The sequence below is a fragment of the Hibiscus syriacus genome, unplaced genomic scaffold, assembly GCF_006381635.1.
Source record: "Hibiscus syriacus cultivar Baekdansim isolate YM2019G1 unplaced genomic scaffold, ASM638163v2 tig00111317_pilon, whole genome shotgun sequence".
NCBI classification, from domain to species: Eukaryota; Viridiplantae; Streptophyta; class Magnoliopsida; order Malvales; family Malvaceae; genus Hibiscus; species Hibiscus syriacus.
This window is the reverse complement of record NW_024063057.1, coordinates 170,044-242,132: the sequence shown is the minus strand read 5'-3', so window position 1 is coordinate 242,132 and position 72,089 is coordinate 170,044. Positions and strand designations below refer to the sequence as shown.

The 72,089-nt window shown below is 34.1% G+C and overlaps 5 protein-coding genes across 5 annotated transcripts; 2 read left to right on the top strand and 3 right to left on the bottom strand.

Annotated features, from left to right (window-relative positions):
- Positions 1 to 9,945: 9,945 nt before the first annotated feature.
- LOC120158482 (LOB domain-containing protein 1-like) lies at positions 9,946 to 10,779 on the bottom strand. The gene has a single exon (XM_039169304.1). The coding sequence runs from the start codon at positions 10,275 to 10,277 to the stop codon at positions 9,957 to 9,959; it is 321 nt and encodes a 106-aa protein (XP_039025235.1). The 5' UTR covers positions 10,278 to 10,779; the 3' UTR covers positions 9,946 to 9,956.
- A 1,082-nt stretch (positions 10,780 to 11,861) lies between these two features.
- LOC120158479 (protein KINESIN LIGHT CHAIN-RELATED 1-like) lies at positions 11,862 to 13,489 on the bottom strand. Its single transcript, XM_039169302.1, has 2 exons — positions 13,078 to 13,489; positions 11,862 to 12,533 (listed from the first exon to the last, which is right to left on the bottom strand). Exons 1-2 carry the CDS (start codon positions 13,341 to 13,343, stop codon positions 12,146 to 12,148), a joined length of 654 nt encoding a protein of 217 aa, XP_039025233.1. The 5' UTR covers positions 13,344 to 13,489; the 3' UTR covers positions 11,862 to 12,145.
- Positions 13,490 to 24,413: 10,924 nt separating this feature from the next.
- LOC120158488 (alkaline/neutral invertase CINV1-like) lies at positions 24,414 to 26,330 on the top strand. Its single transcript, XM_039169309.1, has 3 exons — positions 24,414 to 24,527; positions 25,320 to 25,766; positions 26,154 to 26,330. Exons 1-3 carry the CDS (start codon positions 24,414 to 24,416, stop codon positions 26,328 to 26,330), a joined length of 738 nt encoding a protein of 245 aa, XP_039025240.1.
- Positions 26,331 to 34,109: 7,779 nt separating this feature from the next.
- On the top strand, positions 34,110 to 36,295 carry LOC120158484 (laccase-6-like). Its single transcript, XM_039169306.1, has 6 exons — positions 34,110 to 34,237; positions 34,327 to 34,478; positions 34,557 to 34,801; positions 34,902 to 35,030; positions 35,108 to 36,049; positions 36,150 to 36,295. Exons 1-6 carry the CDS (start codon positions 34,115 to 34,117, stop codon positions 36,278 to 36,280), a joined length of 1,722 nt encoding a protein of 573 aa, XP_039025237.1. The 5' UTR covers positions 34,110 to 34,114; the 3' UTR covers positions 36,281 to 36,295.
- Positions 36,296 to 54,223: 17,928 nt separating this feature from the next.
- Positions 54,224 to 58,692, bottom strand: LOC120158491 (WD repeat-containing protein 44-like). The gene is made up of 8 exons (XM_039169312.1): positions 58,451 to 58,692; positions 56,820 to 58,089; positions 56,643 to 56,733; positions 56,345 to 56,502; positions 56,208 to 56,259; positions 55,444 to 55,523; positions 55,250 to 55,343; positions 54,224 to 54,888 (listed from the first exon to the last, which is right to left on the bottom strand). The coding sequence occupies exons 2-8, from the start codon at positions 57,999 to 58,001 to the stop codon at positions 54,290 to 54,292; spliced, it is 2,256 nt and encodes a 751-aa protein (XP_039025243.1). The 5' UTR covers positions 58,002 to 58,089; positions 58,451 to 58,692; the 3' UTR covers positions 54,224 to 54,289.
- Positions 58,693 to 72,089: the final 13,397 nt, after the last annotated feature.

Here is a 72,089-nt window from a genome sequence, read left to right as displayed (position 1 = left end):
TCTTTTGTTGATTTGAGAGCAATTCCCACGTTCTTTTTCTCCGTCTTCTTCTTTGGCTCGTCTCTTTTCTCAAGGTCTTTCTCTTCTTTAAGCATCATTTCATGCGTAAGGACAGAGCTAATAAGTTCATCGAGGGTCAAGGATTTTAAGTTCTTAGCCTCGATGATCGCCATCTTATTTGATTGCCAAGCTTTTGGAAGATAATAAACTAACTTCCTTACAAGCTTGTCATTTGGAATGATTTCTCCATATGATTTGAGACTATTGACAATCGTGGAGAATCTATCCGTCATAGCTTTGACATCTTCATCCGGTTTCATCCTGAAATTTTCATAGCTATAAGTTAGAAGACTAATTTTAGATTCTTTTAGGTCGTTTGTGCCTTCATAAGTGACTTGTAGTTTGTCCCATATCTACTTGGCGGTTGTTCAAGATGAAACTCTCCCATATTCATCCGGTCCAAGAGCACAAAAGATAATATGGATAGCTTTAGAGTTGAGCTAAAACATTCTTGTCTCTCTTTCACTCCACAATCTTGGGTGAGTGGAGGGTTTGATGTATCCGTCTTCTATAATATTCCATGCTCCCATGTCACTTTCTTGAATGAAATACATCATCCTATTCTTCCAATAAGCATAATTAGCTCCATTGAAGAAAGGAGGCTTGTTGACGGCAATGAATCAAGACTGAAGTCAAAGTTTGAGGTAGATGTCATTGATGACTTGATTATCGATGTAACTCTTCTCGAATCGACTTAAGAGGCGATTAAACCTTCAAATGAGTGAGGCTCTGGTACCAATTGTTGAGTTAATCGATCGACTGAATCGTCTAAGAGGGGGTGAATTGGCAATTAAAACGTTGGTGGAAGCTTTTGCAGAAAATTGAAAGTAATTGCACAATGATTTAGAGTGGTTTGACTTTCTCAACTAAAGTCTACGTCCACTACCTTAGCTATCCACACTAAGGATTTTCCAACAAATTTACTAATTTGTTCTTTCTTTTGAGGACAAAGAGTAACCTTACAACTCCCTCAAGAATTATACCCCAATTCTTGAGCACATTTTTTTTTCAAAGAGAAATACACAAATTTGCAAACTTACAAGGAAAACCTCACAAGACAATATGTTTGCACAATTCTAGAACAAGATAAGAACACTCAAAGATGATTACAAATGAGCACAAATTGTGTTCTTGAAAGCAAAATGAATATTGAAAGGAAAATTAGCTTGAATTGCACAAACTTGGTGTTTGATGCTTTCTCTCTTGTTTCTCAATGATTTTCTTGTTGATCAATGGCTTCAGAACTTGTTTAAATACACCTTGGGATGATTCTAACCGTTGGGAACCATTTGGATGAAGTTAGAGCCGTTGTAGTGTGAAAACCCACTTAAATTTGTCTGCTGAGAGCGGGGGTTATCGGTACCCCTACATAGGGTATCGGTACCTGCAGTGTAAAATTCAAATATTTGACCGTTATATGCCTTAGGGTATCGGTACCACCTGAGGGGCTATCGGTACCATTGCATGGGGGTATCGATACTCTGGGGGGTATCGGTATCATCCGAGCATTCTGTTATTTCTCGGAACCAAAATGTTCATAGGGGTATAGATACCCTATAGAGGGTATCGATACCATACTAAATAAATTTTATTTTTGGTTTGAATATGGCTCGAAATACTTTGTAAAAATTGTTTCAAAAATATTTTAAGATTGAAACTTAATTTTACACTTGAGTTAAGGATTGAAATAAACATTTGAAAACTTGGAGTATTAATTTTCAAATTCAAATAATTTAATCGAATATATATAATTCAATATAAAATATTAAAATTTATTAACACTTAATTTGTTATATCGAAATTTCAAAATGTTTTCGACAGTTCTCAACTTTACATTTTAACCATAATTTATGAATTCTTTTGAAATTCCTCTCAATTTTTCCATTTTATTCCAAATGGTCTTTTACCATTTAACTTTCATCAAAGCCTTCAATTAACATAATTAAAATTCCAGCATTTAATTCACACATAGAACATCAACAATTACTCCATTTTCACTTTAGTTCCAAACTTTTCCATATTTATGACTTAGGTCCTCAAACTTTACTAACTTTCCAAAATATTCTATCTCACATTCTAACATCAATTTCAACATTCTAACATTAATTTCCAGAAAAGTACAATAATTATTGAATAATTACACATCAACCCCATAACTTTTTAAAATTTTCAAATAAGTCCTCCAACTTTCATAAAATTAGAAAATGGTCACTGTAACTTTCTAAAGCTTTTAGGATCCTTCCTACATCATTTCCAACCCTTAAATAAATTTCCATTATTTTTCTCACCTTCTAATGCTTAGGTTGAATACTTCAAGGTTAGGGTTCCATGATTTTCAACTGAATCGAGCATTAAATCGACCTCTAATAATCATTTTCAAGTCTCTACAATTAAACTCCTAACCAAATTTCATCAAAATACAAACTTCCCCTGATTTAGGGTTTAGGCCAAAAATCATATATACTTTTCTAGGAGGTTTTGATCATCAAACAAGCTTGGAAATTATTCTATAACCTCAATAACCTTAAAATCCATCATCAATTTATAAAACCCTAACATGAGCATAAACCCTAAATTTTGGTAACTTGACATTCAAGCAAGATTAACATTCAATAATGGTACCAAATGATAGTGTTTTTCAAATAGAACAATTTTCTATTTCACGGTTCGATTCAAAATCCAAAGGAAAATGCTTAAAAATATAAAAAATAAATTTTCTCTTACCTAGGGTATGAAGGAGCACGAAATGGAGGTTGAAGAAGGCCTTATTTTCATGAAATTTCTAATTAATTTCATGTTAATTTGTCATTTATTAAGCTTAAAATAATTTAAAATTCATTTAATAAGGAAATGACAATTTTACCATTAATGAAACTTGATAATTACCTTCCTACCAAGTCACATAATTCTTATCATCTTCCCAAAGTCAAAGATGAACAAAATATTATACCATTGACAACTTTATCCATGCACTTTTCCAAAAATTTTAATCTTGCCATTTTCATCCAACAATCCAAATTGAACATGTAAATAAATTCTCAAATACAATGATCCATATTATTTTCCATCATTTTAAAATGTGGAAATAATATTTTTAAGCTTAATTTATCATCCTTCAAAATTTCTATTCGATTCGATTTACCGAATTTTTACCAGACTTTAACACTTTCTAGCTTTTAACACAAATTCCGAATCAAAAATCTTATTCCCACCAAAACTACATTCTTGGAGATGAAATATTCATTTATGGAATAAAAATTCTTTTTGGGAAAATTACCACTTTGGTCCCTGGTCTTTCCAAATTTTATACTTTATCCGCTAAACTTTCAAATTTACATTTTGGTCACTCACAAAAAATTTGGGATATTATAATCCTAGTACTTTATCGGCATTTTTTAATAAACACTGTAGTTTGTCAGTACATTAGTGGCGTTTTGAGTTATAAATATTGCAACTTTAGAGTCTTCTATAGTCTCGACCCTTTTGATTAGTGAGGTTTATGGAACCTTGAGTTCTAGCTAGTTTTATGAGATTTGAGTTGTAAGGAAACATTTTTTAGCTTTATCATAGGACTTAAAATGAATTAACAACTCATTTTCATGGTTTTGATTAGTGTAAGAGAAGGGTGAGAGCTCTAAGGCAATGGGCAATGAGAAACTAACTCTTGGGTGATTCAAGAACGTTTTTCAATCACTTAGAATCAAGGTAACATGATTATAACTTAACCATACCACATGTATGTCATTGTATGTGCATATATGGTTTGTTTAACTCATGATGCATGCTAGAGTAATTTCATGGTAAAATCCACATTTAATGTTTGTAAGTATGAAAGATAGTACCTTTAGACCTCTAAGACCTTAAATAAGACTTTAATAGGCATTGTTAGTCTTAGGAGAGTGAATGAGTAAGATTTAGATACAAATTTGTGCCTAAAACAGGGGCACTTTAGGTCGTCAGCATCGATACTGGAAGAATAGTGCCGATACTATTCTTCGTGAAAGACAGAAATAAGGCAAATTTGTGAGGGTAGTATTGATAGGGAGTAACGATACCCAGGGTCTAGTCTCGATACTCTAGGGGTAGTATTGATACCGATGACAATTTTAGGATTCCAAAATACCATTTTGGTACCGATACTCTAAGGGTAGAGTATCGATACTACCTATAGTAGTATCGATGCTGAGGCATTTTTCAAAACATCGAAGCTATTTTTGGTATTGATACTCAGGGTGAGTATCGATACCCAAGGGTCTGTATCGATACTATCGCTGATTTTTGGGCAATTTGATTAATTTGGTTTGGGGGTTCAAACTTGGGTGTTTTGAGATCGTATGAGCTTTAGGTATTCGATACAAGTGAAAATAATCAAGATAACTAATTTTTCACCAAGAAATTAAACAAGTTAGGGTGATATAAGATTGGTCATTGTATAATGCTCGGGAAAAAGATTAAGAGTTATTCTAGCATTATGAAGATCGTCGTATGATTATGAAATATCCAGATATTGTTTGATCAGGTACACATCCGATGCACATAAAATTCTGGATCGTACCCCTATGTTCGAGTAGGTTCGGGATGTAAGCTTTCGATGCACATAAAATTCTGGTCCTCATTCTGACCTATCGGGTATCTGAGATAGGATAAGGCTATAAGTTCCGATGCACGTAAAATTCTAGTTCTTACCTCGAAGCTATCACTTTCTAGATAGGCTGATATGTCATCCGAGATGCACATAAAATTCCTCCGACCATATCACTAGGCATATCTCATATTTGTCTGTTTACTTTGCATATTTATGACTTTATGCACCGACATCTTCATGCAACGAATGCATGTAGTATTTTATAGTTATTTTCATGGAACTAAGTTTGTGAGCTCAGAGTATGAAATGTGTTTCAGTGTGTAGGTCAGTAGAGGACCGACGAGGAGCCTATCGTACTAGTACATTTTAGATCAGTCATATCAGAGCATGTCTTGAGTTTGTTAGAGGGCATGTATTTTATATGGTCCTTGTGTATGATTGAGTCATAACTTTATTTGGTTTATAAACTCATTGGATGTATTTGTACTATTTGGGAGAGTCCCATATTTTGTAAACTTTGATTTCAATTTCGCTTATATTATGATGAATAATTTGATGTTCATAAATGTTTTGAAAAGAAATTTTTTGGTTAACCATTTTGATGGTCTTGTAGGGTATTGTAATCCATGGATCTTTGGGTCGGACTGGATTAGGGTAATATAGTACAAGTTGTCCCTCTAATTCAAGAGGAATTGAGGAAAGGTGTGATAAAAACGATTAGAGTGAAGCTACCCAAGTAATAAACTCGAATAAGGTATCATGATAACAAGTAATACAATAAGTGAACAACAAAATCAGTAATCGTTATAGAATCATGAAACACATAAATACCTCCTTAGAGATAGAAATGACTAAGATACCCTTCAATGTTAAATGACCATAATAGCTAGGCTATTTTGGTTACCCTAGTAGGGAATTGTCAGTGGTGTGTAGCTAGGCTACATCAGTTGCCTTCGTGGGGTATTGTTAGTGCTTTGTGGCCTTTAGCCCTCATTCATGCATGTATAGTTGCATCAGTCCAGTCCAACAGATATCCTTAGAGCTTGGCTTGACAGCCATGTGAGACCGAGCAAATGCTTTAGTTGAGCATGAATTATACCGATGTTATGTGATCAACGAGTTCCCCTCCATTATCTACTTGATTGTTATGTGAGACCAGAATATCATCCAATAACATAGTAAGAATTTTACCGATGGTATGTGATTACCAAGTTTCCTCATCTAACTAGTATCTGATGGCTTTGTGAGACCATATACTAGTAGTATGTCGCATTCAGATAATGCATGACAATGTTAGTGTCGTATTTAGATAATGCACAATAGTGTGTCACATATCGCATTTAGAGAATGAACAACAACTATAATCATTATGGTTAGATACCCTTTAGAGGTGTACTCATGGCGAGGCCCTTAGAAGAGAATTAAGGGAAGCATGAGACTCCTACTTTAACGATAGAACAATTTAACCTTAAGTAGGTAGTACATGATTTTGATCATGTATGAGCCCACTGCTTAGTACAATGCCTTTAGCATGTTTGTGTTTATGAGACTCATAATGCTGCTCTAGATTATCGATTATACTACTAGGCTTTGTAAGCTCAGTATTTAGATGTTTTTTTGTTCTTAGGTTTTTAGTTTGAGTCGTTCGTAGAGCCTTCGCAGAAGGACTTCTAGCATCTTTCCCATAGTACTTTACTGTAGCTTTAGTGGGCATGTGTATTCATAGAACCTTACTCATGTATTTGGTTTATTGAACTCTGAGTTTGTATTATTTTAGTTTTAAACAATGTGCCAATGAGCTTCAGTTTATAAAAATGTTTTATAACGATCATGTATATTTATTTTGATACCATGTAGTATGTTTTGAAATAAAAATGAACAAGTTTTGAAAATCAGATGTTGCCTTGACAGTCCAATGTGGCACTTTAGGCCCAATCAGGTTTAGGGTGTTACACTAGAAGTACATCAAATGGATGTTAAAACAACTTTTCTAAATGAAGATCTTGATGAAGAAATATACATGAAACAACCTAAGGGTCATGTAGTTTCAGGTCAAGAAAGGAAAGTTTGTAGATTGGTGAAGTTTTTGTATGGACTTAAATAAGCACCAAAATAATGAATTGAGAAGTTCGATAGTGTCAAGATAACAAACAACTTCAAGATAAATGATTGTGACAAATGTGTATATGTTAAAACCACAAACATCGAATATATGATTATATGTTTATATGTCGATGACATACTCATTGTTGGAAGTAACAATAAAATGGTAAATCGTACCAAAGACATGTTAAATTCAAGATTTGACATGAAAGATATGGTATTGGCCGATACAATTTTAGGTGAAGGCTTTTATATTGATACAATCATACTATATGGACAAGATTCTTAAGAAGTTTACAAGGATGATTCTGGTATAGCCATAACTCTAATAGACTCTTGTTCACACTTGTCTAAAAACCATGGTCAAAGTGTTCACTAAGTGGAATATGCAAGGATCATAGGTAGTCTAATGTATCTTATAAGTTGTACTAGACTAGACATCTCTTTCACTATGAGCAATCCAAGTAGATTTACAAGTAATCAAAGGGAAAACCACTAGAAAGCAATGACAAATGTATTAAGATATCTCAGATATACTTGAGATTATGGATTGCATTATTCCAAAGATCTTATCATCATTGAAGGATACTCTAATGCTAGTTGGATATCTGATATTCAAGATACCAAATGTATAAGTGGATATGCATTCACATCAGAAGGAGGAGTCGTGTTATGGAAATCTTCAAGACAAACAATTATAACTAGATCCACAATGGAATCTAAGTTTGTAGCTCTAGATAAATACAAAGAAGAAGTAGAGTGACTTTGATACTTTCTTGAGGACATACATGAATGGCCAAAACATATGCCCACACTATGCATATACTGTGACAATCAAGAAATAATTACCAGATCACAGGATTTTATGTATATAGGTAGATCAAGTAATATGCATCTTCGATATAATACTGTTAGACGATTGATCTCAGAGTGAGTTATCTCTATTGATTTTGTAAGATCAAAGGATAACATCACGGATCCGCTAATAAAAAGGTTAAATCGATATCAAGTTAAGAAAACATCTAAAGGAATGAGACTAAAGCCCATGAAAATTAAAGGTGTTATGTGAAGGAAAACCCTACCTTGTTGACAATAGATCCCTAGATCTAGGTTCAAAAGGACAACCTAATCACATAAATAGTATACGGTTAATGTGGGGTTTATAATCCCAAGTAAATTCCTATGATGTAAAAACTTATTAAAGTGGTATAGGCTAAGCAAGACTTTTAATGACCATTGTGTTCTTCGATGAGCTGAGCAACATAAGTGACCTATGCGAGAGTGAATTGGGGTCGCTTCAAGGAAACTATACAACATAGTCCTTTCAAACTCTTGCATAACTAGATGATGTTCATGGCTATATGGACATACCTATGAGAACTAATATATTTGTTAAAAAGACAGTTTTGTGAAGTATATCATCGTTTACACAAATGACAAAACAGTTCAATGACATCACCTATACTGGTTAGCCAGTAAAGTAAATATATTATCACAAGGAAAAGTTCAAAGGAGAACACTCACTTGTAGGGTTTATCACTACATCGAGTTAAAATATTTTGATAAAATCATCAATTTCATTCATGCGGGGGATTGTTGGAAAAGTTGTGATAAATTGGAAAGTTTGAGGCATATTTTCTATGGGTAAAGGTGGAGATTCAAATAATGAATTTACTGATTCATATTATACTCCATGAGATCATTACAACGATATCTCATATGCTCAAAATAGTTGAGTGATAAATGAGAAATTGATGCTCAAAGTATGGTAAATGTGAATTGTGTTGTGTATGGAAAATATGAAAAATCATATATCCTACATTGGTAGGATAACAAGCATGAGAATGGTTTATATACACCGACTTACTTGCTAGTCATTGAATGGCTTGGGTTGAGATTGTGCCTCGTGCATAAGCACAAGGGGTGCAATCCAAGCATATCGAACCCATCAGGGTTGGGGAGGCACCCCACACGACGTGGGCAACGCGAATGTCTGTACCGGTCAGGCTCTTCCTACTATGAATTAAATATTCTCCTTAAATTTGACATATTTTTTAATATTCTAAATTAAAAGGATATTATATGATTTCTTTTAATTCGAAGATTAATATGATATATCTTACAGTTCATGAATATATTCGATTAAATGCGATATTAATTGATTACTTCCGAATTATTTAGATACTCATTAACGACTTTATTTTTCAGAATATATTCTTATTAATTGATTACTTCAGAATTTATTCAGATATTCATTAATGACCTTGCTTTTCATAATATTTTTTTTATTCTTATCTCATGAGAAACTTTATAAATACCATGTGAACCTATTAGGTTAAACACAACTCAAAAACTCTTTTCTTCTTCTCTAGTTTTCGGTGATAGCCTCAGGCAAGATATAGTTTGTGACCTCTGCAGTTGTGTTAATGTACGTTGATCATCTCGTTGTTATATCCTGGGAGACAGTCGACCAAAGATCTCGAGCACCGAGGAGTGGCCGAAAATCTATCTCAAGGAAATTGTGTATCTACAGACCTTAACTAGTTTCCATATCGTTATTATGTCGACATTTGTTTTTTTAATTCTAAACTGTATTTTTTTAAATAAAATTCTATCTTTTTCTTTGCTGTCTCGGATTGTTATACTTGTAATAGTATGGTCTTTATATGATCTTAAGTTACTAATTTCTTGTATTAATGGTTATGGGAGAATATCCTAATTATTTGATTAGTTTACGAATCTAATTGCAAGCCCCTCATTGTAATTTTAGATATTTTTTCTCTTTCTTAATAAAATTATATGCTTTTATTTAAAAAAAATGACAATATAGTAGAATATCAATCTCTCGTCATTAAAAATTAAAAATTTTAAAGATTAAATTGAAATTTAGTAATACGAAGAGAAAAAGAGAAGGACCAAATAATTAAGAGAATTTGTTTCTATATAATAAGATATTTCTGGATCTTTTTTTCTTTTTAACATGCATCAACGTCCAAGAACGGTTCTTACGACACCTTGAGTTAGAAAAATAAACAATAAATCTTGTGAAATCAATGCTACGATACTGAGACAAGTTATTCTCAGTTTAAATTTCTCCACCCCCTCTTTTTATATATGTATGTATACATGTATTCCTTTAAAATTGTATAGTTCATAAGCTTATGCTGAAGAAGAAACCATCGATCTACGTATACGGGTTTTCTATGACTTAAATGATCCAATCGTCACATTCTGCAGGGAACTTGGCTGGATCATATGATATAGAGTCATGGTAATCTAATGCGAAATTGCCTCCGTTAATGGGAGATATAAGATCAAGATTCGAAAGAAAGTTCCAGAACTGATCTTTTTGCTGCTGCAACTCCAATACCCGAGCTTTTGTTGATTCAAGCTGCATCTCAAGTTCTTGCACCATCTTTTGCAATTGGCAAACAACTCCTGTGCTGCCATAAACCGGGTCTTTGATCCTCCATGTTGCTTCATAGACCAGCGCTTTCACAGCATCCTCCCTATTTCTTTTCTCTACCATCTGGTATCAGAAACTCATAGAATCAATTAGTACCTTAGATTTACATAAAAAAATATCAATGTCGCAAAATATCACAACTGCAGATTAAGCTTATTATTACCAACCTGAATCATTTTGATTGCATTGCTAGCACCGAAAACCTTGTGTAACTTGGCAAACTTGTCGATCTCGTGGCAGGGGAAATACGGAGCGAGAATGCAACTACTGTCACATCTCCGGCGTAGCATCCTACAAGCAGCACATGGATGATGGGTCCTGGCTCTTGCAAGAGATTCTAAATCCATTTCTTTTAGGACTACATGTGTAACGTGAAGCAATGTCTTATTTATATGGTTAAGGAAGTCGGTGTATGAAGTCCAAGAAAGCGAGATAGGGCACGGCTTTGATTGTTTTTGTAGGGTCCAAGTTTTCAAATGCTGGTGCTGGGAAATTGGTGAGGCGGCCACTTGAAGACAGGATCACGATCGTGGCATTGTTGAAAAATGTGGAACTCGCTGTTACGACAGTGGTATTGATCAACACAAAACGTGTCATATCTCTATTTGTTCATCACTGTTAATAAGAAAATGGTATCCTTAATCTCTATAGCTTCACTGAATTCAATTCCCACGTGCTTTTATAATTTTTTTTCTGACTTATGTGTCGTTGCTTTTCAGGGCTTTTTCTTGGAAATTAGAAACATTCCGATCTGTTATTGGGTTTTGTCAATTTATGCATGCAGTCCACGCGCGGATCACCGACACTTCGGCTTTACCCCGCTTTTTTTATTAGACTGGTCGGGAAGGGAGCATGTATGTTAGGTGCACTGTTTATATTCTAAGGTTACAGGCCTAGAACTAGGCATACTAAAAATACTTTCTCGGTCCAAACCTTGTGATTTAAGACTTCCGTGCACGAAATCACATCTTTTTCTTTTACTGCATACCACCGTAGTTTTTATCACATCAGGATAGACAATGCTAATATGACCCCGAGACACACTCATATTTTCAAGTTCATTGTTTCGGTGTCAAAAGAATAGACAACTCATAATCGTCTGTAAATGAAAAATCTCATCCATAGTACATTTTGAGATGAAAGCTTCAATCAAAATTTCAATTTCATAGCATTTTCATTGGCGGAAAACTACAACTAACCGTTCAATTCCTATCCACCGCATATCAACAATCAAATTAACCGGCAAAAACCTTGGAATATATGTGTAAAGGAGCTGGGAGCATGCAGGCTCCTCAAAGTGGAGATCCTTGATTTTTGCCTTATTTCCTATGTTAAATATCAGTAAGTTTGCTGATAAATTTATATGCTGCTATCTGATATGAGACGATTATTGTCGATTTATACATGTTGCTATAAATGCATTCTTAAACAGCCTGACCACGCAAGGCATGGTTAAAACAAGTAAAAATAGCAATTAAAACGAAGTACAGGGATTACATGGTTACCGAGGCAACATGAACATGAATGAATGCAGAAGAATGTTAACCTTCCCCTGGCATCATAGGTGGAGCAAAGGTTTCTATAAACTCCAAGAGTCTCTAACAATATGCTCCACATTCTTGTTCCAATATATTTCTTGAATTTTCAAATAACTTTATGGCCTCATCTATTCTGTACAGTTGCACATTTGCTAGTCCCATCTGGTTAGAATACAATTCCAAAGAAAGCGGATTGGTTCTCCCCGCTAGCATGGAGCTTTTTCACAGAACTCTTGAAAGAGCTTTCGAGCTTCCCCATAAATGCCCAACACTTCAGTTAATCAGCCAACAATTTCCTCTGATGTAGTCCCAGGTACAGGTTTTGAATATATCCTCAAGGAATTCTCAGAATAGAATTTGGATTCCCTTACCTTGCCTATCTTGTAATAGAGATCAGTAAGATGAATAAAGACTGATTCTACAATCTACAGAAGGGTGATTTTTGCCTTTTATGGATTTAAATACTGTAAGTGCCTTCTGATAGGCAAAAATTGCCTCATCAAATCTGCAAAGGGACGAATAAATGTTGCCAATCCTAATATCATTAGCCGACTCATTTGCTTGATTGTCAGCTATCTTTGACATGCTAGCAAGGACAAGGTGCTCAAGGGCAGATTCATAGTCAGCCTTTGCCTCATACACAAGAGCCATAAGCTGGTGGTCAGCCACGTCTTCAAGGGATGTCAGTGCACAGTGCTCATTGTGGATTTCAAGGGCCTTCCTGCATAGATTTTCAGCTTCGTCGAATTGCGTCGCTTGAACATTGGCCTCAGCTAAATACCTGACATTTTCAATAAGTTCAGAATGCACTTATGCTGATTAATGCAACAGCATCAAGAAAACAAATTGCAACATCTTTTTTTTTCTCTGCCCTGGTTGCTTAATTGGTCTGTCTATGGCTTTATCGTTTGCACCCAGCGGGTTAGAATTAAGCCATTAACCAATAAGCAGTGTGCAAAAAACAACATTGTAAGATAACCCTCTGGACCCAGTTTGTTAACAACGAAGGCAGACGAGGAACCACTTATTTTCGGAATATCATAAGCAATGCTGTGTGGTAAGGCTCTAACTATCAAGTGGAACCTATCTTCTGGTTCGCATTTAGCCATGTCCTGTCTGCAAACATGTCTTTATAACTTCAGTTAGTTATTATAGTCATTAACACCATTTTTATCTCTCTTGCAACAATGGCCTTTCATTCTTCAAATAATCAGTAACTAGACGTTTTATTCCTAGCGACAAGAAACTAAAGAAACATTCATTCACCCACCTCGCGAACTAACTGGTAAAATTAATTGAAAAAAATGGAAGGTTAGTTACCTTACCTGCAAGTCTCAGCAACTCTAGCATCCAAATCCCCGTGAGCTTCAATCTGGATCCTCCAGACAGAGTCATAGAACTTAATGGATTGGTCTAATTGACCCAAAATGGAGTACTTGTCCCCTAAATGCATACACCCGGAAAACTTCGCCAGCGCATGATCCGACCCATTTCTGAAAACCGGCACCTCGATGGACAGCTCCAAGATCAGAACCGCTTCCTCAAACCTTCTCAAGCTAGTATAAATCACCGCCAGAATGTGAAAGCTCATAGCCAGCTCCAAATCCGGACCCGAACACTTCTCGATCGATTTCGTGGCATAATCCAAGGCCAGATTCGGGTTATCACCGGAGGAAATAGTGTCTCGAGAGAGAAACTAACCAGGATCCGGATTGTCGAGGGAAGACTCATCAATGTGGATTTGATCCCTTTTCGTTAGCTTTGATCGTGAAACCGAAGGTGTGGGACAAGAGAGTCGCTCGGTGCCTCTTCCGTTTCAGTTCCGGTTACGATAACGCTAAACGGCCTCACATTCGGTGAAGTTTCAACGGAAACTTAACCCCGCATTAGCTAAGAAAAAAATCATCTCAGCTGGAAAATCATTGGTTTATTAAAAAAAACAGCAAATACAAATTAAAAAAAAGAGAGTCAGAGAATGATTAATAGGGATGAAAATGATAGCGATGGAGGTAGAGGGTCGCTTGGAGAAAGCGTCTCATGACCAGAGAATTTGGGTATTTTAATTTGATAAAGAGTTTAAGAAAGAAAAAAGGAAGTAAAAGAGAGAGGAAATCCATTTGGAGGAGAGAATAACAGGTTCAGGTGGAAAGCTTTCATGAGCTTCAAGAGTTCATTCGTTCTCCTTTTGTTGTGAAGCGTAGATTTTTACTGAATTTGAGACAGGAGATGGGGTTTCGCTTTCGTCTCCTTGCTTACTGTTTTTTGTAGCGTTCTGGTGGATTGGCTGGGAGTAGGAAATTGCCGTCTATAGTCGTTGTGCGGCTATACTATATTCGCCCATTATTTACGTACGGTAGTTAATATTGTTTTTTTAGAATAATATATTTTCATTCATATTCCAATGGCATAAGGATAACGTTATTTTTAATATATTCTTATTCATCGAAAAAGAAGAAGAAAGGATTGGTACTAAATAAGGCCATATTCATAAGATTATGAACATTGATATAATAGACCTTGAAGGTCGGGGAATCGTCTAGAATGATATGTCGTATGCACCTTCTTAAACAATAATTCTATCACTAAGATGTTATTTTAGTGGTACACTTGTTTGTTAACGATGAAAATAGCATCTCCAATAATAATAACATGAATTCATCCAATCTTGGTTGCGAGTTTAAGACTCGTGAAGCCAGCCACCTCCATTGATTCTGTATTGTGTCTCCTGTCTAAACATTGTCCAATACCTCCTATCATTATGTCATTATGGTCTCTTATCACCAATATTGATCTTTATGCAACCGTCATGAGTTTTGATTCATGAATTTTTAGAGTTAACACCCACCAATCTTGGAGTGGTGAATAAGGTCTTGGATGTCTCACAAAACTCTTTCTCAAGCTTCAAGCCACACCAAGATTTGTAATTTGTGGCGTTAGAGGAGATAATCTTGTGGTCTAGCCTTGAGAGTGTAAGAACTTCCTCGACCATGGAACATTCCTTGAGGGCATGAAGGATCGTCTCGATCCTCTGATTTCATATGGAAATGATTCATTAACCCAACTCGGCTGTCGAGAGCTTCAAATCTGTGGGTAATACATCGTAACAAGTTTGCCATCCAAAAACTTTTATTTTAGACAATGTGAAAAGCTTCGAAAGTATCTCCATGGGTAGCCTATCTCTCTCAATGTCGACCTTCATAAAAAGTCAATTATACCCAGATTTGGTTGAATAGCAACTTATATTATGGTGCTCCCAAATAAGGCCATCAGTTTCTTATGGTGATATAAGAGTACTCAAAATTATGCTAGCATCATGAACCAGAAAGATCTTTCTAACCTTGTTGTCATCCCATTTTGACAGTCCCTGAATTATAAAGTCCTTACACCAAATCAAATTTTCAATGTTATCCACGAACGTTTTAGCTAATGCTAGGGTTTAAACTCCCCAGCGATCAAAATGCATTCTAGAGGACCCGTTAAACCCAATTCGTCAAAAGTAGTCATCTTTTTCATATGTTAATTTTCTGAAAGGTTTTGAGTCGTAACAATTACGTCTACAAGATATGTATGTATTGATAATAGACTAAGAAAAAAAATCTAAATAAATATTACATTATAATCACCTTATAAAGAATATCCATTTTTTTCAATTTGTTTTACATGCTTGGATGCTTTTGTTAACGAAATATGTGACTAGTTAAAACATTACTAATAGATGATTAATTTTTAATTTTAGAATGACATAAAGTAATTATACCTTTACATGTAAACAAATATAACATTTATGATCAATCTTAATACGAATTTGGTAAATATCCATTATACCAAATAGACTTAGCAAATTTGATCCGTACCCGATTACCCGAATCGATTTACTCAAATCGAGACCTGATATAGAACAAATAAGATAATCCAAAATTGATTCGAAACCCGAAATAAATCAAATCGAACCGAAACCGACCCAAATTATAGTTTAACCGAAATCAATCTGAATAGAAAGTAACTGAACCGAAAGCAACCCGTACCAAAATCATTCCGAACCGAAAAAAATCCAAACCGGAAATAACCTGAATTGAAAACAACCCAAATTTAATTTACTCATTTCTGAACCGATCTTTGACATGATTTTAACTCGATAATTGAGTCTAAGTGAACAAATAATTTATTTATTTATTTAGTATTGTTATTATTATTTTTATCTATTTTTAGTAATTAGATAAATAGTAGAATGATATAATTTTTTTCTCATTTTATATTATACAATTAGTTCATCACCACATCTAGTAATAGTTTAATAGTTCAATATAATTTTTACTCTATTAAAAGACTATCTCTATGTCCAATAACTTCTAAATCAATCCTAAAATTTATAATGGTTTATAAAGTTATTTTTATACTTCAAAATATTCTAATTTGATTTAATTCATTTAAACTAAAACTTTTAGCCCTGAATTTGGGATGTGACAATATATAGTCACATAAATGTTTTGAATTACAAGTTATAAAGAGTAGCACCGATGATTAAGACGACAAAGAGTGAAGATTGTTGACCTAAACAGAAACAACTCGAATTAACTCAAAAATCTAAAGGTTGATCTAAACCAAAACCAACCCGAATTAACCCGTAAATCTAAAGGTTGATCCAAACCGAAACCAACCCGAATTGACTCGAAAATCTAAAGCTTGACCCGAACTGAAACCAACGATCCAATATTGACCTGACTCGAAACCAACCGATCTGAGATTAACCCAACCCAATACCCAAACAGAATTTAATTTCCTTTGACCTGAACTAAACCCGAACCCGGTCTGACCTGAATCAAATCAAATGCAATCCTAACCTGAAATAACTCAATCCGAAATGACCCGACCCAAACACGATTCGAATGACCCGATTGCACCTCTAATACCAAATATTGTATTAGGTCACGTGTTATTTATAACATGAACAAAATCAATATATTAGGGTCTATTTGTTTTATTGAAAATATTTTTTGAAAAATATTTTCTGTAAAATGAATTACATTTTCTAGAAAACGTTTTACAGTGTTTAGAATATATTGTGTAAACTATTTTACACTAGCCGATGAATTTATATAAATTATTTATTAAAAATATTAAATACAATAAATAATATTATTTATCATAAAAACTTAATTTTATCATTTTTTAAATATTTTTTATTAAACTAAGGTGAATACAAAGTATAATATGTTCTAAATGCTCTCAACTATTTGACAATGAACGTTTAATCACACCTTGTTACAATTGCTAGATTTGAACCCATGACCTCTAGAAACAGCAACGATTCGTTTAACCACTAAGGTAAGTTGGTTCGTGCTTAATTTTTTAAATATTAGAATAATTTATTCATTATTATTAAAATATTATTTCTATACTTTTATAAACAAAAATATTAATATTAGTACATTCAACTGAAATAAAAATATTATAAATTATATTAATTATTTATTAAAGTAAAAGTATTCTACTCTATTTTAAAAATTATTAATTAATATATTTTAAATATTTTATTAAAATATTATTAGATTATTATTTTTGGATAATTCTATTCATTACCCAAGAAAACAAGAGTCTTGCTACAAATTATAGTATACATAAGACAACAAAACATAAGAATAACCAACAAAGCTAAACAAAATCGCAGCAGGAAACAAAGGGAAAAATACTCAATTAAGGAATGCTCCAACTAGCACAGAGGGTGATATTCCTCAGGTCAGTTCTATTAATAGGCTTTCCGATCAATCGAATCCTAATAGCTTCCTTAATGTCCTGCAGAACAACCTCCACCGACCTCGCACTGCCCCCAAACAATCTATTGTTCCTCTCTTTCCAGGTGCAGTAAACGTGACCATTCCAGGCGAGCTTGAGAACCATAACGATGAGAGACTTTCCTTTGAGACAATGGATCGCCCAAGCCAGCTCACCATCCCAGCTGCCAATCATTCGAGACACACCACACAAAGCAATGATAGATCCCCAGAGGCTTTTTGCAAAATTGCAGTAAAAAATTAAATGCTCTCTAGATTCTGCCTCGAGACCACACAACACACAATTGACATCATCGATACCTAGCCCCATTTTTAAAATCTAACCCGCGTAGGAAGACGATTTAACATAGCCATCCATGTAATAACGCTCTGCTTGGGGATACGCCCAGAGAACCTGACCAAGTGCTGCCAAGGGACCTTGGGCGCTGTAATGCACATGCCTTCCCAGATTCGCCTCACACTAAGGTCAGAAGTCGAGCTAGCAAAAAGGTGAAAAATAGCAGGCCTAATTTTCAAAAGGCATTTGAAGCTCCAGCTAACATTATTGGGAATGTTCAACTGCCAAAAGTCATCATTTTTAATCACATAGGATCGCAACCAAGCCACCCAAAGGGAGCCTCATTAACAGTTTTCTGATTAAGTGCACGATGCATGCCTTATTCCAAACACCGATATCCTGCACACCCAAACCCCCTTCGAACTTCGATAAACAAATTTTCCTCCAGCTAACACGTGCGCCTTTCGTAGGCAAATCAGACCCCTTCTAAAAAACGAAGAACATAGCTGCTCGATTGTTCTAATAATCTCATTTGGTAAAATAAGCTGCCTACACCAAAAGTTTGCCATGTTGAATAAAACAGCCCCGATCGACTGTAGTCTTCCAGTAAAATTGAGGTGCTTATTGGCCTACAAATTCAACTTAGCCTTGATTTTGTCCTTCACAGTTAACTTCCTAGACACCAGTGGAACACCTAAGTATCTCACCGGGAGACTACCCAGGTTAAAACCAGTAATGTCCTTGATTGCAGTACACTGCTGTGCAGAAATTCCAGCAGGGTAAATTTCACATTTGCTAGCATTCAACTTTAGACCCGACATCGAATAAAAAATGTCCAAGACAACTTGCACCCCAATGACAGAGTCCATGGAACCTTTGCAAAAGATGAGCAAATCGTCCGCAAAGCAAAGGTGGGTGAGCCCGATTTTTTTACACTTAGGATGAAAATTAAACACCCCCTTAGCAGCAGCTAGATTTAGAAGCCTGGATAAAACATTCATAGCCAGGACAAAAATGTATGGGGAAAGGGGTCCCCCTGCCTCACACCCCAAGCACCCTTGAAGTAACCAACTGAGCTACTATTAAGAACACTTGAATAACTAGGGCTCGTAATAAAAACCCATATCCAGCCAACAAATTTTTCAGGTAAACCCAAAGTATGTAAGATGATCCTCACAAATTCTCAGTCTAAAGAATAGAAAGCCTTCTGCAAATCTATTTCAAGAGCACATCTAGGCGATATATTCTTCCTAGAATAGCCTCAAACAAGTTCCTGGGCAAGAAGCATATTATCTACAATGCTTCTCCCCTTCACAAAAGCAGACTGATTCATTAAGATCATGCTAGGGAAAATAACAGACAACCGATTCACCAAGATCCTAGTAGTAGTTTTGTAAATGACAGAGCAACAAGAAATGGGTCTATAATCCTTAACCATGCTCGGGTTGGAGACTTTAGGGACCAAGACTACAATAGAGCATTAAAAGACGGTAACATAAAAGAGTTTTCGAAGCAGTACCTGATAGCGGCCAAGAAATCATTTCCAACTATAGGCCAAACACACTTGAAGAAGTAAGAATTAAAGCCATCCGGACTAGGGGATTTGTTATTCCCTTTACCCCAAATAACATTTTTAATCTCCACATCAGAAACATATTTGATTAAAGCATCAACTGCACCTCTAGGCAGTGAATAGTTAAGGTGGTCCTTGATGACATTTACGTTGTAACACTTAACATCCGGATCAACCATCCCGAGTTGTTTCTTGAAGAATCGAATGACCTCATTCGGCATATCCTCAAAAGAATCCAATTTGACCCCGTCTTGATCATAAAGGACTCAAATAGTGTTTCTCATCCTCCTGCTAGCCACCATGGAGTGAAAGAAACGGGTACCTTGGTCACCATCCTTAATCCAGTAGACTTTAGCCTTTTGTTTATAGAATAACAACTCCGCCTGCTCAAGGGTCTAAAGTTCTCTTTCTGTCGCCAATTCATCTCTAATAAAATTGCCAACAGAAACAGTACACAAATTAGAGAGTTGAATGCTTTTAAGCTCATCTCTAATAAAATATTATTAGATTATTATATTAATATTAAACACACAAAAAATATTATTCATTATTAATAATTCATTATATATTATTAAAATATAAACATAATATCTTATATTATTATAATATAATTGAGTATAATATAATAATATTAAAAAATATAATATTATATTATTATAAATATTAATTAATATATTTTAAATATTTTAATAATTAATATTTTAATAATTAATATTTTGATTAAAATTATATTAAAATATTATATTAATATTAGATACACAAAATAAAATTATTTTGAGTATTTTTTTATGTGAAAGGTTCGAAAAATGACTTATGAAAAATCAGTTCGTAAGTCATTTTTCAAAAAATGAAAAAGAAATTATGTTGACCAGGAAAATGTTTTAGATTGATCAACTAGTTTTCCTCCAACTAAACACTGGAAAATAAGAAAAACGTTTTTCGAAAAATATTTTACATCAAACAAATATACTCTAATTTAATATATATATATATATATATATTTAAAAATGAAGAAATAATTTCTAATTATTCAATAAAATGTTCAACTTTATTTTATAAATTAAAGGCATTTTTATGGGTTTTGGGCCACCTAAACATCCACTTATATAATACCTCTCAACTAATTTGTAAGGTATTTAATTATGATTATTTTATATCATAATCAAATAGTTACAAAATTTGATAATTATAAAAATTTGTGGCCACTCCAAATAGGGATAGACACGAGCCGGATTTCAATCAATTTGATCTGACTTAAAAATTATACATTTTTCATTTGATCGATCCGACCAAAAAATATATACCTTCCATCTGAATCAAATTCGATCCGATTTTTCATATAAAATTCGATTTTGGCACGACCCGAAATAAAATATTTATTAAAAAAAATTATTTATTCAATAAAAATAAGAATTTAATTAAAAAAATAATATATAGAGTGATATTATTATAATTATCCTAAACGTATTAGATAAAATTATATTTTTTATGGTCGGATCAGATATTTTTTCTCTAAATCTGAGTTTAATCAAACATAATATCTAAAAATATCTAATCCGACCTAAACTTAAAAATTTTAAAAATTCTAAGTCAAAAGACGCTTCCGTGGCCATCCCTAACTCCAACGGTTCCTTAACGTATGACCATGTTTTGAAATGAAATGGTATATTCGTTAATAACTTAGACGTTAAGGCCAAATTGCTAAACTCAACAAATTCTTCAAAACAGAATTATAGTACACAATAGTCAGTACAGACTCATCCCTCCCCGCCCAAATATGCTTTCTGGTTCTTTCATCGCCTAATATTCCTCTCTTGTTCATCCCCTTTAGAGCATCTCCAACGCTGCAATAATGTGGCACATATCTCCACTTTGGAGTGGTACAACGCTGCGCTAAACTGATCTCTACTGTGAAGATATTTGAAACTGCAGGCTACATGTAGCGTGCTACTGTAGTAATGTTAAAAAAAACTTTTTTTTTATAATTTTTAATTTTTGTTTTATGATTAAATTGTAAGATATATAAAAATATATTAAAATTAGATGAATAAACATAGTAATTTTACTCTACGAAATGCATTAATTGAACATTTGTAGAATGAATATTCTAATTTAAAGAATTAAAATAAATAATTATATAACTTATGTTTTTCATATTATTATTATTAATTGTACTTTTATTATTTATTTATATTTTCGTAATGTTATTTATAAATGTTTTATTTATGTATTATATCTCGATATTTTTTAAAAATATATATGTTTTATTTTTTATTTGTAAAATTAATATTATAATAGTTTAAATATTATGAATAAAGTAGAGTTGATGATAACGTAGATATAATATTAAACATGAATTATTATTTTATATTTAGAGTAGAGATAAACATGTTTTAGAGTACAGATGAAGACTAGAGATGGTTTAAGGGGTACTTAAAAAATATAGCCGAGAGCTTCCAGCCTCCCACTCTCTCGCCCTCCCTTTTGCTACATTTTTGTCTCGCCCCATTCTCTGTAGCAGTCAATTTCGCTCTCCTCTCACAAACGACGAACGAAGAGCTCTCAAAGGTATATTTCTCTATCTCTAAATGACAATGTTATTTGTTCCTCTCTTAAATATCTTTTGCTGGTGTTTTCTTTTCTTTTCTCTTTTCTCTTTTCTTCAGGATGTCATCTTCTTTCATATCGATGCGAGACATTATTGAAGTTACAGGGGAAGCAGGGGCGGTTCCTCTGCCTCCTCGGACTCCGTTTTCCGGAGACGGTGAGAAAGAACTAGAAGCTTTGTCGGGAAAAGAGGTGGAAGTAGCCGATTCTTTGATCCATCTTCAACAGAATGAAGAATGGATAACGCGGATCGCGGAACAGCTTTTGGAGACTATGGAGAAAGAAAGTGACAAAGCGACCGAGAAATCATCTGATTTCGTATAAGGAGTTTAAGTCTGCTTGGAATTCTCTACCTCAGCAGAGAAAGAGAGAGTTTCAAAGAAGATGAAGTTTCTGAATGTTTTGAGGAACCTTCGTTAGGTTCTTTAGAAACTGTCAACGTAAAATCAACTCATAATGGAGAGGCACCTCTTGAATTAAGAGAGGGAGAAAATCCAAATATACTGAAAGAGAAATGTCAAGACTCCATCGGAAAAGGAGAGTCATATAAATCGCAGGAAGAAAATGAATGGACTGAAAAAATAGAAAAGCTAAATAAGATGATGAGAGTGCATAGGTACGAGAAAATCGTTGATAATGCCAGCGTGGCTCATATACCCTTGAAGTCGTGTGCTAAGATAGGCACAAGCAGGGACAGACCGTATAACGGCCGTTATATTGCGGTATCGACAGCTCCCGTTACTGATATCAGCCGAAATCACGATGTAAAACGAAATCACACCCATAACAACCGATAACGACCGCAATTTAACGGGTAAAGGTCGATCGCGGCTATAACGGACCGTTTTTACCTTTAATCCCCGTTAATGGATCCTCTTTGTCTTCCTCAAGAAGAGCTTCGTCTTCCTCTTCGGCTATAGGTTTCGGTTGATTTGCAGTGGAGGATCCTGCAGAATTGTAGATAGGTTTCTGGGGTACTGCTTGCGTTGTGTTGTATCGTCACCGCTTTTGATGTTGCTGGCCAAGTGTCGATAACCCCTCGCTGACTGTTTTAATCGATCGAATGTTGCAGTGATGGTCTTCTCTTGGACAGTAGTTGCAGAGTTTTGAGGGGCCTTTTATTTGATGAGTATGGATGGTGATGCCGTTAGTTTTTCCCATTTTATGGTTTCCTTGTTTCTACTCAAAGGTTGTTGATGATAATTATTAGGGGTTCTGGGTTGTGATCCTAGATTGCGAAATCTAGTAATAGTCGAGTTCAATTGTGGTGGTTGTTCCTTGTTCAACAATAATATGATACACTATTTTCCCTCCATTTAGGTTAGGAACGTTTTTTTAACCAAATTCATATTGTTTATCCTTGTTTTGTATGTAGTGTGAATAAATCTATACAAAACGCTTTTAGAAAAACACAAATTTTTTATACGAAGGTGAACACAAATGAAATTTTAAGACAAAAATTCTTAGTTATTATTATTCTTAGTTGTCACGTTCATATTTTAAATCTTATTATTTACTCAATATTTTATATTTTTTTATTTTTTTATGAGTTAATATAATATTCTTAAGAAATTTATAAATAAATACAAAAAATAATTAATGATGGTAAAAATTGTGTTTATGTATTAATAAAAATCTATAAGTGTTACAAAATACTCTAAAAATCATTAAAAGTGATTTTCTATAATTATAATTACTATATTTTATAATAAGTTGTGTGAATTTAAAAAAAAAATTCACGTCCACGATACCTGCAGTGACCGCGATAGCATCCATTACGTCTGCGACCGAAAACGTGACCGCGACCGCAATTTAAATCCCTAAGAGTCAAAATTAAATATAAGCAGAGGCTGAAATATTAGAGTATTTAAGAAAAATATAAAGACTTATTAGATACTTAAACTCAAAATTTAGCATGTAACAAGCGACATTGGTGATTAAGAGATTGTTGTTATCCTTGAGGTCTCGAGTTCAAGCACGTATGTAAGGGTATGAGCGTCCATTATAAAATAGTTAAAAGTCTTTGTACATATATTATTTTGTATTCACCCTAAATTAAAAAAATAAAAACTCAAAAGACAACATCTAATTTGTCTAATATTTAAACTTACAATGACTTAAATTATAATTAGATCAAAAATTTGAAAGCACATACATATCATTCTTTAGTTCGATCCCTACTTGATTAAATATTTAATAATTTTTATATTTTAAAATTTTAAAATTTTAAAATTTATTTTTCCGTGAACTAAAATACTATTAAACTAAAATTATATCGAATATATAAATTTTAACAGGGACCGAGCCCCTTGGGCAGTAAGGGAGCTTCGTCCATGGGCACAAGTTTTGAGAACTTTGACCCCGAATTGAATATACTTTGCCATTAAATTGAACTACACAGAAAATACTGCAATGATGGAAGAAGCGTGGGAGACACTCCTGAAATCTTACGTATATTACAAAGGACTGCCTGTTGGAACCCTAGCGGCTATGAATCCTACAGCCGAGGCTTTGAATTACAATCAGGTATAATTTGTTTAGTTCTTTGTTATCGTTTTTGTTTCTTCAAATTCAATACCTCCCTTGTTCTGTTATAGTCCTTCGTTTGAAAATGAAACTGAATTTCTCTTAGACGGTTAGTTTACTGCATCTTTCTTTAGTAAGCTAATTAGGAGCTATTGTGTATGCTCAGATTTTTTACTTATTGCAATCTGGTCTTCCTAAATCCTTTTGCATTTTGAGACATTTTCTGTTTGTTGAATGATTTTAATGAATTCTTAATTTGATATTTATGAGAACCATTAATCTACTTCTTAGCCATATTGTTTACTAAGTCGATCTATGGTTACACTCGTTATGTTACTTGCGATGAAAGTAGGCACTTCATGATCAGCCCTACGAGTAAGTTGCAACTACAAATTTTGTGGGTAAAGGTAATGCAGGAAACTGGATTTATATTGTTGCCTTTACTATTTTTAGTTGAAACTTATTTTATCACGAGTCGTTATATTTTCCTAATCTATTTTAAAACAAACGTTGAAGGCATTTTCCCATACAAGTGAAAGTTGACACTTGTTGTAGATGCCAATACTGAGAGAACTTGGTGAATATTTTACAGTAACTAAAAAAATCAAAGACAATTTTTATTTTTGGCTAAACAGCCTAAACTACTATTCAATCGTAGTATTTAACGTTTATCAAGTTCATTCGCTGATTTTTTTACTTTAATAAATAGAACGAGTTAAAAGATGTTGAATTCCTTATCTCATAATTGCCAATTACATGGAACCAATAGCATTGGCAATTCTTATCTTGCAGGTTTTTGTGAGAGACTTTGTTCCCAGAGGCTTAGCCTGTCTAATGAGACCAGCCAGTGCTGGTGGCGATCCAGAGATAGTAAAGAACTTCGTGTTAAAGACTCTCCACCTCCAAGATTGGGAGAAAAGGATAGTCAACTTTACACTTGGAGAAGGTGTCATGCCTGCCAGTTTTAAAGTTCTTTATGATTCGCATAGGCAGAGGGAAACCTTGGTTGCAGATTTTGGTGGCAGTGCTATAGGGATGGTTGCTCCTGTTGACTCTGGGTTCTGGTGGATCATTCTGCTAAGATCATATACCAAGTGCACGCATCATTATACACTTTCAGAAATGCCTGAGGTGCAGAGAGGAATGAAGCTGATACTTAACCTTTGCCTTTCAGATGGATTTGATACTTTTCCAACTCTTCTGTGTGCAGATGGGTGTAGCATGATTGATAGGAGAATGGTAAGTTATCCTGTTATCATGAAATTATCCTTTGACTGCTCTAAAATTTTAGTATATGGTTTACCAATCTAAATAGTCAATATTATGTTGCCCTCAGAGCCTGTGATCTACCAGTGCATGATTTTATACTGGCCCTTGTCTAGTAGCAGAGAAGTCATACTCGCCACGCTATATTTTCTTTCGTTCTGAACCTCGATTAACTATGCCAGTAATTTTGCAAGGTTTTAGACAGAGGAATTATAGCTCGATTTATATTTTTTGGACTCATTTTGTGTACTGGAGTGCCTAGTGTTGCTTCAGGTGTTGGTTCGGTACTGCTATTTTGGGATTTTAATGCACTAAGATTGAGTGTAATTTTGGAATTCAAAGTGCTTGCACTTTGGGTAGGGAATTTATGGATATCCTATCGAAATCCATGCCCACTTCTATTTTGCATTAAGGTATTCAAGGCAGATGCTGAAACCAGAACGAGATGGCAAGGAATTGATCAAGCGCATTGATAAGCGCATAACAGCTATCAGTTATCACTCCGAAATTACTACTGGCTTGATTTCACACAATTAAACAACATATATGGTTACAAACAAAGACTTGCACAGTTTTGGCATTGTGGTAAGCAACAAAGACTTGCACAGTTTACGGCACGACAAAGATTAACGAATCTCAATACACAGAGTTCATAACTGTAAGGGCCAAGAACAAAACAGCAACGACCCCACGGCTCTTTCTCCCCAACCGGCTTAACATTAAACCAACGGGAAGGATCACTGCTGAGAATCCGTTAATTTAAAGAAAAAATAAGAAAAAGGATTAACTATTTGAATACTCACTTTAACTACTGGAAAGTTTTAATTTAAACATTAATCTATTATTTTATCAATCAAACCACTTAACTAAAAGATATCATTTAAGTCACATGTCATTAAAGAAATATTGATGTGATAGTTTTTTCTTCTATAAAATGTTGATGTGATAGTTAAATAAAAGCATAATATAAAAAATACCCCTAACATTTGATAACATTGTCATTTTTATCTCTATTTTTTTTTGACATTTTAATCCCAATATTTCATTTTGAGGCAAAAACTCTTTTTATAGATGAAAATTGTTAGTCAACTAATGGTCAATATCTTGAGATAACATGGCGGACTTACATGACATTATAAATCACGTGGCAGTGCCACATATATAAAATGTTGACGTGACAAGAACGAGGTGTCATCAATTTTTTAAATTAATTTTATATGTTTTTATATAATGTATTTTGTCTATTGATGAGATTAAATTCAGATATTCGTGGAAACTTGAACTTGGGACATCATACATGGAATCCCCATGCCCAACCACCACACTAACTGTTACCTTTGAGTTAAAGTATTTAGCATATACATTTTGTCTCATATTTTATCAAACATTTCTTCATCCTCTCTTCACTGGTATTTCTTCTTCGTTCATTATGAAGAACCAAATTCAGATATTCGTGGAAATCAAGCGAAGACGAAAAAACTATGATTCAAGCAAGTTTTAGAGCCGTATTTCTCGGTAGCACGAATGAGCTTGTTTCATTGATGGAAGAGAAATTCTCAGAACTTGGAATTGTGAAAGAAGATCGCTTCAAGATGAGTTGGGTTGAATCAAAACTGTACTCAACCTAATTTCCCATCGATGTACCACTGGTCCTATATTCACATTCCCCTTTTCCTCTGCTCCTAATGGGTTAACTTTCAACTCTGTTTTTGGGTTTAGGGTTTATATTTTTTGTATGGTCGCTGGTAAAAAAAATGAGGGGAGAAGAGAAAAGAAATTATCGACTTTAGTTGAGTTTTTCTTTCCTTCTAGGAGTAAATAAATTATCGAATTTAGTTAAAGTTTATTTCTAATGAGCCATTCCTCATTGCTTTTGATATCGACTTTAAAGTTTCTTTCTTAGTTGAGTTTTTGAATATTGAATTTGGATAATGAGCGATTTTAGTTGCAGGATTTAACATGAAGCGTGTGAGAGGAAGAACAAAGATAACAAAAACGACAGAACCAAAGAGGAAATTGTTTTCCCAGTTTTTCAAAGTAGTGTTGTTGGATAACGAGGATTTAAAGTTTGAACTTGAGATTTGAGAAGGATTTCGGGATCCAACAATGCATAAAATAGAAACAACGGGAAAATGCAGCAGGATAAGATGTTGGATTACAAGTTGAAGTTAACGATGAAAGGCCATGGAAAATTGCAATGACGCTGGAGGTGACGATGAGGAGATGGAAGTTGCATGTTAGAGAAAAAAGAAATACTTTAACGTAAGAATTTGAAATACTAAACGTCAAAACGCTTGAAATAAATATTTTTTTTTCATCATATAAGCATAAGAAACATGTTGACCTGGTGGTTTGGGTTTTACTTTCCATTTACCTGAATCTGTTTCGATTTCCCTTCAAGCATAAAGTTTTTCTTACTTTGTTTATATCATCACCAATTAGAGAGTGACATTGTTCCTCCTTAATTGGTTGCAATAGAAATTATTATTTTTATTTAAAAAATTAATGACATGACATATTGCCGTGTCATCACCTACTATGACGTGGATATGCCACATCATCACCTCGTTCCACATGTGTTGGTTGAGTCAACTTTAAGGGTTGATCGTTAGTTGAATAACGATTTTCATCCAATGAGAGAGTTTTTGACTCGAAATAACACATTGGGAGTAATGTGTTCTAAAAAAATAGGAGTTAAAATGACATTGTTGTCAAACGTTAGGGGTAATTTGTATTATTATGTCTTAAATAAATTTGTATAATATTTAAATGAAATATTAAATTTGACATGGTGGTTAAGCATGCATTTCCTTATCCATCATATGCAGGTTTAAATCTCTCAACCCTAATATTTTTTTAATTTTCATTAATAAGATAACCTTTAATAAAATGTATTGCTAACTTTTAACCAATGGGTAGATTTGACTAAATGGTTAGAGCTCCTAAATCTCTTTCCACACATCTTAAGTTTGATCCCTCTTTTATTAACTTCGGTAACACATATTATTATTTAATTAAATGATTAAACTAATTGAATTAAATTAAAATTATGATCAAATTAATAGAGTATATAAAAAATAAAATTCCAAATGTACAATTATATAAATTTACTTAACTGTCATGCCATTATTTTTGTTAATTATTAATAATATATTTCTTGATTGATATCCTTTAAGTAATTAAGTGACATGATTAACGAAATTGATACATAAATGGTCAAGTTAGAACCTCACCCATAATCAAGTGACTATTGGAATAGTTAGTTTATCCTAAAAAGAAAACAAGGCCAAACAAATGGTAAAAGGAGGAATCGTGTGATGCACAACACATGCCATACTTTAAATCCTTAATACAAAAATAAGTGATTGAACTTTGTCTAAAAATATGATTATGTGCTTAAAGAATATTTTGTTAAAAATCGATGTCTAAAGTTTCTAAAGGTATACATTTAGGTGTCCGTCATTAAAAATTGTAGTAAAGTGATCGTTAAATGGCACATATCAAATTCTGATAATTTTGAGAATTTATTTAAAAATAAAAAATATTTTTTGTAAAAGAAAAAAAAAGGAGCAGTGCCCCCGCATGCTCCCTCTCCCCTTACCCCCTGCAATAGGTTGTCAGTTGTCCGACAGTGACCATAACTGTTACTATCATTGGCATCGAAGTCAACCTCCGATCAAACCCTCGGTGACCTTTCGCTGTAAGCTGTAGTCGTTTTTCGTGGAGAAACGTTCGAAGTTTCATCATATTTTAAGTCACTGTCGTTATCTTTCATCGATTTTGGTCGATCCCGACATCCATATGCAATGCCGTCACCAACATTCAAACCACCATCCAATTCCGCTCAAGACTCATCCTCGGCGTCGCTCCGTCAGTGCTCCTTTGGTGTTCCACCATGATAACGGAGTTGAAATGAGATATTTTAGTTTTTTTTGAGTTTTTTTTATAATTTTATTAAAAGTTTGGGGTTATTTTGTAAATAAATTAAGTATTTTTAAAAAAAATTATTTTTATTAGAAAATAATATTTTTAATATTAAAAAAATTAAAAAATTATATATATAAAATAATATATCAGTGAACACCTGTAACTGAAAAAACTTTAAATATTAATTTTTGGTAAAAAAATTTAAACAAAATTATTTTTTAAGGTAAAATTCAGCCACTTATTATTATTATTACTATTTTATTAAGACTACGTTAAAAAGATAAAAGCAGCCAGCTAGCAAAAGGAAAGTGTGGCGCCACTTTAGAACTAACTGTCTTCCTCCTTTCTCTCTTTAACAAAGCTGATTTACCAACATTTGCGGTTTAATAATCGCATCCCAACAATTTGATCGAATAAGGCGATGGAAGACAGATGCAGCTTCATATCGTGCGACAAGCTAGATCGAATGGCTAATTGGGTCGGCACCAGCGTGGCCTCTGCATTTTTCGCATCGATGGAGCGGTGCTCCTGTATTAATCTCAGCACCACCGATTTTGATGAGGATGAGGAAGCCTATGATCGCCCCCTTGTGTTCACCAAGCCGCTTCTCCATGACGAACATGAAACCGAACCGCGATCCAAACCAACCCCTTAGACCCATTCCATCCATTTGCCCAACGTTGTTGATCACTTCGTCTTCTAGGGTTTGTTCCCTCTGTTTCGGTATTTTTTTCCTTTTCTTTTTATACGTGCCTATGATGTATTGAGTTAGTCGTTGATTCAATTCTCTTGTAGTTTGGTTTTTAATTTGATGTAAGTTTCTTCTTTTTTTAATTATCATTTGAATCGAATTTCCAAGGAATTTTTGGATTTCTTTGTAATTTAATTTGAAGATGATGCAACTTTACAATTCTCAACTCATTTGCCGATGCATCATGTTGTTGCGTGTTTTTTATCCCAATAACTTTCTTGTTCTGGGACTGTGCGAAGTGAGTTCATGTTTAATGTTAATGAAGTCCTTCTTTTTGCCTTTTCTTCTTTTAATTGGACTTGGGCTATTGGTGATTTCTCTTGTAAATTCATTAGAAAAGCAAAAAGAAAATACCAAACGCATAAATTTATATTGTTCTTTCACTAAGTTGTCAGCATGTTTTTCAAAATCTTATTCAACTAGTGAAACTAGGAGGGATGAGAGGCAGTAGTGGAAGTGTTCTTTGAGTTTTGTTTTCAGCAACTTAGCCTTGTTTTGTCAGTTTACTGTGCATGCCACAGGTGCATTTCTTTCTTCCCATGAAAGAATGTCATGTTTGCTTTAGCTAGGATCCTTGTGTCTGCCCTGGAATTCTAATGCTTTCAGTTGATATATTCTTAATTTGGATTATTCTTTATGGTAGAGTTTGTTTTTGGCTGTAGTTTTGATTATTTATAAATGATTCTCTGGGTAGGATGAAATCAAAACTGCTAGATATTTGGTTTGGATACTTGATGAAAGCTCTTTTCTATGAAATTATATAGATATTTAAAATGACCTACTTGTTTTCGAATAAAATTGTGTATCATCGTTATGCATACAACGATCATGAAAAGTATAAATACATGATATTTTATATATCCAAAAAACTCTCTATATATATACCAAAATCTGATGTTTCCTAAAACATTATTCCAATATCCTACAAAACTCATATATGTAACATAAACCCTGGATTAAATCTTTCTAAAATATTTCTCACAACATTTTGAGAGTGTTTTTCAAAAGTACTTTTGGGTCTAAAAGTGCTTCTAACAATAGAAACAATATAAAACAGATGACTTTTTAGGTTAAAAGTACTTTTCAACATAGTGCTCCTTGTATAAGTGTTTTTGGGTTGCCAAAATATCTGGTAATAGATAGACGGTAATTTCTTCATCAATGAAATACATATTAGAGTTGAGGAAGTTACAAAGGTGGGTCACAAAATTTGGTCTGATGGTGTTGTAAGTTACATGTATCATTGTATGTTTATTAAATCTTTACAATTTGGAGCCCATGGTCGTCCTTGGAATCTCCTCTACACACCATGTAACTGCATTTTTTGCAATCAAAACCACTGATTTACTACAACGGAAGAAATTCAAACGTGGAATTTCTTGATATCTGATTCCTGAGCAAACCCACCCGTGTGTTTCTCTGCAGTTGGGGCAGCTTGAAGCCGGTTTGTTTTCACTGTAGGAAGCTTATGTTTCAACTTGCAGGTCCAGTGTGAGTGCATCCGAAACCGATGAACCATTAACTATTTATGTTTTACAGAATAGAAGCTTGCCATCAGTACTGATTAGTGTTTAGTTAACATAAAATGAATCACAATTGGATTGGATTATAGCAGGAAAGCTGGCAGACTGGGACAGCTTTTCCATTTGTGTTTGCTATCATAAAGACAATGACCCAGCCAACAGAAACATGTTCTCTCCATTTGTCCATTGTTCTGCAAATTGTTTTTCCTTTATTTGAATGATGATCAAGATAATGATACTGCTGTGCTGTACGCTTGCTGATGGCTTTTGCTTGTTGCCGCTGCTACTTATTGCACTCAGACATGGAAATATAGTTGATCACTCTGTCTCAATGGTTTCTCAGTAAGCTGAAAATCCATTTTTTTTTAAATTTTTTCTTATGCTGTAGCATCAATCTTTACAGTCATAAAATATAAAGAAACAACTCTATTAAGCTAACCCTTTTGTCTCAAGCATGCATGTCATGTAGATTAAGATGTTGATAAATAAACTTACACCATGATTTTCTTTTTCTTTTCTTTTCTTTTTAAGATGGGGGATAGAAAAAGAAAAGCAAAGGTCTTTGCTACAGTTGGAATCTTTAATTAAATTAGATGGTATTAGTTAAAAGCTTAAAATTTTGGTTTCAGCCATTTTTCTTGGACACTTTAGGCCAACTGCTCCCCTTCTACCCATATTCTATATTCTATTGGGTATGACTGTAAATGAGATAAGATAAACTACAAGTTATTCAAATTTGATTTGATAAAGTTTAATCTAACATTCTATTTGAATAGAGTTGATTTGAGATCGAACTCAACTCTAGTTATTAACGAGTTGAAGTGAACTACTTGATATTCTACTTAAAAAAGTTATGAGCAACTAAAAAATAATGATATATTAAAAATTTAATTTTTAAATTAACTTATTAATAATATTATCATTTATATATTTTTTCAAATACAAAATAAGGTCTTCATGTATTTAATGTTTAGGTTTGAGCTTGAGTTAGAGTTTCAATTTTTTATTTCGAGTTTGAGTCGAGCTTGACTATTTTAAACTCAAGAGCTTTCGATTGGAGTAATACTCATCTCATTTATAGCCCCACTGTTGGGATTTAGATTTAATAAAAAATGGGTTAGGGGGACGGTTCCATAATGAACCTCTGCAATATTCGATTAAAAACAATGGATTAAAAACAATTGGTTAAAAAATCTCAAAGTTCTTGGCTTAGGTGAAAGCAAAATCTTAAACTAAGAAACAATTTTGGAAGTTCAAGCCACAGGGTGCAGCAATGCTTATGATAGTGTCAAATGGCAGATGTCTGAAAAGATCATAGCAAACAAACCCATCTTTTTCTCCCCATTGCTACCTTTGTTTCGAGTACTACAGAGCTAATATAATTGGTCTAATCGTTTGTCTTTTCTACCTTTTCGTTTCAACCGGCATCCTTCAATTTTCATACCCTTACTCGCAAAGACATGCATATCCCATTCAAACCAATATATATATAAAGAGCCAATAATTTCCATTAAAAGAAATGATAACATATTAAGAGCAGTTAAGCAAAATATGGAACTTCAACAACTATTAGAGGGAAAAAAAGATATTCGGTCGGTGTTGCTTAACTTTCATGCCTGAACGTAGCTGAAAAAATCCAGTTTGTAATAACTGGTTTTCAGTGACATCAGTTATATAATATAAGACATGCGTACTTATACGTGGAAACTAAAATAATACAAAGCAAACGTAAGGACAAAGAGAGTAGAGATGTAGCTGTTGAGTGTGTATATTTTTCTCAGTCAACGACATATTTTAACTGGGAAAACGTTGACAGATTACAAATAAAAAACAAAAGAAAAATAATTTGCTTTTCCCTGTTAAGGAAATGGCTAAAAATCCCTAGCAACACAATGGGGTCACGGTGAATAATCACGCCCCCAACACATTATTATCACGACACCACGTTAGAGCCTTGAGGTATCATGAAAGCTGACAAACATAATTCACCTACCAAAAAAAAAACTTTATTGTTTCTACTTCTAGCTTCCATGGTTAAATTCTTAAAATATTCAGTGGCTTCACTCTTTAAATTGGCCCCCTTCTCGCTTCCACTCCCTACCTTCCTGCTCTCTCCCCAGATGGCCACCTTTGCCACCTTCTGCTTTCTCTTCTGCTTGTCGATGTCGTATTATCTTCAAGCTTTCCCTGCCATGGCACATGAATGGCCTAGAGGGGGCTCGACCAGGTTCTATGATTTCAAGGTCAATCCATCAAATGCATGAACTATTCTGCTATGCCTATATAATTATCTTTATATTCTCATTTCTGTTTTTTTTTTCAATGCAAACAGGTGCAAACCTTGAGAGTTACTAAGCTGTGTAACACCAAAGAGATTGTTACCATTAACAAGATGTTCCCGGGACCTGTAGTTTACGCCGAAGAGGACGATAGAATCATCGTCAAGGTCACCAATGAGACCCCCTACAATGCCACCATTCACTGGTATTATTAATCAGAAAAAGTCCCATGGTTTACAGATTATATAACATTATTAATCATTGCGCCCTGTTGTTCTCCTAGGCATGGTGTTAGGCAAAAGCTATCATGCTGGTCCGATGGTCCATCTTACATTACCCAGTGTCCCATTCAAGCTGGCCAGACTTTCACGTACGAGTTCACGATGGTGAAGCAGAAAGGCACCTTTTTCTGGCATGCCCATGTTTCTTGGCTTAGGGCCACTGTTTATGGTGCCATTGTTGTGTATCCTAAGGCTGGGGTCCCCTACCCTTTCAAGCATCCATACGAAGAACATATTGTAATCCTAGGTATTTATACGTGTATATATGATCTCCTTCGATCCGACATGCCAAAGTACTTTAAATAATGTGATCGATTATGTTTGGTTATGATGATCAAATGTGGCAGGGGAGTACTGGCTAAAAGATGTACTGCAACTAGAGCAACAAGTTCTAGCAAGCGGAGGAGCCGCTCCACCGGCTGATGCATTTACCATTAACGGTCACGCAGGCCCTAACTACAACTGCTCCAAAAACGGTATAAACATAGTTAAAACACTATTTCTTTATTGTATTTAGTTACATCTGGTCACTTAATTTGATCATGGAGGGCAGGTGTATACAAGATCAATGTGGTTCCCGGGAAGACATATATGTTGAGGCTAATCAACGCAGCGTTAAACATGGAGAACTTCTTTACCATAGCTTATCATAAATTAACAATTGTGGAGGCCGATGCCGAGTACACCAAGTCGTTCACCACAGACCGTGTGATGCTGGTACCGGGGCAGACCATGAATGTCCTTGTCACAGCTGATCGGCCCATAGGAAAGTACTCCATGGCCATGGGACCTTACATGTCTGCCCAAAATGTTTCGTTTCAAAACATATCGGCGATTGCTTACTTCGAATACGAAGGTGCATCCCCTAACAGTTTATCATTACCGGCTAACTTACCTAGCTTTAACGATAACCTTGCTGTAAAGACTGTCATGGATGGTCTTAGAAGCCTTAATCCTGTTAATGTTCCAAAAGAGATCGATACTTGCTTGTTTGTCACCGTGGGGTTAAACGTCAACAAATGCCTGTCCAAGACACCGCAGCAGAACTGCCAAGGCACGAACACCGGGACATTTGCAGCTTCCATGAACAATATATCCTTCGTGAAGCCTACTGTATCTATTTTGGAAACTTACTATAAGAAGATCGATGGTCATTTCACCGAGGACTTCCCCGGGGCACCCCTTAAATTCTATGACTTCGTCAATGGGGCACCAAATAATGCTCCTAATGACACACAGGCCATCAATGGAACTAGGACCAAGGTCATCGAATTCGGAAGCAGGGTCCAAATTATCTTCCAGGACACCAACACAGTCACAACCGAAAACCATCCGATTCATCTCCATGGATACAGCTTCTATGTTGTCGGATATGGTACGGGGAATTTCAATCCGCAGACTGCAAACTTCAACTTGATCGATCCACCTTATATGAACACAATCGGTGTCCCCGTCGGAGGATGGGCAGTAATTAGGTTTGTCGCTGACAATCCAGGTAAGATATATTTCTTTTTACAATCAAAATTGAGATCCCTATTACTCTTTATATTTGCTGTTAAACTAAGTAGAATGTGATTTGTTTGAGCGGTATTTAGGGGTTTGGTTTATGCATTGCCACTTAGACATACACCAATCGTGGGGATTAGGCGCGGTATTGATAGTGGAGAACGGAAAGGGAGAGCTCGAGACTTTGCCTCATCCTCCTGCAGACCTGCCTCGCTGCTAGACCACCTTGCATTGGGGAAAAACAAAAACCTTGTGCATTTCTTTGATATTTCTCACCAACTATTTTCTTTGGGTGCAAGTGTGTTATATGGTCCGCTCCATTTCTTTGATTGGGATTGTCAAATTGCATTTGTAAAGATGTAAAGATTGGAGTAATAAAATCTTACATTTCTTTTCCTTTCATTTCTTTAATGGATGTAAACAAGATAAGATAGACGGTATGAAGTAAATGAGATAAAACATATCGTATGTTAGTAAATGAAATAAGACAAATTACAAGTTTAAGTTCGACTTGATCAAAAATTGAATCCTTAACATACCGAAATAAGTTGCTTGACACACAACTCAAAAAACTCATGAGGAACTTTAAAAATAATATATTAAAGTTTTAACTTATTTAAATTAAATTATTAATAATATTAACATTTGTATGTTTCTTTAAAAATAATGCAATATAAGGTTTTTATGTATCTAATGTTTAGATTCGAGTTCAAACTCGAGCTTGAACAGAGCGAGTTAGAACTTCAACCAAATTAAATTTGAAAATCTTTTAAGTTCAAATTTTTTCGAACTCGAATCTTTGATTTCAAGTTAAAATTGATCTTAATAATTTTAAGCTCGTAAACTATCAAGTCAAACTCAGTTTTAAACTTTTTAAATTAAATTCAACAATACTCAAACTCACCTCGTCTATCATTTTTTTCCGGCAATATGGGAAATCAGATTCCGGTCTCCTTTATACAAACAGGTAATCGTGTGCTGGGCTTTGGTTAATGAAGCAAATAGTAACCATATTAAAGATAGGTCAATCAAAATTTTTGTCCATCTCTAAATAATACAATGACAGATATGCTTAAATTCCCAAGACTCAAAATAATCAAATTGGATAAAGTTTTGTATTTCTTTTCAGAAAAAAAGGTGAAGTTAATATGCAAAAAATTTATTTTCTATATCCAATTCTTGCAGTTGGGTAATCAAAAATTAAACACAAAGCTTCTAGTCAATTACTACTTGAATATTATTAATACTAGTTAACTTCATCACAATGGGTTTGATGACAAGAAACCAATGTATACGGCGCTACCGGATACATTAAAAGATATTTAATAAATTCGGTTTAGCGCTACCGGAAATGTTGAGTAATAATAATGTAGTAGGTCTAAATCATGAAGAAATATTAAAGAATTTGGCAACCAGCAAACTTAGTTTGTCGGTTTATGTCGATACTTTATAAAATTGTATCGATCCACATCAATATAACAAGTGAAAATATGACAAAACCGGTCTCGAAAAGACAAAATCAGTAAAGCGGTACCAGATATATTGAAAGTGTCGATACTTTAATATAAGTATCGACACTCTGTGAATTTAAAAGAGAAGCAGTTTTAGAGCCTATAAACTGTCGATACTTTATAACAATGTATCGATCCAAACTGATATAACAGGTAAAAATATGACAAAATCGGTCTCTAAAGGACAAAACCGGTATAGAGCGACCAAATATATTGAAAGTGTCGATACTTTAATATAAGTATTGACACTTTGTGAATTTAAAAGAGAAACAGTTTTAGCGCCTATAAAGTGTCGATACTTTCTAATAATGTATCAATCCACAACGATATAACAGGTAAAAATATGACAAAACCGGTCTCTAAAAGACATAATCGGTATAGAGAGACCTGATATATTGAAAGTGTCGATACTTTAATATAAGTATCAACACTTTTTGAATTTAAAAGAGAAGCAATTTTAGCGCCCATAAAGTGTCGATACTTTATAACAATGTATCGATCCAAAATGATATAACAGGTAAAAATATGACAAAACCGATCTCTAAAGGACAAAACCGGTATAGAATGACCAGATATATTTAAAGTGTCGATACTTTAATATAGGTATCGACACTTTGTGAATTTAAAAGAGAAGTAGTTTTAGCGCCTATAAAATGTCGATACTTTATAACAATGTATCGTCCACAACGATCAGGTAAAAATATGACAAAACCAGTCTCGAAATGACAAAACCGGTAAAGCGCTACCGGATATATTGAAACTGTCGATACTTTAATAAGTACGCATAATAAATTATCTATACTTTCAAAGAAATAGGTAATTATACTATCGAAAGTATTGACACCTGACATAAAAGTATCGATATTTTTTTAGTTGTATCGATTAAATATAAATAACATATCCGGTGAAAATATAAAGGGCATAGTTAAATATCCTCTGAAAAATAGATAGAACGGACGAGTTTTTGAAATCGAAGCGTAATTGTTGCTGCATTTCAGAAGGCGTTTCTAAAGTGAAGTTTGTTTGTTTGTTGCTGCAGTCGAATCAAAAAGTACGTTATCGAAACCCTAGTTTTTTATTATTACAGTAATCAGAAATAAGGTTTTTATGTGTTGTTTGGGGTTTTGGAGTAAAGAAACATTTGAGACAGATTACAGGTAGGAAGTGATATTCAAGGTAAAATATAAATATCGATACTTTTATTAAATATTATAGGTAGAAAATGATATTATAGGTTGTATAAATGTGTCGATACTTGGAGTATTGAGTGTTCTCATTCGTTTGAAGGAAATAAGGATTAGGGTTTTTGGTTTAGTTTGGGGATTTCGAATCGAAGCCAAGAAGGATTTGGGTCCGATTATATAATATTATAGGTAGAAAATAAATATGGATACCTGTATATAATATCATAGGTAGAAAATTCTATTTTAGGTTGTATAAATGTGCCGACACATTTTATAGTGGCTATTCAAATTCTTTGAAGAAAATCGTTTTACCACAAGAGTAGTTATCTATATTTGTATATTGAATAAAGTGTATGTAACAAGTATTTGATTTGATTTGCGTAAACTGATATATGAAGGAAAAATGGATTCAATGGGTGGAAAAATTGTTGGTGGCACATATGACTTTGAAATTGAGGCCGAGACTCGAAAGCAACCAAAGGGTGGATATATGTACTTCTAGTAAGTATCAATGTCTTTTTGTTATTATTGTTGAAATGGTAATTGGATTAAAGTATTTAAGAACTTTAAATTGATTACAAATTTTAAATGTTAACAGTATGACCGAATGTCAAAGGATGAAGGAAGGTGGCGAACATATCGGTTCGGTATGTAAATTGAAATTGACATTGAGTATTATTTAGCGTTAATGTATTGATTAAGAAACGTTTATGCTTAATAGTAGGTGAGAAATGATGTGTTGGAGAACTGGAATTTGATGAGTGATGCTGATAAGGAACCTTACATCGCACAGTCAAAGATGGATAGTGAAGAATACAAAGAATGGACGAAAACACATGAAAAGAAGGTATTAATTAAACTTGTAAATACGTTGATACAAAATATATAAGAACTATAACATTATATATTGTTAAAAAATGTAGGAAGTGACGAAAAGGTGCAGAATTAAAAGGGTGAATTCATTAATTAAACACCTTAAGGAGAAAAGTCAATTGAATGTGCTGGGAGAAATGGGGTTTGGATCGTTGGTAGGAGTAAGGGATCGACCTATTCAGAGGGAATTATGTCGATCCTTGATGGTGCAATTTGATGTCGAACAATGTATTGCTAACTATGGTGATTTTTCATTTCCTCTGGAGATTCCATGTGATGCAGCCGTCTTAAGGGTAGGAAATGTATGCAAAAGTGTTGTAGAAGTCTCTAAGAGTAAGAACTGGAAATCACTTGCCTCCAAATATGGTTTGAAGCAGAAGGTGACATATGATGAACTTGAATAGGAAATCAAAAGTGGATCTTACGGAGGGATGAACTGAAGGCCAGAGTTCTATTGTACCTTGTCGGGATCTTTCTTTGTCCAACGGGTGATACGTCAACGAACAAGGACTATATGAAGCTCATTTGCGATGTAGGCTTGAAGGGTGAATTCAATTGGGCTGAATCTGTCCATTCGAGATTGATTGAATCAATAATCACCTTTAAAAAGGGCAGCCAGAGATACCGCAAAGGGTGCATAGCAATCTTAGAGGTAAATGAGTTGAAGAACGTTTTTTTATATAAAATGATAGTATAGTTATTATATAAAATTATAAATTTTATTATAAATGCATGTTGCACTGTTTGATTTTTGGTCAGGCTATGAGGCAGTGTCGGCTTAAGAAAGAACCGGAGTGGCACGCATCCGTGCATGGGGAAAGGAAGAAGTGGTTAGAGTGATGGAGAAGTTGAAGTTAGATAGACCGAGGAAGCAAGAAAGGGTAATAAATGTAATTAAATAATATTAAGAATATAATCAATGTCTTAATATTGTAATTTAATTTTGAAGGTTATTGACAAGAAAATTATGTTAATTATAATGCATAATTTGTTTGGATCATAATTTCATATTTTTTAATGCAGATGAAAATATTAGATAATTATAATAAGAAACGCAATTGGGTAGAAGCATGTGGATCTCTAGGAAGCCGCCTCTTGAAAAATTTCAAATTTGTGGAGCATAAGATGAATGAGCAAGTGAATGGGTATTAGATGTTATCATAAATAGAAAGCTTAATTTATACAAGTTTCATAATTGACATATGTTGTATTCAAATTTTGTAACAGATATGATTGTGGCATGTTTGTGATGACGCGGATGGAATCGATCGGTTCTACAGTGGCAACTGGTGATTTTGTAAGTGGAATTAAAAATTCGTTTGCGGTTAAATTGTTAAAAGTCATAGATTGAATGTTGTGGTTTACAATACTTAACGTACTGACTATTTGAATATAGGTTGTTGGACAGTGGGATCGATCGCGAATATTAAACGATCTCATAAGCCACAATCAAAATCAACTAAGAGAGGAGATACCAAAAGCTACCATGAGACACAAGAATAACAAAAGGAAGCGATAATGTAAATGTAGGGTTAATTTTGTATACGATTTATAATTTTGTATGTGAATGTAATTATGTATGAGATGAGAAAAGTTAGCAGTAGGTTGTTGTACATGTTTCTTATACACAGTAAGAGTCATGTTGATACTTACGATATATGGAGATCGTTGTCTGCATTATTCCAAATGTCATCATAATATTCATCATGTGCGGCACTGAATGGTCATTCCATATTGAGAGTATGTATAATAACTACAAAATTCATTAACTTTCAAATAAAAGGTAAATTTACAATGTAGGTGGTAAAAATATATTTTTAATGACAAAATTAATAAACACAAAGATTTGTTTCCAACATTTTGTCCAGTATGGTTCCCAAACGTAAAGTTTCCATAAAATAGGTAAGCAGATGTGTCGATACATTTATAAAAGGTATCGATCCCAAAAACATCGAAACTTATAATTATAAACATCCCAAAAACACTTTTGAAATTAGCGTCGATACTTTTTGTCCAGAATGAATGCCCAAAATGGTGAACGCATAAAGTGTCGATACATTTATAAAAAGTATTGATCCCAACCCATAATTATAATGTAATAGGTAATTTTTCAATGTAATTGGTACAACTATATCAGTTTTATGAGAGAATAGGTCTATATAATATATCGACACTTATGAAATTTGTGTTGATGATGTTTGTCCAGAAGGAATGCCCAAAAGGGTGCACAAATAAAGTGTCGATACATTTTTTTAAAGTATAGATCCCAAAAACGTCGAAACCCATAATTATAATGTAATAGGTAATTTTGTAATATAACTGGTATAAATATACTGGTTTTATGTGAGAATAGGTCTACAAAATGTATCGACACATTTTAATTATGTGTCGATACATTTTATCCAGAATGAATGCCCAAAAAATGTTGCACGCATAAAGTGTCGATACATTTATAAAAAGTATCGATCCCAAAAACATCGAAACCTATGATTATAATGTAATAGGTAATTTTTCAATGTAACCGGTATAAATATACCAGTTTTATGCGAGAATAGGTCTAGAAAATATATCGACACTTCTGAAATTTGTGTCGATACTTTTTGTCCATAAGGAATGCCAAAAGGGTGTACCCATTAAGTGTCGATACATTTTTAAAATGTTTCGATCCCAAAAACATCGAAACCGGTAATTATAATGTAATAGGTAAATTTCCAATGTAACTGGTATAAATATACCGGTTTTATGAGAAAATAGGTCAGCATAAAGTATCAATAATTTTTAAATTTGTGTCGATACCATTTTAAAAATCGCGTGTTTTTCCCCTCTTCATTATTTATAGATTATAATCGATACAAAATCTAAATCGATAAACTCTAAACCTAAAGGCAAAAGAGAACTTTTCCTCTCCGACGAATATCAGCGTTCTCAAAACAGTGACGATCATATATTCAGGTAAATTTATCGATATTTTATGGGTTTGATTGATTTCCATATTGGAGTTTTTTTCCTGAGTGTGTGTTGTGTTCCAATGTAACATCATCCACACCCAAAATGGCTCCAAAACATTAGCGTCAGAAGTGCGGTCTTTCTCAAAGCTCTTCTCAACCCAGTTCTTCTCAACCACAACTTCCTTGTCAAACAATCGCTTCTTCTGAGGAAATCAGGTCTTTCGAAACTTTGAACTTTAGATCCGATACGGAGAAAGAAAGATGGCAGAGGAGTTTTAAAGTAAGGAATATTTGTCCCGAGCGTGTCATTGACCTGGTTTTCTTGTTCGATGATAAATATGCATTTAGTTTAAAATCCATATTTACATCTTGGGGTTGGCTTGAATTCCTTGGTGTTGAACCAAAATATTACCCCAACCTAATTAGAGTCTTCTACAACAATGTTTCCTTACGGCACGAGCCTAATAAGACTAATATAATATGAATTAATACCCATGTAATGGGGAAGGATATATATATATCTCTGGATACTATTGCGGAGGGTCTAGGTGTCGAGAATAAAGGGATTCAGATGAAAATGATTTAGATACTACAATACAACGAGTTGCTAGAAATAGCCCAATTCACCTAGATGTAGAGTCGAGAGTGTTTCACAAAATGCTCACTTGGTATATCCGACCTACTGGGAAAAAATATTCAATGCTTCGAGACAGCGATTATTGGTGGATAGCAAAGTATAAATCCGAAAGGGCTCCAAACATTGCTAAACTAATATTTAATACAACTGTATATATGGTCACAAAGGGAGTAACAATTTCAACTTCACTACCGTATGGATGTGTCATCACTCATCTGTTGAATAAGAAAGAAGTTGATTTTTCGCATGACACACTTGTTCGATTAACCGCAATATTGACATGTTTTTTTTTTAAATGCGGGATATGATTTTGTTGAAAAAGTCGGTTGAAAGCGTGTCAATGATGTCGGATAAGATCAAGAGAGGGAGGAAATGGACCCCATTATCCATGAAGACGACCAACCAATTGGAGACGCAATGATGGAAGAAGCTCCAGAAGCTCCAGTTGGAGATGATGTCACAATTAAGACGGTGATGAAATACATGGTCAATTTTTGGGAGCATATTGATTCCCTTGTGAGTGGAATGCGAGCCGATATTTCATCATTGCGCGATGAAGTCTCCATGTTGCGTAATGAATTACGTCAATGACATCAAACAAGTTAGGTAATTAATTATTTATGTTTCTAAATATTTACACGTTCTAAAATGTATTTTATTTTCTTTTAACAGATGTGGACAACTAAGAGGTCAATGAAGATGACGACGACGACGACGACGATGATGATGATTATGATGATCCAAACAAATATATCGTGTCTACAATGCCACCTGTAAGAAAATTTATAATTTTTTATGTCAATGGTGTCATTGCCTACTTCCCAAAATAGCCAAAAGGTTCTAATTATGTTCTTTTGTATCCATTATTTTAACATATAAGATTGGAACTTTAATATAGTTTTCTTCATATTGTAGATGTTGTCCTCAGAATAGGATTATATGAATTTATGCATTTTTGTGTAGACAACTTTGTTGTTGCCATTTGGTCTTCCAATATGAGGTTAGAACTGTTTAGCAATTGAATTATTGTATCCAAAATTGTTAATATACAATTAAATGTTAACATTCAAACTTGATTACAATCTCAGGCATAACATCGACCATGTACTTCATAAACTACCTTTGTTGTCTAACCATTTTCTATTCACTTGGGTAAGATGAATGTCATTACAGTTTGCTGACTTTTATTTGTCTATGATTCCTACATATTTATGGTCGACTGTTTGTGAACATGATCAAGCAAATTGCAAAACATACGATAATGTTACCTACTGTAAAGAGCTCAATGATGTTTGGAACGCGTTTCCTTATTTTAACGACCTAGATATACTGTTGGTCGATGATTCACTGGGAAAAATGATTTATAATCCGGTAAGTTACATTTATGCAATATGTTTTTCCAGTTAAACAGGTGTTCATACATTGATTGATTAACAATTTATGTGTTTATATAGAAATACAATTACATATGTCCACATTCCTTTGACGCTGCTTCCCATTCGGGCGACAATGCTCTAGGTATGACACAAATTTATTCATGCTTATGAGAATTTAGTTTATTGTTAGTAAAATTGCACTTCATTAGTTTGATAATTGAAATTATTTATATATGTCCTCAGAAAAAAGAGGTAATATACGAGAATATTTGGAAAATTTGTTGAATGCGCCTAATGTTCCGGACTTCGTTAGAAATAACCCTTTTTCATCGGATTAATTTCGTTGTGGGTACATTATTTGAACATTGTTATGTATAAATTTATTGTGTATGTATGTTTTAGTTTGATTATATTGTGTGTATATCTTCATTCGGATGGGATGGGCTGTGCATAACAAAACAATCTATTTATTTCTTCCATGTGAGTACTTTATTCCCACCACGTGACATGTGTGACAACCCCATCAACTCACAACTCAGCTTTGAATTCAATAAATATTGTCTTTTACCCGCTTGATTGTTCATAACGCATGTTATTCGAACAGTATGAATCAATTATGCAATTTTCATGTTCAATTTAACATTGCATTTCAAATTCATTTCATATGTAATTGGAGTTTGAATTTAAATTTCAATTTGATTTTGAGTTTCAATATAAATTTCGGCTCCACTATAAATATTAGCCCGAGCCTTTGTTCCATCCAAACAACAACTTACTCAATGGAAGCATCGGGAGTGTTTCAAATTTCATTTATAAGGTAACAACTTACCTTTTTCAAAACTTATTAACTTAGCTAATATGCATGTTATCATTGATTATTCCTAATTTCAATTGTTTTTTAAAACTTTAAACGCGAGGGAAATCCTGACCATCGTAATTTTTGGTTAACAAGCAGGAAGATTGGATATCCGAAGAATGCCTTCCGGATACTATCCATTCCAGCCATCTCACTAAGGTAGGTTAACCCTAAATCGAAATCGTCTTAGCCAAACATACTTGACGTAAAATCAGCTACAGATTTAAAATCTCAACGGTGATGCATTTGGTTCTGAAACAGTTAAAGCGTCAGAAACGTTTCGGACGTATGATATGGGCGATATACGGGAAATGCAATAAATGGCAACTAAAAATCCTATAATTGAGGGCTACAAATTGTAATAATAACAAAAATAATTGAAGGGTACACGTGTATAAACTATCGATACTTTGCTAAATTAACAATGTAAACGGTAAAATTTTATCGGTGCAATGGTAATAGGCGTACATGACAATCGTCGATACTTGTCATTTACGGCTATTTTCATTATATCGGAGAACTTTTATCCGTTTACATTGTTAATTGTACAAGTACTTATGTTTTACGTGTGTATCTTCAATTATTTTAACATTATTATTAAAAGATTTAACGTTTAATTATCGAGAATTTTTTGATGCATTTTGTTGCATTACCCGTGTACCACCCAAATCATAAGTCCTAAATGCTTTCGATGCTTTAAATGTTTGAGAACCAAATGGATCGCCTTTGAGATTTTAAATATACAGCTGCTTCAACATCAGCTATATTTCTCTCAGACTGTTTCGGTTTACTGTTATCTTATCTTCATGAGCTAGATGAAATGGATAATATTCGAAAGTTATTCTTCGTATATCCAGTCTTCCTGCTTGTTACTCAAAATTATGATGGTTGGGATTTCCCTCGCGTTTCATTTAGGTTGATTGCTCCGAATATATAACGACATTTGATCTCTGAATCGTTGTTGGTTGATTGGTCGAGCTTTTATATCCATATTTGCTTCTCTGTATACAGATACATTTGAGGATTGTTGAAATATCAATACTAGTTATTAATGTATTTTACATCTGCGTGCAAATGTATCGAAACACATTATTAAAGAATCGTTTTCTATAATCTCCACAACAAAGTTTTCATACTTAGAAATATCGGTAACTTACAAACATGTATCGACATATAAAGTTTCCAAACTTAAAGTTTCCCATAAAGTGTCGATACATGTTTAAAAAGTATCGATCCCAAAAATATCGAAACTGAAAATTATAATATAATAGGTAAATTTACAATGTCACCGGTATACATATACCAGTTTTTTGAGAAAATAGAAATACATAATGTATCGACACTTGTGGAATTTGTGTCGATACTTTTTGTCCAAAATGAATGCCAAATATGGTGCACGCATAAAGTGTCGATACATTTTTAAAAAGGATTGATCTCAAAACCATCGAAACCAATAATTATAATGTAATACATAATTTTGTAATGTAACCGGCATAAATATATCGGTTTTATGTGAGAATAGGTCTATATAATGTGTCGACACTTTTGAATTTTGTGTCGATACTTTTTGTCCAGAATGATTACCCAAAATGGTGAACGCATAAAGTGTCGATATATTTATAAAAAGTATCGATCCTAGAAACATCGAAACCCATAATTATAATGTAATAGATAAATTTACAATGTAACCGGTATAACTATACCGATTTTATGAGAGAATAGGTCTACATAATGTATCGACACTTGTGGAATTTGTGTCGATACTTTTTGTCCAAAATGAATGTCAAAAGGGTTGCACGCATAAAGTATCGATACAGTTTTAAAAAGTATCGATCCCAAAAACATCGAAATCGATAATTATAATGTAATAGGTAAATTTACAATGTAACCGGTATAAATTTACCGGTTTTATAAGAAAATAGGTGAACATAATATATCGACACGTTTTAGATTTGTGTCGATACATTTTGTCCAAAATGAATGTCAAACGGGGTGCAGGAACAAAGTGTCGATACATTTGAAATTGTATCGATCCCAAAAATATCGAAACTGATAATTATAACGTAATAGGTAAATTTACAATGTAACCGGTATAAATATACCAATTTTATGAGAGAATAGGTCAACATAATGTATCGACACTTTTAAATTTGTGTCGATATTGTTTAAATAATGTGTTTTTTCCTTCATTATTTATTTGTAACACTATATAAACCCTAAATCGACAAACCCTAAAGGCAATTATATTCTCTTCCACTCTGACGAATACCAGCGTTCATAACAGTTACGATCAATTATTCATGTAAATTTATCGATATTATGGTAGTGATTTCCAGATTGAACACTTTATTTTCCTTCTTGTGTTCGATAGGTATGTTGTCGAAACCCTAATTTTTTAGAAAGTCTTCAGAAAGAGGTGTTAGGTTTTAAAGTTTGTTATTTGTGAATAGTTATAGGTTGAAAGTTTAATAATTGTTAGCGAAGATGATGACCTTCATATGGAGCCTTAGCGTATCAATATTGAAGAAAATCGAAAGCGACCAGTAAGTATCAATGTATTCATGTAATTGTTCTTGAAATGGTAATTGGATTAAAGTATTTAATCTAATTTAATTGATTCAAATCTCTACAGTCTGACTGAATGCGAAAGGATAAAGGAAGCTCATAATCATGTTGATAGCATAGCCAATAAAACCCCTTGCAGGGTCCAAATGGTAAGCTAGGAATTGGTAAGGTAAATATTATTTGAGGATTTAGGGTTTAAAGCCCTCCAACATAAGGAGTTCATGATTGAACATTACATATAATATTTGTATTCAGTTATTGAAGAATTGTTCTTAATTTTATATAAGGATAGTTGTTATGATATACGTTCACGTTTCGGGACCAATTAGTTAGATGCGTGCAGTAGCCTATATCCTCGAGGTAGAGCACAATAAATCTGGCACTTAAAGAGTTACCAAGAGCGGTAGCTTTTGCTATGCATGAAGACCGAACCTAGAATCAACTTTGCAATTATGCCTATCATGCTGAAGAGAATCTGCTGAATAATAGGATTTGCACACAACTGCAAGCATTTTAAACCATAAACCCAACTACTCACATGAAAACTTATGCAACAGAGATTTCAATCATTTTATGGGAAATCCTGACATTTCTATTGTATAATTTTCCATGTGAAGAATTGGGTTTAGCGTTTAAAATGTTTGCAGTTGTGTGTAAATCTTATTTTTCAGCAGGTTCTCTTCAGTATGATAGGCATAATTACAAAGTTGATTCTAGGTTCGGTCTTCATTCAGAGAAAAAGCTACCGCTCTTGGTAAATCTTTAAGTGTCAGATTTCTTGTGCTCTGCCTCGAGGATATAGGTTACTGAACGCATCTAACTAATTGGTCCCGAAACGTGAACGTATATCATAACAACTATCCTTATATAAAATTAAGAACAATTCTTCAACAACTGAATACAACTATTATACATAATGTTCAATCATGCACCTCTTATGTTGGAGGGCTCTAAACCCTAAACCCTCAAAGGATGCTTACCTTACCAATTCCTAGCTTACCATTTGGACCCCCAGGTTTTATTGGCTATGCAGTCAACATGATTAACCTGGATAATCCCAGTTACATAATTGATTCTGATCATGATTGTGGGAGACTATAGTTTACAAATTGTTTGGAATTTATGTGATGATGCTCATGAAATATTAAACGGTCTCGTAAGCCACAATCAAAATAGACTAAGAGAGGAAATTTTGTTAATGTAGGGTTAATTTTGTATAAGATTTATAGTTTTACATACGATTCATAATTTTGTATATGAATGTAATTATGTATGAGATGAGAAAGGTTAGAAATAGGTTGTTGTACATGTTTCTTATACACAATAGGAGTCATGTTGATACTTACGATATATGGAGATCGTTGTCATCACGTGCGGGACTAAATGGTCATTTCATTCCGTCTTCGAAAAAATCAGTTAATGTAGGATGTGTGCTTGTATTCAAACTGAGCTTGACTTGAGGACATGTTAGTTTGTTATGTCTCTCACCGTTGCAGTACCCACATCGCCTAATTTTCTTCTCGACCTTATTCTTCGGTACTTCTTTTATCTTGCATTGTTTTCGTTGAGGGTCGCGAACGTTGTTTACTACACTGCTCTGGTTGACTGAATCATTCAAACCAAAAGAGTTTTCAAATTCTTCTATTAGTCTTTTCATCTCATCTCATGCGGTTTTGAAAGATGCGTCTGTCTTTGATGCAATGTAGCATAACCTACTTGACGTTGAACGTAGAGTAGCGAACCTTTCCATTTGCATCACTTCTAGAGGCACATTCAAGTCAACATAACTGGGTGTAGAAGCCTTCGCATCCTTAGTCCACCTACTTTGAATCAAAGTCCCGAGCAAATATGTGTAATCCAAATGCTTCAAAATGTGAAGTTGATAGCGACACGAAAGTCCAACGGTCTCAAATTTTTTGCAGGAGCAAATTAGGGTTTTCGTACGAGAATCAAAACTAATTTCAAATGTCCTGTTTTTTTCTTTGTACTTTGTCAAAATATAATGTTGACATTTATCTGATAATGACTGAATCTCTTCCTCAATCTGATACAATGTCTCCTGTTGAAGTTCATCTTGGAACGCAAGAAAAGATTTGCGGGTAAAAATCTCAGCAGCATGGCTTTCAAGGTCGACCAGTTTTGTGATCTGGAAGGCCTTCGTCTGGGAACTTAAGTAATCCACTTTCACCTCGTTCATGCGCATTCTACTAATTTCATCTTCAATTGCACGAACAACATCTAAATATGTCTTCTTGTGTTTCAGTGCAATCGCTAGTGAAACATTCATAGACTCGCACCTTTGTGTTGAGCGAATATTGATAAAGAAATGACCGGTTAGATATGCTTGTGGCCATAAGTGCCGAGTATTTCCATTCTCAATCACCCATAGATGCTTTTCGATATTGAATTCTGAAACAACCGAACGCCATTGAATATCAAATTCATCGGTTGTCCACCAGGAAGCCATGCATTTTGAGAATGCTGTTGTAAATTTTGGGTCACCAATGTTAGCTTGTGCATTGCAAGAAAGATGCCAAGAACATAATCTGTGCTTAGCATAAGGGATAACATATTTGACAGCCTCTGCATTACCCTATCCCCATCGGTGACAACTGAAATAGGCGATTTATTCATCATGGCTTCTAAAAATTCTGTAGCACCCACTCGAAAGATTGGGACGTCTTGTCAGCGATTATGGCAGTGGCAAACACAATTGTATTATGGTGATGATTAACACCGACAACAGACATAATTGGTAGACCATACAAATTATCTTTGTACGTTGTGTTAAACACAATTACATCACCAAAGCATGTGTAATCTGATCTTGATGTAGAATCCGACCAAATAAGATTATGCAATGCCCCTGATTCGTCTACCGAGTATGTCATAAAAAAACTCGGGATCATCATGTTTCTTATAATCAAATTAAGTAATAAGCGCATTCACATCCCTATCGACGATTTCCTTTGTTTTACCTCTTTGAAGTGCATTGTAGATGTCTTTATATGTAAATCCAACATTATGATAGCCCCATGCCTGCTGCGTTAAATAGTTCATTACTTGTGACGTGCCAACACCGACCTCTTTCAATGTTGTTGCCTCATCGATATCAGTCTTACTTACAACTCTATTAGAACGCATAAATGGTGTCATAGCAGGTGTGCACAATGCATGATTATGTTTCTGATAAGACTTACTTAGAACCCAGTGATCGTTTGTATTTGTTGTTGTAACTACGACTCTAGCCTTGCATCCTGTTCTTGTGACTGGCGTATGAGCACATTGACGATCAACAGTATTGACTTTTGATACTCAAAACCCTTCTTTGAAACAACAAAATTATTGTATCTTCACATTCCCTTCCACGTCAAGTCGTGTTGTTCCCTTACGTGCACTAAACCCATGTTCCCATGCGAATCCCTTATAAAAGTATCAAGTTTGATCACGTGAAGAGAAGAGCTGACCAACCAGTCTGTCAGATTTATAACATTATGTACTTCATGGCATTCCTCGATTGGCTTAACATTGTCTGCATCAGTATGATCCATGACAAAAATTTTGTTCTGCAAGTTCAGTGGTTCCGAAGTTAATGGAGATGTAAGTAAATGTTCATTGAACATGTTTCAGTCGTGCTTTCAATAGGATGTGGTATTGATAGTAGTAGTTGAAAGGTGGGTACAACATTAAATTCGCATGACATATTTAGGTATGTACAATAACTATCTAAATATGTGTCGATACATTTTCTAAAAGTATCAACCCAAAAAACATCGAAACCAATAATTATAATGTAATATGTAAATTAATAATGTAACCGGTATAAATATACTGATTAATTAGAAAACAAGTCAACATAATGTATCAACACTTGTGCAATTTGTGTCGATACTTATTGTCCAAAATGAATGCCCAAATGAGGTGCACGCATAAAGTGTCGATACATTTATTAAAAGTATCGATCCCAATAAAATTGAAACCGATAATTATAATGTAATATGTAAATTTACAGTGTAACCGGTATAAATATATCGATTTTATGAGAAAATAGGTCAACATAAAGTATCGACACTTGTTAAATTTGTGTCGATACATTTTGTTCATAATGAATGCCAAACGGGTACACACATAAAGTGTCGATACATTTATTAAAACTATCGATCCCAAAAACATCGATCCCAAAAACATCAAAACCCATAATTACAATGTAATATGTAAATTTATAATATACCCGATAGAAATATACCGATTTTATGAGAAAATAGATCTAAATAATGTATCGACGCTTTTTAAGTTTATGTCGATATTTTTTTTTCAAAATAAATGTCCAACGAGATGCACGCATAAAGTGTCGATATATTTCAAATTGTATCGATCCAAAAAACATCAAAACCGATAATTATAATGTAAAAGATAAATTTATAATGTTACCGATATAAATATACTGGTTTACTTATAAAATAAATCAATATAAACGCTACCTATTATATTATATAAACGCTACCTAATATGTTATTGTATTTGAAAATATTTTCGATCAAATCTTTATTTTATTATATAAACGCTACCTATTACATTATATAAACGCTACCTAATATGTTATTGTATTTAATAATATTTCTGATTAAATGATATAATATAACCGGTCACGCCTTTTTTTAATTATTTTTTAGGCGCTGCACAGCAGAAGTTTCCATGTTTTTCAGACCAAATACCTCTCACAGGTTGAAGACAGAAGACGTAGCTTGGCTTAATGACATAAGAACAGCAATCCAAATGTAGCACATCAGTGGAATATCGAAATAGACAACAATGATTTGACAAATGCAAGCAGCTGTCGGTATGGTCTAAAGTTTGTTAATGCATTGCGACTGCAAGTATTATTCAACTTCCCAACAAATCATGAAAGCAAACTAACCCCACCGGTTTTTTCGGATGTAGTTCCTGTCCACCAGCTATAGATCTACTCCTCTCGCGCGCTCTGGCCGATGAGTCGTCCCCCTGAAAGACCCCATCAAAACATCTCCAGTTGTATAGCAATATAGACAACTTCAAATGGGACCAATCAATTGGTATGACCACGTAATGTGGATATTCACTATACAAATTAAAGAATAATATCCAATAAAATCCAACTGGCCATTTTCAGACATCCGGTTCAACTAAGGTACAAGAGAATGTTTTTTTTTTTATAAGATTTGAAGGTCTCTTTAAAAACCTCTTTCTTGATTAATAGAGCTTATAAAGAAGCTTCTTAATAATCGGAAGGAGGAAAAGAGTACCTTATAATTTCATTGAAGAAAATAAGAATTACAACCTTGGAAAGAAAAATCTAAGTAGAACCCTTACAACAATTCTTGAGCCTTAAAACCGAACTATAGAAGTCAACAACATAATAATCAACCTATACCAGCCTTTGCTAGAGCATCGACATCCATATTAGTTGTCCTTGCAATCCATCTAACAACCCCCGACAGTTTAAAGACACTCAACAATATCTCTAACAATGAAACCATAAACAGCTGGACATGAGACAACCTTATTGATCCAGTCTACTGCAACTCTGCTATCACTCTCTATGATCAACCTATCTTTAACCCTCCCTAGGACAGAGGTAAAGAAAGAGATACCCCTTTGGATAGCTTTAAGTTCCTTCAATGTTGGAGGTCCAAAACCATCCGGTTCCTGAAAAGAACCAAGGATTGCACCAGAATGATCCCTCATAAGACCACCCAGACCTGATTTTTCCCAATCACAACTAATTGCTGCATCCACATTCAACTTGATGAAACCCGTAGGGGGAGGTAACCAAGGGGTTATGGAAGACTTCAAGAAATTGTAGGACGAGTAAGAATCCCCTATAGAAGGATCAGAAATTAAGGAGTCCTTAGGAATAGAAACATCCTTATTCTTTGCTAAATACCAAGAGGCCAGCCTAACTCTTGTTAAGAAAAATAATTCAGTCTGATCGAGCTTTCCCCCTTCAAAAACTATGGAGAAGAATGTTGAATATAACTAAGATTTAATTCCAATGTAACAGGCCTGACAACCTTAGTTGGCCGGTAAAAGGAAAAGTATCACCTTGATATCCAGATCTGCTGCTCATACTCATGTATGTCGGTTCAATACCACTGGTACCACGGTGATGCACGAATTGGAAATCAACCAAGCATAAATTTAGCCCCACAAATCTGGACAGCGAAAGCTTCAGTATCTGTGACATCATTCTTGTTTTGCTAAAACCAAACACGGCAAAATTTTGAAATTGTCTCAATAAAGCTAATGGTGAATTGGTAATCCATAATTTTGAAATGACCTGATCCGTCCATCCCAACCAGCTGTTACAATTACAAGGCCCCAAGAATGAGATGCACTCAGACAAGATATCTTAAGCAACTTGTACTGAGATTTACACATTGCAGATGATACAACTAAGGAGTTTGGAGGGGGGAGCTGTTCCTCTGGCCAGGTTGCAGTACCCTTGGGCAAAGATTCGGAGAAAAATCCATGGCCCATAGAAAAACGTTCAGAAGAGGAGAATGGTAATTTGTGTTGAGAGCTCTCGCTCAACTCAGAATGTAATACCCCAGTATTCCCATTAAATGTCCGTGTGCTAGAAGAAACTTTGGGTGATGGCACACTTCCTGCCATATTAGAGAAAATAGAGTTTATAGATGTCATCCCACGCCAAGGTACGGCTACTGATGCATTATTTGAGAAAAAGCTTTCACAAGACCAATTGTTTTTTGATTGGGGAACTGGTCCATCCTGGATAACATTGTTCCACACATAGACATTAGAATCTTCACTTGCTGAAACAATTCGAATTCCATCTGAGGTAAATGAAGCAGATATCTGGCTCCCTGCATTCCGCAGACCTGCAGATAACATATAGCCAAGTGAACCGAAACACCCAAATTTTATGTATTAATTTCTTATCCATTTTGGTAAGGAAACAATGTATTAAAACATGTATTAAATCGTTCTTTTTATTCCCCACACCTCCCAACCGATAAAACATGTATGTCTTTGTATGCCTCCACTTTCCATTCACCTCCAGACCCAAAAGGGGAAAAGAATCTTCATATGATAAGAGTTTGAGAAAATTTCCTTCAAAAACTCCAATTTTGGTTGTTCAAACTTTGATAAATTTTTACTTTTATCTCCTACTTGCAACACTTATTTTCCATCTCAATGCATCATTAACATACCAATTAAATCAGGCAAATAACTACCAACCTCGAAATTTGTAGACCACATCAACATCATGGAGGATTCGAACTTGTGAATCAGCAGAAGTAACCATTAATTTATATGGGTCCCCTGGTGCAAACTACACATAATCTCTTTATTAATTTTCGAATGCTTGTAATCTTGGTTAAGGATGTATATTTCAAAAGCAGATTGAAGAAAACAGATGGTAATCATCATACCTGAAATCCAGTTATCCTACTGCACGCTGATTTCTTCTTACTGCGTAAACATATTTGAGCATTAAGTTGCAGATGGTTATCTGATTCACGTAAATAATACCAGTTAGTATTTCCCAAACAAATTAACCTCCAAAAAAGCATCTATAATAGGTTTGTTAGAGAGCACAAGATATTTGGATGAGATAAAACATGCAAATTACCGGTCAAAACTACCATGTTGTCAATCATAAGTACAAAAATATTCAGCTTAAAGAAGATGGAAGTTACAAATATGAAACAAGAAGGTTCCACAGAAAGTACATAGAAGGAATTCCAAAAGGGATGTTCACCGACATCCCCCTTCATACTGCAAAAGTAAACCCAAGTTATTTATTTACAACTTGGATGATACAATTTTACCAGAAGGCCAACTCTTTCACCAAAAATTAAATCAAGTGATATTAGCAGGCAGCAGATAATCTTTTTCATTTCCTCTTGATCTCTGCAGGCCTCCAAACTTACAAGTTTCTGATACATAGATTGTTTAACAGAAAAGAAATTTTTTTGAAGTTTTTAATTTCCTTCAGCCAAAAAAAATTCTGACTGATATCCTGTCAACATTCTGCTTCAACGTATTAAAAATGGTCAAATTTAGGAAGAGTATGATTTGTCCAAGTGACAGCTAGATAAAGAGTAAAAGTTTCCAGAACCCAGAATAGCAGTATCGGAGATGTTGAACAATCAACTGATTTTTCATAAAGGGTACTGGTAAACTAAAGATATACCTGAAGCATCATAAAAGCGACAATTTCCATTCATAGAACCAATAACTGCACCCTGCAGATAGAATAAGAGAATTAAAGAACCCAAAATCCTAAAAGTTGATTGCAAAATAGCATGGTTAAGAAAACTTCCACTGAACCTTTCCGTCAGGACGATAACAAACAGCGGTAACAATATCTGTCACATCAGTCCAATCAGCAACTTGACCACCTGGAATTTCCCAGATGCGCACTTTCCCATCTATGGAACCACTTATGAAGTAATCATCATCCACTGGATTAAATTGAATGCATGTTACTGTATCACAGTACAATAAGAACAATAACAATTATAATGGTATAAATCACACTGCCAAAGATGATTGCTTACCTTAATAGACATTTATATAACCAAAAATAAGATATGATAAAACTCGAGTATGGATTCAACTACATTACCATAATTATTGTGGGCAAATACTTTTTGACATTCATCATATCCAACTTGCCACAAGCGAACTGTCTTATCAACAGAGGATGATATAAAATGCTGGCATTAAATAAATCTTAATTACAAACCAAATAAATTCTAGCAAGTGACAGCAAGTTGTTTCAACCTAGATAGCAATTACTGACCTTATTCTTTGACCAAGAGAGGTCAAGGACCTCCCCACAATGCCCACGGAACTCATGGATAGGTTTATCTAAAATTCGAAAAACCTTCTGAGGGAAAATGACATAAGTTGAATCTGGAATTTTCTTCACTCTCTTTGATTTGTCATTTTTCTCTCTGTCCACGTTAAGAGGAACCAATTCAGAAAAGTCATTCACTGTGAAGTAGACACATGAAGGATCGACATCGTGAATGTCAGAACTCCCTGATCGTTCAGACTCGAAAACCTGCCACACACGCACAACACCATCTTCACCAGCGCTTGCAAGGTACTGACCATCAGGGCTAAACTTCATTGTTAAGATTGACCCTTCATGGGCTTGGATCTCTTGGCCCTTGTAAAGAGCTGAGAACTCCTTTGACTGCTTCTTGTATGATCTAACTCGAACCATTTGAATCCTAGTCTCTGCACTTGAATGACAATCATTGGATATCTTACCATCAGATCCTACCTGCCTATCAATGATGCAAGCAAAAGCACCTAACCGTCTAAGCCATCCCTTTTTCCCCTGCTTTATTTCTGGCCCTAAATCAGAAACACCTTTGACTTCCTGTCGCATTTCTTGTTGAACTACAGGGGATAAGTCAAGCATCCTTTCGAATTCATCAACCGTAAGCAAATGATTAGACCCTACTTCCCGCAGTTTCCTGAGCATTCCATCCTGACTGAATTCATCCACAATGAACTCTGTCCCATCATCCAAATTCTTAATCCTACACACAAGATTATCATCCAATGCCGCATCTAACAACTCCCTGGCATCACTTGATGAACAAGACATGGAAGACTGACTGGAAGAAAAACTATTATCAGAGCTTGATGGTCCTAAGACAGCTCCACTCTTCCCCATAATTCTATCAGTCTCTACTTCAATCTCATCACGACACAAGTTAGAGGGATCTTCCCTGACAGTCTGATCTACACTTAAACCCGCCCATTTCAGGAATTTATCACGTCGTTCACGAATGCTACTGAGGTTTTTATTCCAAATTTCAAATCCAAAATTAGCCGGCATCGAGTTGATGGATGTGGAATACTCAGAATCAGAATTCTCCGGGCAATCAGATCCTGACTCAGATACAGAGGTAACATCTTCACGGGTGTCAAAAAATTGATCTTCCTCTTCACTTAAACTCCCCATCATTATTAACTCTTCAGTTCAACCCATGAAAACTCACCCTTCGACCTAAATTGTCTTCTCACAAGAAACCCTGGGTAATGTTCTAAATCCCCTATAAGGATAACGTGAGAAACAGAACATCAAAAACCCAGAGATAAAAGGCAAAAATATTTATTTCATATTCAGAACTACCACACTAATACCCATAAACACAGATCCCAACTAAACCCCCCCATAACTAATAAGATGATATAACGTTGAACAGCTTTAAACCAAAACCCAAATCTCAAAAGCAATTGTTAACAAACGGATCAGTGCCAAGATATGTAAAGCTATAAGAAAATAAGCAAAAGATAAAACAACAAACTCCGATGAACAGATAAATAAGATTGCGTTTCTTTTTCCTGAAAAAAAAAACGTATAACAAAAGGTAGGTAGTAAATAAGTGATATAACGGGTAACGATATGGGCACCTGGAATTTTCGTTGAAAAGTCCGTCGAGCCCAAGATACGACTTATTCATCATATCTCATCATCACCTTCCCAATTCCCATGGAGATTAGAGAATCAGAAAGAGAACAAAGATTATAAAAACAAAACAACAAAAACTAAATGGAAAGTAGTTAAGTAGAAAAAGTTGAGGTGAAAAAAAAAAAACAAAGGGAAATCTCGAAAGGAGTGAAGACGTGTGGACTATGGCCCGAGAAACAAGATTTGGAGAGGCAAGTTGTGTTTTCCTGCCTTGTTGTCCTTCCCGTACTACTTACACAGCCTTTTTTTTAAAACTCTTTTTTTATTTCAAAGTAATTAACCTTCTTAATCCCTTAAAACTTAAATTTAATTTGATTGATATTTTCAGAGCAGGTAATTTCAAGGTATTAAGATGGTGTTTGGTTCGTTGAAATGTTTACAAGGAAATTGAAATATGTGAATGAATTAAAATCTGTCAGGAATTAGAATCTGTCAAGAATTGAAATCCAATTCTATATTCTGTTTGGTTGGCAATTGAATTAGAATTCAATTCTATATTCTGTTTGATTCGCAGACATGTCAGATGAATTTGATTTCAGTAATATAAAATGACAGGATTACCCTTCTTTTTTTTTTGCTTAATTTTAGTTTGTTTTATAAATTACATGTAGTAATATATTATAAAATTTTAAAAAATATTAAATTTTAATTTTATTGATTAATTATTCATTTCAATAAATTATAAAAATCATGCTAATAAACATCATAAGTTAAAATCATCCCAATTAGGGGTAGTCATGGGTCAGGTTGGGTCGGGTTTTTGGTCCACCCGACCAACCCGAGAACAAGGGAACCTCCATCCGAGACCCGACCCGACCAAAATAAAGTTTCACCCGACCCAACCCGAATATATGAATTAGAAACCCGACCCGAAATAATAAAAAAATATTTTTATTCAATAAAACAGTGACTTAATTGAAAAAATATTATATATAGAGAAGTATTATTGTAATTATTCCTAAATATATAAGGTAAAATTATATATTTTTTTGGCCGGGTCGGGTATTTTTCACCCTAAACCCGACCCGACCCGAATATCAAACTTAAAAAAAATCGACCCGACCAAAATAAAGTTTCATCTGACCCGACCCGAATATATAAATTAGAAATCCGACCCGACATGAAATAATAAAAAAGTATTTTTTATTCAATAAAAACAGTGACTTAATTGAAAAAATTATATATAGAGGGGTATTATTGTAATTATTTCTAAATATATAAGGTAAAATTATATATATTTTCAGGTCGGGTATTTTTAACTCGACCCGACCCGAATATCACACTTAAAAAAACGACCCGACCTTACCAAAATAAAGTTTCACCCGACCCGACCCGAATATATGAATTAGAAACCCGACCCGAAATAATAAGAAAATATTTTTATTCAATATATGAATAAGTTACCAAAAGATTGATGAGGGTAGTATGATCAAATTTCAATTCCCTCCAAAAAGGGAATTGAATTCCATTATAGAATGGATGGAATTCACTTTCCCTCATTTGATGGAAAGTTGAAGTCATGAAGGATTCCAATTCCCTTTGAAAACTTGAACCAAACATGGGAAAGTGGTGGAATTGGATTCCAATTCCCCCTAATTCCAAGGGATTCCTGCGAACCAAACGCCACATAAGTGTTTGGAGATTATAATCGGCTTAAGTATTATAAATATATTTAAGGTTTAATACAAAATAAGTGTTTAAACTTTATTTCGAAAAATATTTTAGTCGAAAAATATTTTAGTGTTTAAATATTTTTTATTAAAATTAGGTGTTTAATGTTTTCAGTGGAGTTTTAGGGGCTTAGACCCAATAGTTCTCCGGCGTACAATAACCCTATTCTCCTTTCCCCCTTCTATGATTGTTGATCGGTGATCCGTAACCGTCATCGCACCTTCATTAACACCGATGTCAACCCCTATCAAACCCCATTGACATTTCTTCTTAAGTTGTCACTGTTTTCTGTAGAGAAGCGTTTAAAGGTTCGTCATATTTTAAGTCATCATCATTGTTTTTGTCGATTTCAGCTAATCCCGATATCCGTAAGCCACACCGCCACCACCATTCAAACCACCGTGCAATTCTGCTCAAAATACATCCTCGTTGTAGCTTCGTTGGTGCTCCTCTGGCATTCCATCATGGAAATTAAGATTTTAAAAGGTTAGGGATTTGAGTATTGGGGATTTTAGAGATTTAGGGGATTTTAGTAAGGGTAAGGGTAAGGGAAAAGATTGATCAATGGGTGGTCGATGATGGGTGGATGATCGTTTGATGATGATGGTGGTGGCTGAAGTGGCTGGCGACGGTTGGTAACAGGGTTGAAATGAGATATTTTAGTTTTTTAGAATTTTTTTATAATTTCAATAAAATTTTTAGCTTTTTATAAATAAATTAATTTTTTTAGTTTTTAATTTAAAAATGATATTTTTATTATTAAAAAATACAATGGTAGGTATCTAAAAGTGTAACTGAGAAAACGTTAAATACCAATTTTTAACGAAACTTTCGTTAGACACCAAAACGTTTTTCGAGGTAAAATTCAAGTACTTATTTTTGTATTAAGTCTATATTTAATTAATGAGATAATTGTATGTGATGTCCTTAAACTATGATATTTATTTTAAATTGGTTCTTAAAATTTAAAATATTTTATTTTAATCCCTAAACTATAACTTCTATTATAAATTGATCCTTAAACTTTAAAATATTTTATATCAATCTTCAAATTATGATATGATATATCTTATGTGCAATTAAATCTTAGTTTATTTAAAGAAAACTATTGCATTATATGTTATTTTATTATTATTTTTAATAGTTTAGGGTGATTACAAGATAATATATATTCATAATCTTATTTAGTCATTAACAACGCACGTACACCCTGCAGGTGCAGCTACTCGAACCTAGGGCTTCAAAGGATAACAAAAATCTCTTTAACCACAGACACCACTTAATGGGTTCTACTTTATTAAATTTAAAAGGCTTATATCACAAATAAGTACCTAAAGTATATATTCCTTTTTATTTAAGTATCTAAATTATTTTTGTGTCAAAATAAGTACCTAAAATTATCTCTTTGGTTAAAATAGATACCTAAAGTATTCTATATCAAAATAGGTACCAAAACTATTCAAACTTTTTCATCTTATTTCTAAGAAAGTTGACATGTGGGACGGACGCAAGATTTTATGTTTGGAAAGATGAACTTGGACTTATAAAAATTTTAGGGAGAGCGAAAATAAATTTTCAATAAAAAATACATATATATCTAAAATATATGGTAATTTAATTTTTTAGAGAGGGTGACCACCTCCACCAGTCCCGCCTAGGTATATCACTGCATGTGGCATTAAGTAAATAGGATTATAGGTACTTAGATTAAAAAAATTGAGTACTTTAGGTACTTAGATTAATAAAATTGAGTACTTTAGGTACCTATTTTGATCAAAAAATACTTTAGGTACCTATTTTAACCAAAAAGATAACTTTAGGTACTTATTTTGACAAACAAATACTTTAGGTACTTAAATGAAAATGATAATATACTTTAGGTACTTCTTTGTTATATAAGCCAATTTAAAATAATATATTAATTATGTTTTTATAAATTAGAGAAAATAACTTCAGTGACAAAAAATGCCTTATAATATACGATTTTAACCAACTTTTTTTGGATTTGCGAAAATGACCAATAAATTCGCAACGCGAACTCTAATTTTGCAACTCAGTTTCCAAATTCGCAACGTGAATATGTAAATCACATTGCGATTTTCCAAATTCGCAACACATAAGTCAAATTCACAACACAGAAGTCAAATTCGCAAAGCGCGTTTATTTTCGCAACGCGAATTTTATTTTCGAATTTGAAACACAATATTTATTTCGTAACACAAATGTAAACAGTATAATCGTAAATCATAACCTAAAACCCTAAATCACAACTCAGTCTCATCTCTATCTCTCACTCTTTACGGCGATATCCGTCTCCATCTCCGGCGAAATCCGTCTATCTCCATCTCTCAGAGCCACCCTCACAACTATTCACGGTCAGAAATGGAAAATCAACCACCGAGGGTTAGTTTTTTAATTATTTTTATTTTTAAATTTTTATATTATTATTAAATTTTTTATATTTAAATTGATGATAAATTTACTGGTAATTTCAGTAATAGATTAACTATTTCACTTAGATTGCTTAGTAAATTCATTCGGTTGCTGTCAATACTGCTAAATTGTTTAGTCTTTAACCCTATGAAGTTAGTATTTGTCTTTGTTTTGTCTTTTGGTTGAAGTAATGCAATTCATTCAAGTTTCAATTTGCAGAAGACTATTTGAAACTTAAATTCGCAACACGAAAATGAAAATCGCAACGCGAAATCGCGTTGCGATTTTAAGTTTCAGAAACTATTATTCTTCTGCAAATTGAAACTTGAATGAATTGCATTACTTCAACCAAAAAACAAAGAAAAATACTAACTTCACAATGTTATATGATGCATTTTGTGAACTATGATAGAATAATTACTTGGGTGAATACCGTGCAAGTTTGAAACATATTTGGCTTGTTTTCACTGTTTAATAACATGTCTGTTTATAGTGTATAATTTATAGTTTTTGGTATATCTAACTTGGCATGTTTATTGTTTTTGTAGAATTTTTTTTTTCGGCTTCATTGACCTTAAGGAATAAATTAAGCCTAGCCACTACAATTGCGTCGACGCTTACACCTATACAAAGAAAATTGTTTGAGGATACTTTCTTCGGGACATGGCTGAAAGTACAATATCCGGGTGGAGATGCTATGTTGACCCATTTGTTTCTTCAGACCATGACTAACGATCTACCCGAGAGGATACAACGTGGTGATGAAGAGATATGTTTTCATTTTCCTCCGGCGTATACTTGTTTTGGGCGGGAGTAGTTTTGCTTAATCATGGGTCTACGCTTCGGACACGATGATGTAGGTCGGTACACTAGTCATATCTCCCGCCCATCATGGTTATCTCAGGTTTTTCCTGAGCTGGCAAAGGCGAAGCCAAGTTTACACGTCGACGACTTGAAGAGATTATTTGTTAAATATGGTTTTACTCGGATGGATGACCTCGATGTTGTTCGAGTATGTCATTTATTACTTTTGTATGCCGGCTTTTTAGGAAAAGATGCCAGACAACCTATTTATGAGGACCTAGTATTATTCGTAGAGGACCCAAATGCATGGAACTGTTTTCGTGGGGTTCATATCTATGGAAAGCTACCTGGAAAAAGTTATCGTATGCCTTTGAGGACCGAAAAAGTTTGCGTGGCCATGGTTCCAAATACATTTTGGCAGACTTTATTTGAGCCTTTAAGGTAAGAATTTATATATAATGTTTCCAAAATTATAATTAATTATTTAACAATTACTAATGTTTGTTTATTATATTGTTTGTAGATTTGGATATTTGAGGCTTTTCCCAGTATGCGAACATTGCAATTAAAAATTCAAATGATATTCCTAGGGCTATTTCTTGGAGGAGGATCCGATTGTTGGATTGGGAAGAGTTACTACCATATACGATGATGAATGATGTAAGTTAACACAAATACTACTATATATAAACAAGTTATTACTAGTAGACGTTTAACTTTGTTTGAGCTTTATATTGTTAGGAGGCCAACTATCCATTACAGAGGCTGACACCCACAAAGGCTGAGCTTGCCACTGATTGGTGGTAAGCTAGTAAGCATTTTTTTCATGGCACGGATGATGAGCAACCCCCACTTCGAGAGTCATCACCTCACCCAGAGCCATCACCTGATTGAGCCGATTATACACCTCCACAACGAGAGCCATCACCTATTCAATCACATCATCGAGCCTCTTTTCCACCATCACCTCATGATAGGCGACCGGCAAAGATGTCATGACATTTATCTCCATGTTCTCCACCTCCACGAGATGAGTTAGGGGAGTTACGTGATGAGGTCAATGCTTTGCGTGATGAGGTCGATACTTTACGTGAAGACAATGGTGCATGGCGTGATGAGGTAAGGTCTTTACGTGGTTAGGTAAAGGTTTTACGCGATGATAATGGTGTTTTACGTGGTGAGGTATCTACTTTACGTGATGAGGTAGCCGCTCTATGTGAGATTCTTGCATCGTTGCAGAATGAGGTTCATACTCTACGCAATGAGGTAAATTTGTTTAATACTATACTAAAAATGTAAATAACCTTTTTTCGGCATTATTTATTTGTTTATTTACTTATTTATGTATTAATTTATTTTTAGCGGCCCGATAAGGTAGATGCTTTACGTCGGGTTTTTCTTGCACGACAGGGTTTACGCATCAGACATCGTGCACGTGTCATTACGTCTCCGTTCACCCCAATATTGCCAAGACTCCGTAAGAAGAAGCCTGAAGCACCTATCATCGTTCAAGAGGCCTCTCATATTGTTCAAGAGGCCCCTATCATCCTTCAAGAGGCCCCTCCCACCGTTCAAGAGGTCCCTCCCACCGTTCACATGCCCGACATGATGGATGAGAGTTGGATTTCGTATGAGTTACCGGTCAGTACCATTCCGGTATCTGAAGTGGAGAGGAGAACACTACCGGACACAATTCTGGATAATACCCTTTGGGCTAAGACCATAGTTAATTTTTATCTACATGAGCGGAGCCAGGGGTGTTACGCTGACGTATACAAACTCGACGATGATATGCATTTGTTTCTTGATCGGTCTTGGTGGGGTGTGTTATTAGGGGTTGAAGACAATGGCTATTTCGACGGGGGGTAAGTCTTATATTATTCTTATATTGCATTTTGATTAATTTTTTTTAATTTATGAAATTAACTAATATATGTATTTTTTTATAAAATAGCATATTAATGCATGGGTGTCACACGTCTTCTAATAATAAGAAAATTGAAGAAAATAAAAAATATGTGATTGACTATTATGCCGACGTCTTTTCACGTAACTCACTTGAAGGATCAGAGAGACTCTTCATATGTGTTGGGTAATGGAAAAGCTAAACTTTATCCTGCGTGGTGGGAGGTCGATAAGGTTAGTATTTATTTTTGAATATTTTAAAGGTGTTCATAAATAAAAATTTGATGTGCGCAATTGAATTATTATTTATGATTGCAAGTGTTTATCCCTGTTTTGGAATGTCGTCATTGGCTTTTCGTCGAGCTTCAGCTCCCATCCCTGAAGACAATGATATATGAAAGCATGTTGAATTACATACCATTGTCTGATTTGAGAGATATTATTTGTAAGGGATGGAGCGCTCATTTGGCTAAATACTTGGATGCGATTGATTATTGGACTAATTCTGGAAACAAGAAGCCAAAGAAGTTCAAAGTTACAATGATCATAGATGAGACCGCGCCACAACAAACGCAGAGAGCCAGAGGGGATTGTGGTCCTCTCGTATGCATGTGTTTGGAACGTTTGAAGACATGAAGTAAACAGTTTCTACCTCCTACAGATGGAGATAGAGGTACAGTAGGCTTGTGGTTTTGGTATTTTATGGCTAAAGCGATATATGCGAGACGCTGCCTACCTGCATCCGCGTGCTGAAAATGTGCATAAACAACACAAATTGGTAAGTTTGAGCAAGTGTTGTTAACATATATACTCTTTGTTGGTTTGAAAATGTTTGGTTAAGTACCTAGATAATTTGTTGTTTGTTGGTTTTAGATGTGTAGAAAGTGTTGTTTGAGCAAATGTTTGGTTTCTGCAGGTTAATCCTGATCCTGAAGTGAGCTGCGTGAAATTGATGTAATTGTAAAAGTTGATTTTTAAAGTTGATTTGTTTAATTGATGAGGAAATAAGAATTATTTTTTGCTTGTTTAATTGATTTGTAAAAGTTGATTTGTTTAATTGATGTGTTAATAATTCTTATTTTTTGCTTGTTTAATTGATTTGTAAAAGTTGATTTGTTGTTTTAAATTTCAATCTGCATTATGTTTAAGGCAAAAAAGACCTGTTGAAGGTACGCTTTCGCAACGCAAAAGTCAAATCCGCAACGCGAAAGTCAAATTCTCAATGCGAAAGTCAAATTCGCAACGTGAAAGCCAAATTCACAACGCGAAAGTCAACTTCGCGTTGCGATTTCGCGTTTCAAATTTGACTTTCGCAACAATCGCAACGTGAATTTGACTTTCGTGCTGTAAATTTGACTTTCACAACAATCGCAACAAAAAATCTAATAAGTGATAACAACTGAACATATCATAGCAATGTTCAAACTCAAGTTACTAATGAATGTCTAACTGAAATGTATGCATTCACACATAAAATACACATAATACAACGTTTGCATTTAAAAATCACTTAAGTTAATAAGTCCCAAAAGGTGAAGCCGGTTGTGATTGGGATTTTGATTTTGATTGCGATTTTGATTTCCTTTTGCTTGGCACCATATGAGCTTTGGATTTTGATGAGGATACATATTTCGGTAAAGAAAAAGATGATTGTGATGGCACTGGTGATCCACAGGTTAACCTTGTATGACCACTTTCCTTGCACCGACTACATGTCGATATCCTCTTCTCTTCACCCTTAGACGGTATACGATCGTGATTTTTTTGTCGGCCAGGTAGCCTGTTGTCCATGACTGGTGGCAAAACTGTTTGTAAGTCATCTGGTATGTCCCACTCAGAAGGATGTGGAATAAAGTAGACAATCTCAGCATAAGTCTATCGATATACTTCTATAGTGTAGCAATCCATAGCTAATGCGCTTGAATCATCTTGGTTTAGATGAAGAGCAACTTTTATAACATGGCCACACAGATAACGAGATGTTTGACATTTTATACAACTACACGTCTTTGCATTTAGATCGACAAGCCCATTTAAGTTATTATCCAATACTTTAAACAAAGTGTTTGAACATGGTTCAACTCTCCATGACGTTGACTTCACAACACGTTTCGTTATCTTTTTTTCAGTCCATGGTGTAACACGACGTTCCAATGTTCTTGTAAATTTAAATAAATAATACTTAGTAAAATATATGATAAGTTACAAATTTAAAGAAATAATACATGCATGTTTCTTTTCTTGTAGTACCACTGTTGAATAGAGGCTCGAAAAAACTCCATTAACATAGTAATGGGTAATTTCCGGGAATGACGACTTAGAGCGTTGATTGATTCTGCACTATTAGACGTCATGAAACCATATCTTGCTCCAACTTGATGTACTCTTGACCATCTTTCAAACCCGACATCTTCTAGTGTTTGAGCACACTGAGGCAAAACACGTCTTAAACAGTTTATATGCTTATTGAAATCCACTTCCCGAGAAGCTTTTACAGCCTTCCAGTATGTCCATTTGTGCTTTTTTATACCAGCAGACCTTGATTTTAGATTTCTATACAAATGAATACCACAAAGTCCATGAAAAGCATCTGGGAAACACATTCTAACAGCGTTGTCAATTGAGTTTGCCCTATCAGATATGATTGTCAGATTGCTAATAGGACCTATGCAATCCCTAAGATGCCCCATAAACCATGCACATGAATCAGAGGTTTCAGATTTGCCAACCTGGTAAGCTATTGGCAATATCCCATTGTTAGCATCCATGACTACTGCTAATAAATTTACTCCAAGGTATCGACCTTTCAAATGTGCTCCGTCAACTATAATAACTGGGCGCATGCAAGTAATAAACGAACGAATCTACAAAATAATATACACAAGAAATATAATCATTTAAATGTGAAATGCATGTAACTAACAAAAATGAGTCAACAAAATTAGATTGATTTACTAACCGCAACACCAATGGCGATAAACAGCAACTAAAAGCGTCCATCTCTATCTGTTTTGATATGAGTTACCGACCCAGGATTTTTCAGCTTTAAATTGTGGCAATAAGCTGACAGTTGGGCAAACGATTCTTCTGGTGACCCCCTCAACAATTCCAAGGCATAACATTTGGCTCTCCAAGCTTGAGAATATGAGATACTAATCTTGAATCGAGCATTCATGTCAGTCATAATTTCATGTCCCCGATATACCCTGCCATTCAAAAACATTAACTCAGCCAGAAAACCACCCAACACCTTTTTGTTTGCCTGTCTATGGTGAGGAAAAACTTAGGTTCTTGAACATGTATGTTTATCAATAAAAGTCCTAACGTTAAACATTTCGCAATCTTTTATCCTCTTTGCAATCATACGCCACGTACAATTTTCGTCAATCATACACTTTGTTTCGAAACGATCTTTGCTTGATTTGTTAATTTTTTGTTGATAACCATCTTCCACACATTTCGTATACAAAGCCATCTTCAATTCTTCCTTTGTATCAAAAAAATCATCTTTCTTGATACGAATAACTTTTTTGTAACAATCAACTGCTATCTTTACCAACTCTTCTTCCGGTATCTGAAGTAATTCTGGCATATTTCAGTTATACTCCCGTGGCATTTTCTTCTTTTTCTTTTCTTCGGGGATTTCTTCTTCTTTTTCTTATTCCGGGTTATATGAATTACAGAATGGATATTCAACATGTTCATTCACAGTCGTAACTTCCTCCTCATTATTATCAATAATATCTTCCTCGGCAACGGTTGTTTCATCATCAAAATTCGGGTATTGACCAATATCAAAATCATTACACGCAGGGTCTGTTTCTTCTTCTGAAACATCATCAAAATCCGAGTATTGACCAAGATCAAAGATCGGGTATTGACCAAGATCAAAATTCGAATACTGACTAGTACTCACAATTTTTTCTATTGGCTCATAATCGTCTAACTGGTCAATACAAAAACTGGAATTTGGTGCTGAAAGTTGATTGAGATTTGGATTAGGAAAAGGTTGCGGGTTTTGAGATTGTTTTTGATATTGTGTTTGATATTGGAAATGTGGTGAAACAAAATTTTCTTGGTGATGAAATTGTGGTGGAACCATTAAATTTTGAGGTTGATAACAACGTTGTACATTGTGAGCACCATAAACTGGGGTTGAAGAACTTAGTTGATTACTACCCGCTATTGGCCCAACTTCACTACTTCTAGGTTCAACAACATGCAATGTAACATCATCTTCTTGCGAAACACTAATGTAAGCAATAAATCATTCAACATCTTCATTGTCGGTTTTATAAATAAACTTTACATTTTCTCTGATAAGATAGTCTAAATCCACTTAGAGTCTCTAAATTCAATTTCTTTGCAACACGTAACATTAGAGTTTCATAAGTTAACTTTTTTAATGTCAGTTTTAGTTGAAGATTCATGGGTAAAGGCATATATTGTAAAACACCATGAACATTCTCCCATGACCCTCCAAAACACAAATCTATCCAAACATGATCAACATTATATGATTTCATTCTACAAATTGTAAATTAATTTACTAAACAAACGAGCTATAAACTACATATCATCACTAACTTAGAGAAAAACATACCTTTATTAAGTTGATAGTTGATAATTTGGGAGAGAAATCATTGAAAAATTATATAGAAATAAAATTATGTAAAAAAATTAGAGATGTGGAAGGATGTCGTTGGATATAAGAACAGATGTCGCCGGAAAGAGTGATAGATGGAGATGAAATGAGTTGTGATTTAGGGATTTAGGTTATGAGTTGTTGCTATTGCGTAGTTATATACCAAAAACATTTGTGTTATGAAACTAAAACCTGTTGCGAAATTATAATTCGTGTTGCGAATTCGAAAACCGAGTTGCTACAACAAAATTCGAGTTGCGAATTCAGAAATCGAGTTGCGAATTTGAAATTCAGTGTTGAGAATTTGGAAATCGCAATGTGATTTACATATTCGCATTGCGATTTACAGATTCGCGTTGCGAATTTGTTGGTCATTTTCGTAAATCCAAAAAAATTATTTAAAATCGTATATTATAAGACATTTTCGATCACTGGAGTTATTTTCTCTATAAACTAATGTTATTTAATTGTATCATTAGGATACTTGGCGAACTGTCGGTGAAAAAATACAACTTATAAGCGTGAGAGTGTTTTTTTACTTTCTTTTAAAAATTCATCATTTTAATATTAATCATTTGTAGCAAAAAATATATATATTTACAGTACATGACATAATATTCCATATTTTTATTTACTTGTTTCTCAGCAATAAAATTATTTATTAATAATAAAGACTTGGGTTTGAGAGTCTCATTAAAAAAAAGTAAGTTTTATTTACTTTAATTATTCGTACGTTGAAATATAACAACAAGAATTATAACTTTTTATGTGCATAGTTAATTAACATCATATATATCGACGATAGAATTTCAACTCTACATTAAAAAACATCATATATCATTAACAAATAAATAAATAAATGCATAGCGATTTTTTAATTTACTTATAAAATAAAAAATCACTTATCAATTAAACAAGTAATAATACATTATCATATAACATATAAATTATATCTTTTCAATATAACATGAAAGTATTATTATTTTATGATGAAAAAAAAAGGAAATGTATTATTGTTATTGACAAAGCGTGTCGCTGACAATTTCAAAGACAATACAATTGGAGGAGAGTGGAGAGCTGGTTGAATTCAACGTAATTACAAATGTGACAAAATTCTAGGAATTTTCTTTTAGAATTTTAAATAGAATAATTGTTTTTTTATTACATTTAAAACATCTTATTTTGAAAAGTAAACATGCTATTTAACATTTTAACTTTGAATATTGAAATTATTATTATTAGTGAGAATTGATAAATATATAAATGAACCAAACCAATTAATTAAAATATTGTTGAAATTATTATTATTAGCGAGAATTGATAAATATATAAATGGACCAAACCAAATAACATTTTAAACAGTTATTGTTGATTAATGTTTGAGTCAAGATTGGGATTTAAAAGAATATAAAGATTAAAAACAATTAAATTAAAATCCATAGACTAAATCTATGATATAACCGTAGTATAGGAACTAATAAAAGAGTTAGACCATTAATATTTAATCAAAATTTAATTTAACGTCATTTTCCTTGGCATTGCCACTTAATTATTGTTGTTGATATATTTTAATTTAACTAATTTTCATGCACCTCGTGGTGCCTGCCCCATGACGAACCCACTTTCACACAATAATTAATAGAGAAAATAATTTTAGTAATCGAAAATGCCTTATAATATACGATTTTGATCAATTTTTTTTCGATTTGCCAAAATGACTAACAAAATCGCAATGCGATCTCTAAATCGCAACACGATCTCCAGTATCGTAAATCAGTTTCCAGATTCGCAACGCGATTTTGACTATCGCATTGCGAATATGTAAATCGCAACGCGATTCTGACTATCGCAACACTGAATTTCAAATTCGCAACAGGTTTTAGTTTCGCAACACAAATGTTTTGGGTATATAACTACGCAGTAGCAGCAACTCATAACCTAAATCCCTAAATCGTAACTCATTCCATCTCCATCTATCACTCTCTCCGGCGACATCCGTTCCTATATCCAACGACATCTTATATCCAACGACATCCTTCCCCATCCCGCAACAGGTTTTAGTTTCGCAGCTCGTTTGTTTAGTAAATTAATTTACAATAATGAAACCATCTAATGTTGATCAT

What these genes read in the sequence shown, in the direction of transcription:
- LOC120158482 (XM_039169304.1), bottom strand. Translation starts at nt 10,277, where the DNA reads ATGGTAGAGAAAAGAAATAGGGAGGATGCTGTGAAAGCGCTGGTCTAT.
- LOC120158479 (XM_039169302.1), bottom strand. Translation starts at nt 13,343, where the DNA reads ATGAGCTTTCACATTCTGGCGGTGATTTATACTAGCTTGAGAAGGTTT. An exon ending in AGAGTTGCTGAGACTTGCAG is followed by an intron (nt 12,534 to 13,077) that starts GTAAGGTAACTA and finishes TGAAAATGTCAG; the next exon opens with GTATTTAGCTGAGGCCAATG.
- LOC120158488 (XM_039169309.1), top strand. Translation starts at nt 24,414, where the DNA reads ATGATGGAAGAAGCGTGGGAGACACTCCTGAAATCTTACGTATATTAC. An exon ending in AGGCTTTGAATTACAATCAG is followed by an intron (nt 24,528 to 25,319) that starts GTATAATTTGTT and finishes CTTATCTTGCAG; the next exon opens with GTTTTTGTGAGAGACTTTGT. An exon ending in GCATGATTGATAGGAGAATG is followed by an intron (nt 25,767 to 26,153) that starts GTAAGTTATCCT and finishes CACTTTGGGTAG; the next exon opens with GGAATTTATGGATATCCTAT.
- LOC120158484 (XM_039169306.1), top strand. Translation starts at nt 34,115, where the DNA reads ATGGCCACCTTTGCCACCTTCTGCTTTCTCTTCTGCTTGTCGATGTCG. An exon ending in AGAACATATTGTAATCCTAG is followed by an intron (nt 34,802 to 34,901) that starts GTATTTATACGT and finishes CAAATGTGGCAG; the next exon opens with GGGAGTACTGGCTAAAAGAT. An exon ending in CTACAACTGCTCCAAAAACG is followed by an intron (nt 35,031 to 35,107) that starts GTATAAACATAG and finishes CATGGAGGGCAG; the next exon opens with GTGTATACAAGATCAATGTG.
- LOC120158491 (XM_039169312.1), bottom strand. Translation starts at nt 58,001, where the DNA reads ATGATGGGGAGTTTAAGTGAAGAGGAAGATCAATTTTTTGACACCCGT. An exon ending in GTTATCGTCCTGACGGAAAG is followed by an intron (nt 56,260 to 56,344) that starts GTTCAGTGGAAG and finishes TTCTATCTGCAG; the next exon opens with GGTGCAGTTATTGGTTCTAT. An exon ending in GTAGGATAACTGGATTTCAG is followed by an intron (nt 55,344 to 55,443) that starts GTATGATGATTA and finishes GATTATGTGTAG; the next exon opens with TTTGCACCAGGGGACCCATA.